The 72,089-nt window shown below is 44.0% G+C and overlaps 1 protein-coding gene and 1 non-coding gene across 3 annotated transcripts; both read left to right on the forward strand.

The window, feature by feature from the left end:
• Window positions 1-12,620: 12,620 nt before the first annotated feature.
• On the forward strand, window positions 12,621-12,727 carry LOC113894853. The gene has a single exon (XR_003511691.1). It is a non-coding gene; the product is annotated as a U6 spliceosomal RNA (small nuclear RNA).
• A 3,049-nt stretch (window positions 12,728-15,776) lies between these two features.
• On the forward strand, window positions 15,777-42,884 carry SLC34A2 (solute carrier family 34 member 2). Of its 2 annotated transcripts, XM_027544207.1 has the most exons (14): window positions 15,778-15,932; window positions 16,021-16,082; window positions 26,988-27,102; window positions 27,206-27,340; window positions 28,276-28,404; window positions 29,835-29,978; window positions 31,130-31,241; window positions 33,436-33,631; window positions 34,743-34,838; window positions 35,250-35,370; window positions 36,552-36,719; window positions 38,284-38,400; window positions 38,497-38,621; window positions 40,454-42,884. In XM_027544207.1, the coding sequence occupies exons 3-14, from the start codon at window positions 26,991-26,993 to the stop codon at window positions 41,078-41,080; spliced, it is 2,082 nt and encodes a 693-aa protein (XP_027400008.1). In that variant the 5' UTR covers window positions 15,778-15,932; window positions 16,021-16,082; window positions 26,988-26,990; the 3' UTR covers window positions 41,081-42,884. The 2 variants fall into 2 exon arrangements, with proteins under 2 accessions (XP_027400009.1, XP_027400008.1); XM_027544208.1 differs by lacking the exon at window positions 16,021-16,082 and having other exon boundaries at window positions 15,777-15,932.
• Window positions 42,885-72,089: the final 29,205 nt, after the last annotated feature.

Genomic DNA, 72,089 nt, shown 5'->3' on the forward strand with positions numbered 1-72,089 from the left:
CCTTGAAGACTATAAAACATCCTTGGCCTTTGGAGTTGCGTCTGTTCCTGCTGTTAGGCCGCCACCCTGTAATTCAGATTTAAGTGAGCCCAGTGCATGGAGCAGCCTTTCTCCTTAGAAACCACGGGTCCTGAGATTTGTGCTTCTGGCAAACCAAGGATGGAGAGGCCTGCTTGTTATGGTTTTAGAGCAGAACACAGGCCAACTCTGAGTTGGGTCAGACAAAAGAAAAGGGTGGAGGGATGGAGGGAATAAAGAAGGAGGAAAGGAAGAAAGGAAAGAATGAAGGAAAGAGAAGGGAAAAGGAGGGGAGGAAGAGAAAGGGAGGGAAGAAGTCTATATGCAGAGAAAGAACATGTTAATTTCACTGTGATTCAAATCACAGAGATTTGAATCTCACCAAGTGTGAGGTGACGCAAACATTAGTAAACTTTTGGGGTCTTGGAGGGAATGGAAATGTCTGCAATTGAACCTGAGCGTGAATCCGTCCTTGAGTTCTGTGCTTTAAGTGCCTCTTGCCTCTCGTGTGCCAGGCCCTGGACGGACATATAAGCTTTGGAGTTAGGCAGACGTGAGTGAATCTCAACAGGTGGGAAAGTAATGAATGTCTTGGTCTGGATTTCTCATCTCTAGCATGTAAATAATTAATAATTCAGTCACTCAATGGGCTTCCCTGGTGGCTCAGTGACAAAGAATCTGCCTCCAGTGTGAGAGACCTGGGTTTGATCCCTAGGTCAGGAAGATCTCCTGGAGAAGGGCATGGCAACCCACTCCAGTATTCTTGCCTGGAGAATCCCGTGGACAGAGGAGCCTGGTGGGCTATAGTCCATGGGGTCGCAAAGAGTTGGACACGACTGAGTGACTAACACACAACAACTGAGGATGAAATGAGATAATGCATGAGGAGCTAGATTTGGGGTTTGGAACATAGAGGCTCCCCACACAGAATTAAGACAAAAACAACAGTGGAGTCCTACTGTGTGCCAAGCTGTAGATTTGGTATTGTACATGCCTCTGTTAAACTAGTCTGGATGACAACCTGCTGCTGTAGGCACTGTAAGCGCAGGGACCAGGCCTCCACATAGAGCCTGACACATAGTAGGTGTCCATAAAGGCTTCCTGACCAACTGCTGTGGAAGGGTCCCAGTCTCTCAGCTGGCCAGAGGGAAGGGACGGGGGAGACCTCAGATTCCAGAGGAAAATAAATGTAAGAATGATTTATCCCCATAGGAGAGATGGGAGAAGAAACTGGTTATGATAAATTAAGTAGCAGTGAAACAAAAGAGGGTATCAGGGGACTTTAAGGAACTATTTATAAATAATAATAATAAGATTCAAGGTAAAAAAAGCTCAAGGTACTGAAGCCTTCTCATTAAATTGATAATTATACATCATACCTTCTGCATGTTCAAAATGTGTGATAAGAAGGATTTGAGAACCAGAGAGGCCAAGGTTTGAGAGCCTAACTTTGCTTCTAGTTGTTACAGACCTTTAGCAAGAAATAAATGGAATAATAGCTTTTTTCCTGAGTCCCTGTTGTGTACTAGGCATTATAATAATACTTGATATTCGTTAATTTACTAAACAACTTATGAAATATGCAAAGTTCTATAAACTTTTAGGACCTATTAGTTATGACTCAAACAGAACATTCATATCTCTTAGAAGTACCAACAGTCATTACTGTGGTTGGATCTCCTGTGTGTCAGACATCATGCAAGGCACTTTACTGATAAACATTTACACTCATCAGTTCCATAGGTGTGAGTCTCTTACATTTGTGACTATAACTCTGTAGGACTTATTTGTTACTAGACACCAGCACAGTACCTGACTATAGCAAGCACTTAATAAATGGTGCCATTACTATTCTCTGCAAGGCTTCTAGATGAATTTTACACCTTATTGAACATCATCTTATTTGAATACTCAAAACCACCTTTGGAGTGAGTTGAGTAGATACTATCTTATTGAGAAATGGAGTGACACTACTTCAAATCTGAAAACTCAGGGATGGAGGGCTCAGGTTCAGCACCAATTTCTTTAAAAAGCATTTACCTTAAGAATTTCTGGTTAAGAAAGGGAAATATAGTCTTGAAAAATATTTTAGTAGAAGGAAAGTCTCAAGCATCTAGTTTTTTTTTTTTTTTTAATCTAATGGACACCATAGGTTTTTAGCTAGTGTTATTTCCCCCTTCCAGTTGGTGACTAGAAAACTGAGAGCCAAAGTTGCCTGAGCTCCAGTGAGTCTAGATCTGCATTTTATATTAAGTTGGGCCACATGAGATTGGGGGAAAATTTTTGATCTACAAAAAATGGCAATTTCATTTGGTTCCACTTAATATATAGCACCTGCCTCTTTCCTACCTCAATCTTACTTCCCCATCTTTCTCTTTGCCTCTTGTTTCTCACTTATTTTTAAATCAATTTCTTTTGTGTCTTTGAAGATTTCCTAAAATCCTCTTTGGTGGTTTAGTTGCTAAGTCATGTCTGACTCTTGTGACCATGTGGACTGTAGGCTTCCAGGTTCCTCTGTCCATGGGATTCTCTAGGCAAGAATACTGGAGTGGCTTTCCATTTCCTTCTCCAAGGGATCTTCCCGACCCAGGAATCAAACCCAAGTATGCTGCACTGCAGGCAGATTTTTTACTAACTGAGCTACAAGGGAAGTTCAGCTCAGTTCAGTCACTCAGTCGTGTCCAACTCTTTGGGACCCCATGAATCGCAGCACGCCAGGCCTCCCTGTCCATCACCAACTCCTGGAGTTCACTCAGACTCGTCCATCGAATCGGTGATGCCATCCTGCCATCTCATCCTCTGTCGTCCCCTTCTCCTCCTGCCCCCAATCCCTCCCAGCATCAGAGTCTTTTCCAATGAGTCAACTCTTCCCATGAGGTGGCCAAAGTACTGGAGTTTCAGCTTTAGCATCATTCCTTCCAAAGAACACCCAGGGCTGATCTCCTTTAGAATGGACTGGTTGGATCTCCTTGCAGTCCAAGGGACTCTCAAGAGTCTTCTCCAACACTACAGTTCAAAAGCATCAATTCTTCGGCGCTCAGCTTTCTTCACAGTCCAACTCTCACATCCATACATGACCACTGGAAAAACCATAGTCTTGACTAGATGGACCTTTGTTGGCAAAGTAATGTCTCTGCTTTTCAATATGCTATCTAGGTTGGTCATAACTTTCCTTCCAAGGAGTAAGTGTCTTTTAATTTCATGGCTGCAATCACCATCTGCAGTGATTTTGGAGCCCCAAAAAATAAAGTCTGACACTATTTTCACTGTTTCTCCATCTATTTCCCATGAAGTGGTGGGACCGGATGCCATGATCTTAGTTTTCTGAATGTTGAGCTTTAAGCCAACTTTTTCACTCTCCTCTTTCACTTTCATTAAGAGACTTTTTAGTTCCTCTTCAGAGAAGGCAATGACACCCCACTCCAGTCCTCTTGCCTGGAAAATCCCATGGATGGAGGAGCCTGGTGGGCTGCAGTCCATGGGGTCATGAAGAGTCGGACACGACTGAGCGACTTCCCTTTCCCTTTCCCTTAGTTCCTCTTCACTTTCTGCTATAAGGGTGGTGTCCTCTGCATATCTGAGGTTACTGATATTTCCCCCAGCAATCTTGATTCCAGCTTGTGCTTCTTCCAGCCCAGTATTTCTCATGATGTACTCTGCATATAAGTTAAATTAGCAGGGTGACAATATACAGCCTTGATGTACTCCTTTTCCTATTTGGAACCAGTCTGTTGTGGCAGTATGGAAATAGGAAAAAAAAAAAAAAAAACTCACACATTTCCAGATATAGCCACTGTGAACCTTTCTGTGCATTGCTTTCCAGAATTTTTCTCTGCATATTTATACACATATTTAAGCAAAGTTGAAAACAGCCTATAGTTATGTCAGTCTGTCTTCCATTTCTTTAACCTTTTCCCATTTAAACCTGATCCTTTGAAGTCTAGTGCTGTCTCACAACTATGCAGCATATTCTTTGACATTTCCTGAATTCTGGCTGCATTGAAGAGTGGGCCTGGCTGAACAGTCTAAAATTATCAACGCTGCCACAGGCCCTGAAGAAGCTCCTAATGGATGCAAAAGGTTCTAAGCGGTTTTGTTCAGGTGATATTTTTGGAGCCACTTTTTCGGGCTTTTATGGTACAATCTACGTTATGCCTTTGTATTGCAGGGGCTGTGGGCAGGACAGCACCAAGCTGCTTGCCCACTGCCCTCCAGACCTGAGTAGACAAGTTCTCTGGGCCCAGTTCTCACAGATGAGACCCAAACAGGAATATGTGCCATTCCCTTCTTTTCTTGTTTCAGTCACTGGCAGTTTCCCACTGCTGAGGAATTGGGGATGAACTGGGCAAGGCCAGGGGTTGGTTCTCCTGTCTGTCTGAATGCCTTGGTTTTCTCAGGCCTGGTGACTTGGAGGGCAGGGCATTGAGCTGAGGATGAGAAATGAAAGAGTCTGGCTCCCGGGTGCCCATCTCTCAGGACACAGCCATCTCCCAGGCAAGAGAGCCATTGTCTCCTCTTGAGAGCTTCTCTCTACCACCTTAAAGAATGCCAGCCCCACCAAGTGGATTAGGAGACCAGCAGGAAGAAGCATTCAGCCCCAGAGGATAAGCCATATATTAATACACAGCTGGTGGAAAGGGTCAGGGTCTGAACATCTGAGGATAGATTCTGGCATCGCATGAACACTGAATTGGCGGTCCACAGACCTGCTTTGGGGCTTTCTCCGTGTTCCAGTGGTAAAGAATCCACCTGCAATGCAGGAGACATACCTGCAATGCAGGGATCAGACACGGGTTTGATCCCTGGATTGGGAAGATCCCCTGGAGGAGGAAATGGCCACCCAATCCAGTATTCTTGCCTGGAGAATCCCATGGACAAGAGGAGCCTGGTGGGCTACGGGGGTCTCAAAGAGTCAGACACCAGTGAGCACGCATACAGACCTGCTTTGTTTGGCCTGCCTTTTTTTTTTTTTTTCCTAGTGGTAAATTTCACATGAAAAACTGACTTCTTCAGAAAAGTCCAAATATCTGGCAGCATCCCATCCCTGTCTGTCCTGCAACATCTGGAGCTAAGCCCGGCCTGGGCATTGCCTGTTCAGATTAGCACAGAACACACCTGTCTTCTCTTGCCTGGGGCCTGCCCCTGAGGGAGTAATTCCTGCCTCAATCTGTGCTCAGGCACTTTATCTGTGTCCTTAACGGCTAAGGCTGATGAATTTAAAGATAAGATATCTAACTCCTGCCTTCTCCAAAGGCAGGAACATTGGGGTGGGAGGGGTTTGCTGGAAAGCAGGGGCATTTGGGGAATCAGCCTGCTGGATTTCCCCAGGTGGCACTAGTGATAAAGATCCCACCTGCCAATTCAGGAGACAAAAGAGACATGGGTTCAATCCCTGGGTTAGGAAGAGCCTCTGGAGGAGGAAATGGCAGCCCATTCCAGTATTCTTGCCCATGAACAGAGAAGCCTGATGGCCTTTGGACCATAGGGTCGCAAAGAGATGGAAACAACTTAGCAGCAGTAGCAGCAAAGCTTTCAAGAAGGAACAGTGGGAGAGGACACTATGTATGGACAGAAAGTCTGAAAGCCTTCCTCTGTTGACTGGTAAAGTGTAAAACAGATAACGGTGGGTGAAAGCAGGATGCGTTTCAGGAGGAAGAGATAGGACAGGAGTGTCCTGACACAGGCCAGGCCTCCCCTTCACCTAATCCTGGGCTGGGTTGTTACATGCATGAGAGTAGGTGTCCCCAAAGAGCTAGAGTTTGTGTTATAATTTATTATGCATTTCAGCAGCTTTTCAGGTAAAACCAAGGACAAATAAGTGATATAAATATTCTAAATGGAATTCCCATCCTTGTCAATGCACAAGTACACATTTGGTAGAGGTTACTGGGGATGCGGAAGGACTACCCTGTTTCTCCCTACTGAACACAACAATATTTGTGTATGTGTATATACATTGTTGAAACAATCCAACTATCAGACATTTGTGTAAGTCTTTAGAGTTACAAAGCTCTTTTCTTGTGCTGTCTTACTAAATTTTCATCATCTGTGAGATTGTTGTTTTTCAGTCACTAAGTCATTTCTGAGCGTTTGTGATCCCAGGGACTGCAGTGCATCAGGCTTCCCTGTCCTTTACCATCTCCCAGAGTTTCCTCACACTCATGTCCATGGAGTTAGTCGGTGATGCCATCCAACCATTTCATCCTCCCAGTTGCCCTCTTCTTCTCCTGCTCTCAATCCTTCCCAGCATCAAGGTCTTTTATAATGAATTGGCTCTTCCTGCTTGACCACCTCCAATTTGCCTTGATTCATGGACCTAATATTCCAGGTTCCTATGCAACATTGTTCTTTACAGGACTTTACTTTCTCCACCAGATACATCCACAACTGAGTGTCATTTCTGCTCTGGCCCAGACTCTTCATTCTCTTTGCAGCTATTTCTCTACACTTCTCCAATAGCATATTGGACACCTTCTGACCTGGGGGATTCATCTTCCATATATTTTTGCATTTTCATACTGTTTATGGGGTTCTCAAGGAAAGAATACTGAAGTCGTTTGCCATTCCTTGCTCCAGGGAACCATGTTTTGCCAGAACTCTTCACTATGACCTGTCCATCTTGGGTGGTCTTGCACAGCACGGCTCATAGCTTCATTGAGTTATGCAAACCCCTTCCTCACACCAAGGCTGTGATCCACGAAGGGGATGAGTTAGGTAAAGCTGATCAAAACATTGCCCCCATATAACAAGTAAGAAAACCATGTCAGTCAGTGACAGAATAAATCATTATTCTTTTCAGATCCACTGTCCACCCTTCTTTCCAAGCTCTCTGCTCCATGAGACCTGTATGAACTCTATCAAAGGGCTCGCATTTTGCTGGCCTCTAGGTTGGGAATTCAGAAATGCTTGGTCAGTCGTGTCTGACTCTTAGTGACCCCATGGACCATAACCAACATGGACTGTAGCCCAACAGGTTCCTCTGTCCGTGAAATTGTCCAGGCAAGAATACCGGAATGGGTTGCCATTGCCTCCTCCAGAGGACTCTCCCAACCCAGGGATGGGAACTGTGCCTCTTGCATCCCCTGCATTGGCAGGCAGAGTCTTTACCTCTATGCCACCTGGGCTTTTAGCAATAAATGGATGGATAATGGATAAAATTTAAATTTTTACTTCTTGGGAATTTCCTGGCAGTCCAGTAGTTAGGACAGGGTGCTTTCGCTGCCGAGGATCTGGGTTTGATCCCTGGTCAGGGAACTAAGATCCCACAGCTGTGTGACATGACCAATAAATAAATAAATAAATTTCTCTTTCTAATTTCAAAATAAGTATGTATAGATACACACACATATATATAAGAATAAATTGTTAAATCCTTAGATTATCCCTGTTAAGACTAGTATATACCTTCTAATCTTTTTCTCTCTGTATCTATTCTGTGCTTTTTCAGTGGTACCCCATTGGCTCAATGGTTGTCTGGATATAAGGATTTTGTTATGTATATATGAAACAGTAAACATTGTGTCTAGCCTATACTATAGCATTACGTATAATAGATGTCAATGTGGGAAAGATTGTGAGGTTTGAAGTTGTTATACACTCGTTTAAGTGATTTCCAATTGTTTGGCACCATAAGTATTACCTTTAGGAACATCTAAATACATAATGCTTTGGAGGGGAGAGTAGAAGCTGAAGCTGAAGCAGAGTAGGTGCTAAAGCAAAGTAGAAGACTTTTTATTTGGGGATGGGGGGTGGCGGGTTGTGGGATTTTAGTTTCCTTACCAGGGATTGAACCTAGACCCTTGGCAGTGAGAGCCCTGAGTCCTAACCACTAGACTGCCAGGGAGGACCCAAGAAGATCATGGTTAAGCACTGCTCTCACACTGTCAGCAATGCCTCCTGAGAGAATACACACACCCTCTACCCCCCCGCCCCCCCTCCCCCACCCCCGCCGTAACTCCACCCACATTGGGTTCTAAACCTTCCATTTGGGGGGGAGGTGTGATTGCACATGATGAGATGCCTAAAGGGCTGTTAGGAGATCTTTCTGTGTGGGTGTGGTGCTTGGGAATCATATCTCTTTCTCTGATGTCCTCAACCAGGCCTGTTGGACCCAGAGGCACCAGAGAGTAGAAGGGCGATGCAGCCCTCCCGGATGGCCTTCACACTGAAGTTCAGAGCTGTGAGTGCCTCTTGAACTTCCAATTATTATTAAAATCTTTTGATTTTAATTAATTAAGAATTAATTTAAAATAATGTGATAAAAAATTGTATGTTCTAAACTCTAAATCCCCTTGGTTAAGAAATGCTAAAGTCAATTAGAAAACAAACTTCTGGGTGCCAGGGGTAAGTTTGGGATGGTCATGTACACACTGCTATATTTTAAATGGATAATCAACAAGGACCCACTGTATAGCACAGGAAACTATGCTCCACGTTATATGGCAACCTGGATGAGGTGGGTGTTGTAGGGGAGAATGGATACATGTATATATGGCTCAGTCCCTTCACTGTCCACCTGAAACTGTCATAACATTGTTAATTAGCTAGAGTAGTAGTAGTAGAAGTAAAGTCACTGAGTTGTGTCTGACTCTTTGCAAGCCCATGAATTGTAGCCTACCAGGCTCCTCCTCTGTCCATGGGATTTTCCAGGCAAGAGCACTGGAGCGGGTTGCCATTTCCTTATCCAAGGGATCTTCCTGACCCAGGGATTGAACCTGGGTCTCCAGCACTGCAGACAGACACTTTACCGTTGGAGCCAGCAGGGAAGCCCCCATGGGGGCTATACCCTAATACAAAAAATTAGCTATACCCTAATACAAAATTAAAAGTTCAAAAAAAAAGTCTTGAGTTGAAAGTGAAATATTTATGGTGCAATCGGGGCCTCAAACCCCAATCCCTCAGCCCAGGAAGAAGTCATCTCTTTGGAGGTCTATTATTGAAAAATACAAAACAAAAAAAGCCACACAACAATCTGTGAAGGAGATAAAAATAGGGTGACAATGGTGAGCCAGGAAAATGCACAGCGAAGGTCTCTGAGATCTGAATGATAAGGAGGCGTATCCTTGTGAACGCCCAAGCGAATGTTTCCCTCAGAGAACGGCAAGAGCAAAGGCCCTGGCGTGGGAATGAGTGACAGAAGGAGAAAGCAGACCAGATGGCAGGGAAGCCACCTGTTCTCCACGCTGGACCCCTGGCTACCACCCAGACTGTGTATCTGAGGCTCAGATACACACATATACACATATACACACATACATACTGGTCCACATTGAAGCCAGCTTGTTAGGCTTATTCCTATTATGGTATGTCCTTTTAAAATAGGAGTTTAGTGGCAATGGCCTCAAATATTTAGAATCTAGCCCAGTAAGTAAGGAAACATTTTCTGGTTATCCTGAGTAAATGTTTTTAAGTCTAGGTAGCACAAGATGCATATAAACAGATTCAGGCTTACTTACTCTTGCTTGACGCACAGTTTCAATGACTGTTAATTGAACAGATAAATGAATGAGATGGGCAATTTTCTTAATCCACAACTGGTTAGAAATAACAATATAATAATAATAACGAATGATGATGATAAAGCATATACAAATAGGGAAAATTTAAAGGTATGTTAGTAATCTGGACCTATTTAGGTTATTAAAAACAGCTCTGAAGTGCTTAAGGAACTTTGGGATTGTCTTTGGATTTTGTAAAATGATCATAAGTAATAAGCCATCAGGAGGTGGTTATATTCAGTTTACTCCCACTAAGAAAGTCTGTGTGTTCTATTTTAAAAATTTATCACATAATTGGTGTTGGAGGGGGTAATAGAGAGGATGTGACCGCTGGCTGACCCTGGAGCTAGACCCAGGCAATTGTAGGCTCCTCACTCCCTCCCCTGTTCTTGGAATGCACAGTCTCCCAGCTGTTTCAAGGACACAGCCTTGGGAGAGTACGGTGTTGTTAAGACCATCTGGGTGATATGTGTGACTGAGCCCAGTTAAGCCTTCCATAGAAACTTTTAAAATTCTGGCAGGCAGGTGCACAAATCTACTTGTTTTGCAGCTGCCCAAGACAAGCCTCATATGTGAGTTTCCCGGCTTACTAACCCTGCTACCTTCCAATCTAAAGTGGTTGCCTCTTTCTAGGGTTCTGCCTGCCTTCTATGTGTGGGGCCAATTAATGAACCAACAATTGATTAAGCATCCTAGACAGAGCAAGACATATAGAAGGACTAGCTCTGCTACTGATGGAACATTCATGTGACAAGGCTAGTAAGTGGCTCAAACTTACTGGCTTTAAAAGAATTCCAACTCAGTGAAATAAACCCAGAACCTATCTTCTTCCTTGAATTCCTACCTAATACTAATGAAGTTTAAAAAAATTTTTTTAATTGTGAGACATTCATAGGAAAAAAAATACATAGGATTAGTGTAACTCAAAGATTTATCACAAATCAATCACAATCAAGAAGGAGACTGCCACCACCTCAGAAATCTCCTCGTGTTCCCTCAGTCTTCCTCCTTCCCACCAAAGTGACCTGCACAGACTTTTCCTTTTTTTTGGCCACAATGCATGGCTTGTGGGACCAGGAATGGAACCCAGGCCCTCTGAGTGGAAGCACGGAGTCCTAACACCGAACCACCAGGAAGTCAGACTTCACTTTTCTTCAGTTACCACTTAAGCATACATTCCTGATCACTAAAATTTCATTTTGTCTGGCTTAGGACTTTTCTACAAGTATTAGAATCAAACAGTATGAAAGTTTGGTCTGGCTTCTTTAACTTAAATTATGTTTGTGAGATGAGACTTATCCATTTTGTTCCATGAGATAATAAATAAATTGTTCATTATCATTGATGCATACTATTTGACAAATTTTTACTACAAGAATGGCAATTGTATAGTAGTATTTCATTGTAGGAGTGTTTCACAGTTAACGTTCCATTCTATGAATCCAAATGGACATACAAGCCATCTTGTGGGCATTTTTGTGTATGCTTTTTGGTGAACATATGGGTGCATTTCTCTTGGGCGGTGGCATGGGAGTGGACATGCATACACTGGGTTTAAATCTCACTGTGGTTTAAACTGCATTCCCCTCAACTGTGATAAATAAACCTTTTACTGTGTTTATTAACTACTTCCATTTGTGAAGCCCCTATTCTAGTCTCAACCATCTTTGTTTTTTTTGACTGTGCCCCATGACAGGTGGGATCCTAGTTCTCCAACCAGGGATTGAACCGGGCCACCTGCAGTGGAAGCGTAGAGTCCTAACCATTGGCCTGCAAGGGAATAACCAAACATTTTTCAATTGGATTATTTTTCCTTTATGTACAGACATTCTTTACAAATTCTGGAATAAGCTCCTAGTCAATTATACGTGCTCCAGATCTTTCCCTTGATTCTGGTTGTCCTTTTCTCCCTGTCAAAAGCATCTTTTTCTTTATGGTTAATGTATCTTGTATCCTATTGAAGAAGTCTTTCCTACCTTGAGTTCATGAATATTTGTCTATTTTGTCTTCTAGAAGTCCTATTGTTTTGCCCTTTGCCTCTAGATAAATTCTCAGGGCGGGGAGGGAATAGGTAGAGAGTAAAGTTTCATTTGTTTCCATCTGGATACCGTTTATTGCAGATTTTCTGTACCTACTGTCTGCAGTGATATTGTTGTAAAGCGAGTATCCATATGTGTTTCTGGGTTGTCCATTTCATTTCATCCTCCTCATCATACAAGTCCTCTGGGCAACAATTATCCCCATAAGGAAAAGAAGGTAAGAAAGTAGCAGAAAACTTTGCTGATTGTGTGGTTGAAATTGGTAACTGGGTTAAGATCTTAATTCTGCCATCTACTAGTCTTGTAACATTGGGGGACATTGTTTGACTTCTCTGGGGCCCCATTTCCCAATCTTTATATTTAGCTCATTTTGTTACAAGGATTAATACATGTTTACAACAGTACTTGTACACAGTAAGCACTCAATAAAGGACCTTAAAAGTCTTCATTACAAGAAAAACATTTTTGTAACTATGTATGGGGACAGGTGTTAACTAGACATACTGTAGTGATCCTTTTAACTGTATATGCAAATAGTGAACAGTTATGTTGTACACCTGAAACATATAGTATTATATGTCAACGATAACTCAATTAAAAAAGTAAAAATGCTACTGATACAAAACAATTGTGTAAAAGTCATGCCTTTGAGGGAAGGTGAATTTAGAATTATTGGGAAGAGGTATAAAGGAATTTCTTAGGGTGATAGAAATATTCTGTATCATGATAAACAGTTTGAGTTTCACAAGCTTACATATTTGTCAAAATGTGTCAAAAGATACATTTACAATTTGCATTCACTTTTGTAAATATTACTTAGAAAATAAACCAGAAGGAAATATTGAACTCTGGTTACTAATATGCATGCTGAAGAATTTATAGCTGAAGTGAACTGACTTTTAAAAATTAAGCAAAATAGTGGATTAACAAGAAAACTGGTAGGATAGATACATAATAAAAGCAAGTAGTATAGTAAAATGTTTATTACAAAATCTAGGTAGAATGTATACACATATGTAGTGTAAAAATATTTCCACTTTTCTGCATGTTTAAAAATGTTTATAGGGTGCTTGTTTCGGCAGCACACATACTAAAACTGGAACGATACAGAGAAGATTAACATGGTCCCTGTGCAAGGATGACATGCAAATTCATGAAGCATTTAAAAAATGTTTATAGGGAATTCTCTGGTGGTCCAAGGACTCCAAGCTGAAGGGGGCATGGGTTTGACCCCTGGTTTACTGAGTGTGCACACGCGCACACACACGAAGAACTAAGAGCCTGCACAGCCAAAAACAAACAAAAAAATAATAAAAACAAAAATGTTTATAGTAAAAGTATAGACAAATGGAAAACATGTATATATAATGTAAAATACCCTACACACGTAAAATATTATAAATAAATATAAAATACTTGGCCATGGCCAAAAAAAAAAAAGCAGTCATGATCTCTAATCTGCCATTTAAAAACTCATTCCATGCCCTAGCCTGATGTATAAAATAAAATTTATTCCACTTAATACCAATATGTATACATTTTTACAGTAAAAATATCAATGAGTTTGATCACAGGGTACTGCCCAAGTCCCATTGGAGTATCTGCATCTTACTTTCTAAAAATATAAATTTTTATATTCTGAACTACATCTGGCCCCAGGGACTCAATAAGGAATGTGGACATGTATTAGCACAGAGATTGTAACTTTGGACAAGATACTGTGTGGCCTCTAGGTGGGCCCATCTAAATCAGTCAGTTCTACCTTGTAGGACAACAGTATGCCGATCAAGTTTGCTGAAGGAAAGCAGTTTAGAAGTTTATGGGTAAGCACAGGCTGTGCTTTATAGTGCTGAGTTATGATAGCCTTCTGTATTAGGATTGGAATGAAGATAGGAAAGTATGTTCCCCTAAAGGGACAAATTATAGACTTTATATGCCCACACCCTATCCACCCTTTTGCTAGTGGTGAAGAACTCACCTGCCAATGCAGGGGACATAAGAGATTCAGGTTCGATCCCTGGATCAGGAAGATACCCTGGAGGAGGGCATGGTGCCTGGAGAATCCCCAAGGACAGAAGAGCCTGGCGGGCTACAGTTCACAGGGTTCCAAAGAGTTGGATACGACTAAAGTGACTTAGCACACACAAAGTAATATAAAACCCTACAATCCAAAACCAGAATCAAACAGATATCATCTCTGACCTGTAAATGGAATCCATTAAAAAAAAAAAACCTCCTGACTGAACCGGTATTTTGCCTTTTTCATTGGACCATAAAAGGGAGACCTGAGACCTTCTCCAGGTTTTCTGAAATTTCCATTTGTCAGATCCTTGTTGGGAGTGATAGGAAGGCATTGTGGATAGAGTTAGATCCATATCCCATACAGAGTCCATACCTACTGGGGGAGACTCAGCAGGACCAATGAGCAACTAAGGCCTGCCCTGGGAGTCCCTGAGATGACTCTGCCTCCTGCCCAGGGCCAGAGATAGAGCTGAGCTCAGTGAACACATGCCAGCAGATCCCTATCACTGGTGGACTCTGCTGTAGAAGTCGCTCCCAGGAGAGGTGCTGCTTGCTCACTGTCTCCAAGGGCTGGATTTTAAGACCAGCACCCACTGGCAAAATCCTTCTCTCTCCAATAATAAGAACAGGCCCACTAGATTTGATTTCTAGTGCCCACTCTCAAGCAATATGTGTCAGCCCTTGGACTAAAATGACCAGCATTTGAGACTGTGGAGTAATGACCTCAGACTTCCAAGGTTCCAGATGAGTCCAATCAAAGCTTCCCACTCATCTCCCAACACCAGAGGCTTCCAGTGAAGCTCTCATGGTTAACATGCACTCCTCGTGTGCCAGGTACTGTTCTATGTGTTATATATATTTTAGCTCACTTTAACAGAGACCATTATTCCCATTTTACACACAGCAGACAAAGGCAGGGAAAAAGCAAGGGGCAAAACAAGACACTGGTGTCAGGCAGTTGGACGTAGGAGATAGTATAAGTGACCAACTAACTTTTCAGCCCCAGAGAGCCTGGCTCTGGTTTCCTGGAAGCAGTACTCCTGAGTTTTTCCCCCTTATGGCCAGAAAAGGAAACCACCCTAGTTTCAGTGGGGCACTTCCACTATTTGCTGGCAGCTGAGCAACAAATTAACTTGTTAAGCCTTTTCCTCGGCTGTAAAACCAGGGCCATTTGACAGAGGGAAAGGGCCTGGGTATTGGAATAAAACCCAAGTTTGATCCCAGCTCAGCAACTCTAAGGAATCCTATGTCCGCTAACCTCTCTAACCTCCACTGGAAAGGGACCCTGCTCTTTCCCCAAGAAAGTGAAAGTGTTAGTTGCTCAGTTGTGACCAACTTTTTGCAGCCCCAATGGACTGTAGCCTGCCAGGCTCCTCTGGCCATGGCATTCCCCAGGGAAGAATACTGGAATGGGTTGCCATTTCCTCCTCCAGGGGATCTTCCCCACCAAGATGGAACCCAGGTCCCCTGCATTGCGGTCAGATTCTCTATGGTCTGAGCCACCAGAGATGCCCTTCTGGGGGAAACGTTTGCTCCACACATAATTGGGCTGTTACTTCCATCAGCTTCATGATGGGGTCTCCCTGGGACAGGTCTTCTCAAAGCCAGGATGGAAAAACATGTGGCCACACCTGGAATACAGGGCAGAGCAAAAGAAATAAGGGTCAAGTTTTGCCCAAGCCCGGACAGGCAAGTGGGAGGTTCTGGTGGTGAGCAGCCCTGCGTTTTTCTCAGCCTGTCGCAGATCCAAGGCTCCAGCTGGCCAAGTGTCTGTCCAAGCTACCAGGACAGAAGGCATCTCCGAGCCTGAAAAGACCAAACAATCCTGGCTTTGTTTTGGAAGGATTTGTCCCTGAGTTTCCAGTTGGCTTCTACTTAAGTCTCAACGTCACTGACCTTTTCGGTCTCAGAGTAGCTAAACCAGACGATTCAGGTTCTTGGGTAGGAGAAACCTGGGGAAAACGAGGAGCCCCGCTAGGCCGCCCTGGCTGGGATCCTGGGGCCTGTGATAAGGCGGGGCGGGCGCGCGGCAGCACAGCCGGGGCTCAGGGCGCAAGGGCCGCCTGCCTACCGGGCGCGGGGGCATTCGCCGCGGATCCGGCGCGGGGGGGCGCTGTCTGAGATCTCGCCCCAAGCCCGGCCGCCTCTTTCCTCGGCATAGCCGGCTAGGTCACGATGGGCTCATTAAGCCGGCAGGTAGGCAGTGCCCCGGCGGCGGCAGCAGGCGGTCCTGGAATGTGCGAGGGGCGTGATGACCGCCGCCGGCCTTTTTGCGCAACACCTTCCCTATATATACCAGAGCGCCGGGCTCCACCTGGGTGCCTGCTCCGGTTCATTACCTGCGTAGAGAGTGCCAGTGAGTACCGCCGCTGGGATCTGGGCGCTTCTTCCTCTGTCCTGCCTCTTGAAAGAAACTTAATTCATTTTTAATTTACTTCTTTTAGATCTCCCTCGATCCTGATTTCAAGGAACTTGGCTGTCTTTGGGCTACAGAAGAAGGGGAAAAGTAACTTTCTCCACATTTTCAGATTTTTCTTTTTCTTTTTAATGTCATAACTGTTGCTGTTATTTCAACTCCAGTGACTACACTATTAGTAGTGGCATACTTGGGGATTCTAAAATTAAAGATGGGGGGGGGGGATTCCTACCACATAGGAATCAGGACAGCTAGGCTATCTTTTTGGTCACTAACTAGCTGTGTGATCTGAGGCAGGTCCCTGTGAGCCCCAAGGCCTCAGTTCCCACCCCACCCCCCCCCTTTCCCAAGAAGGGAAACAAAACGGTCTGTCTTTTCTGCTGTCTTTACTGCGAAAATTCCAGGTCTGGGTGGCTGTCCAGTGATGCAGTGCCTCCTGCAGTGTGACTTCCACATGCTGCTGTTTAGTCTGCAGGGTTATTTATCCAAAGTGACTGCAAGACACAGCCCTGGTCTGCTAGTCCCATCAGCGCAGGCAGCATCAGCAAAGGGCCCAGCCTTCCACTCTTCTTGGGAGAATGGAGCCCCCAGTTTTCCAGTGTTTTTGGAGATAGAGGTACTGGGGTGGGGGGCTAGGGAGATGTGGGCAAGGTGCAGTTGTGTTGGGGAGATCAAACATCTCTAGATCAGGAAGAGGGAGGCATGTGGAGTGGAGTGAATTCAGTCTTAAGATTCTCTGGGTAGCTGGCACTGAGGTTGAGTGTCTCTCCTATTCCCTTAGTGAAGAGGCAGCTTTCTCAAACTTGATTTCATGGAGGCAGCTTGTGGATTTCATCACTTAGAATCCTCTCTTCCTCCCTATTTGGGTTCATCCTGAGATCTGGGTTAACTCTGCTTGCTCCAGCCCTGTTGGACTTTTTCTTCTCCACACCACTCTCCTCCTGGGCTGGAACCCTCTAATCTGTTCCACGTTGGGTATTCTTAAAAAAAGTTGTACCTCATGGCAGTGACCATTGTTTCAGATTGTTGAGCATGTTTGAATCTCTAGCCCCTGCCAGCCAGTTAGCTGATAATGATCTCTATTTTTGTAACTTTGGGAACTGGTGGCCAGAAGTGCATGCTTTGTAAAGGCTCGATGTTAAACTGCCACCACCAAAATCCACCCTAAGTCAACTCAACTATTTCATTAAAACAAGTTCCTGGTTTTGGGAAGATGGACGGTTTTGGGAGGATGGACGTCTGGTGTATTGCTGTTAGACACTAAGTGGGCATATGTACTGCTTGAATTCACTTTAATGAAGACAATAGCTTCTCAGGATCAGTGATTTGGAATAAACTTAATTCTTAGCCACCTTCCACCCCGCCTTTGTCCTGCCCTCCCCCCAGCTCCACCCTGGGAACAGAAAGGCAGTATCAGCAGGGAGTAATCAGGACATCCTAGTGGAATTAATTCTAGTGAATTTAAAGGTGCAAAAGTGTGTGGAAAGGTGGCGGCAAAAAGATGACAATGCATTTTAAGATGTTTATCTTTTATAAATTAGTTCTTTTAACGCCCCCCCATACAATGCAAAAATAATATGGTTATAAGTTAATTATAGGATTTATTTTAAAATAAATGCAAATTGGAAGTGCAGATGAGGGCAAGTGTGGTTTGGTTAAAAGGGTCTTAGTTTAAAGTGATAGTGTAAAAGTCTTTTAAAAATCCTATTAGTTCATACCTTCAAAAGTCTAAAAGCCATTCATCGAAGTAAAACTGAGCTGCTTTGTCTCTCCCACCTTCCTCCACCATTCTGTCCTCCAGGAATTATTTTTGCGATGTTTAGTGGAAGTTGAAGGACAGTGACCAGCATTCTCGGGAATTTTTGAATTCTTGGTCATTCTTTCAAAGTATGAGAAAATGTACCTCAAGCATATTGAGACCACGGGAGTCAAAATACTCAAGTTTGAATTGTCTCTACAGGCTTGGTGTGACTTAAAGTGATTATTTCTTTGAGCCTCAGTTTCCTTTCCTGTAGAATGGGGGATAGTATTGATACTAAGGTCAAAAGTGTTAGTCACTCAGTTGTGTCTGACTCTTTGCTATCCCATGGACTATAGCCCACCAGGCTCCTCTGTCCATTAAATTCTCCAGGCAAGAATACTGGAGTGGGTTGCCATTTCTTTTCCAGGGGATCTTCCTGACCCAGGGATCAAGCCCGGGTCTCCTACATTGCAGGCAGATTCTTTACTGTCTGAGCCACCTCAAGCAAATTGACAGGAATACATCAAGTGCTTGTGAGACTAAACAGATTAATTTGTTAACAGGGCTTACTGCAGGGCCTGGCACAAACTCTCTGGAAGTATTTGGCTGGCAGACACTGTCCGCCATGCTGGGGATTGGGGTCATCCCCCGTGTGCTTGTGGAGGTCACAGCCTGGTGGGAAAACGCCTGTGTGTCTCGGTCTCTCAGCAGGACGATGCCCCTTGCCTCCTTCCTCCTCTCCCCACTTCTTCAGATGGCCTTGAGCTACTGCTGTTCTGAGCGGAGGTGGCCCCAGAACAGGTCCTGGTTGGAGAGGCTCAAACAATGCCAAGCATAGGAGTTGGGTGACTGCCAGGTGCCTTACATTTCCCCACTGCCTAGGTCTGAGAAGGGCTGAGCAGTTTTTTTGTGTGTGTGGTTTTTTTTCCCCTTGGCCCTCAAGAGTTCCTCTTGGCATCATATACACATGTGGATGCAGGAAGTTGAGCCAAAAGGGTTATCAATACAGCCAGCTCAATTGTAGGGAGGAGCCCAGGGTTGGGGCAAGGGAGCAGATGTGTGGTCGGAGTCACTAATCTTGTGCCTGGGCAATAAAAAACATTTTTCTGGGTATTAGCACCAAATTGCCAAAAGGGATGACTTAATCCTTCTCTGCTTCTGGCAGGTAGTAGGAGAGCACAGCCTTGGGGGAAGGTGGGGAGAGGGAACAGCTGAATCAGAGGGAGGGGGATGGGAGAAAGCCTTTGGAGGGGACCACAAGCTCTAAGGGCCCCTCTGACTGCCAAAGCACTTCCCAGGGGAATCGGGCACTAGTGTCTGCCACACCCCCGGGAGCAGTGGCCTCAGATTCAGTCTACATCTTCTGTCAGGCTCATTCAGTGCCTACTGTCCTGCTTAGCTGAGCCTCCTAAAATTTAGACATACGCCAAATCCAGGCCCTTAGTATGCCTGAGCCTTTGTGGGGAGTCAGCAGCCAGCCCTTGGAGTATCTTGACTGACATTTCCAGCTGTCTGAATGACTAGGTAAGACTGACCCCTGCAGAGATGTCAGTCAGCTAGCTATCCCAGACTCCTTCAGAGCCCCACTAGGCCTGGGCCCGAGGTAGGTGCCTTACTGCTCTGATGGGGCCTGGAGGATATCTAACTCCTTCCTCCACCTTGACACTTGGTGGGGTTCTGTGGAAAGGCCATCTAGCTTTGGAACCAGCAGTCCTGGCTTCAAATCAGACTCTATCCTTGGGCTTCCCAGGTGGCACTAGTGGTAAAGTACCTGCCTGCCAAGGCAGGAGACATAATGCAGGTTTGATCCCTGGGTCAGGAAGATCCTCTGGAGGAGGGCACGGCAACCCATTCTACTATTCATGCCTGGAGAATCCCAAGGACAGAAGAGCCTGGTGTGCTACAGTCCACGGGGTCGCAAAGGGTTGGACACGACTGAAGCAACTTAGCATGATCCTTGGGTAACTGTGAGACTTTCTCAATTTCTCTGTGCCTCAGTTTCTTTGTAAACTGGAAAGAAGACCTCCTTATCCTAAGATTTAATGAGGTCACAAATCACATAGAACACTCCCGCATCACAAAACAAACATTAGATCCTTTTTACTTACGTCCTTTGAATTCAGTGGCCACACAAATAGTCACTCAGCTGTGCACGGAGATGAAGAACTTATGGGCTGGGGCAAAGTGGAGTTGAGTCTATTTGTTGTTTGTGATGCAGTTCATTTCACAAAGTGCTGAGTCTTTACTCTGCCAGGCACGATGTTCGGGCCCTCAACTACATTCATTAATCAGTTAGTCTAATAACAGCTATTTAGGGAGGGAGACACATTGTCCCTAATTTTTGAAAAGATGAAACTGAGGCTCAGTCCATGCCGCATGGTTCTCTTTCCGGGTGGTGTGCCAGGCACTATGATAGCAGCAGACTGAACAGCGCTCTAGTCTCAGGGCTAACCATGGTGCGTTTGCTCCAAGACCCCCTTTACTTGGAATCTGCAGGGTCAGGCTGCTCAAGCGCTGAGGCTTTGGTGACTGGGAAGGCCGTGGATGTAGGGACTCTGCAGCCACACTACCAAGTGCAATGGTTGGGTACCTGGTGACCTGCATTTCCCCACTTTCCAGGTGCCAAGAAGAACATCTTGAGCTGTGGGGTGGGGAGGGCAGGAGGGGCTGTTCAGCAGCTTCAGAATGCTCTGGGCTGGGTCAGATGACTCCTGGCTGCCTGTCCCTCCGGGGGCAGTGCTTCAGTATGTGGACCTGCGCATTCTCTTCTTTCCTGCAAGTGACTAGCAGCGTGAACACCCAGTGAGTGATGGTGGAGTAGATGAATGTACCGGACAGTGAAGTACAGCGGTTCCCAGGTGTCTGCCGGGTTTGGTTCCAGGACTTACCACAGATCTTGAGATCTGCAGAGTCTCGTGTATAAAATAGTGTAATTGTATATAGCCAATGCGATCCTCCCATATACTTTAAATCATCTCTAGATAGATTTTTATAATACCTAACAGTGTAAATGCTATGTTAATAGTTGTAAATACAATGTAAATGCTATGGAAATAGCTGCCTGTGTGCTGCAAATTCAGCTTTTGCTTTTTGAAACTTCCTGGAATAATTTTTTCCCCTGAATGTTTTCCATCCGTGGTTGGTTGAAACTTCAGAAGCCGAAGACAAGGAGGACTACTGAACTGGATGTAGGAAAATGATTGCTTCATCAGGAATGTGTCTGGAAAGGGGATTTGGGTGTGGGACAGATGTCTGAACTTAGAGTAGGGGAAGCAAGATTTCTAGGAAGGAAGAGGAGAGACTTCCATTAGAATGTTGCCTTTGCTTCTTGGTGATGCTGATTAATAGGAAAAGAGGACCCAGAGAGGAATGAAGCCAGCACAGGCCTCACGAAGAGGAAGTATTCAAGGCACTCTAGTTTGTTGAATCCCTTGCGGCCATGTGCTACTCTCCCTTCTGTCCAGTTCAGTGGAAATGAGTGTCTGCCCGTTCCATTGCTTTTATTATTGTGAATTACTTGTATTTCGGACCATGGAAAGTGTCTGGTTCTGAATTTGCTAGATACCTTGTACATCCCTTAAAAGAAAATGATTCTGACTAGTCAGAAATCCAGTCACTGGGAATAGTTTAAATAATACCTTACTGCTGATGAGAATTTCCCAAGCTGGGCTGCTATGACATCCAGATTGTAGCTTCTTGAGACAGCTGCTCCATCCAACAGATCTTGGCCAAACGGGCTTGCGTATGGTGATGAGGAGCAAGCGCTCATAAGATTCAGGCATGATTTGTTTCCAAGTCATGATCAGTGTGGATCTAGGGTGTTCCTTCAGTAAACCCTGGATGTTGACGTCTCCATTCACAGATGTACAGTACCTACTATGTGTGGTCTGCTGAGCTCTGGGAGAAAACGTGTAACAGGGTTCCAGCTCTCCAAAGCTTAAATTCCAGTTGGGAAGGCAGTGTAAATGTGCATAAGAGAAGAACAGCTCTAGGGTGAATTCAGATTATAAGAGAAGGAGAGGTGATAGAATTACCAAATTTTCCCTTCAAAATGCCCCTATATACATTTTGCATTCTATACTATAATATGCCCATGCTTGTTTTAGCATGATCATTGATAATCACACAAGTTTACAATATGTTGGCACCATTCTGGGGGCTTTTTAACTATCACACACTTGATCATCACATTAATCCTTCATAGGGTTAATCAAATATACATCATTTAGCAGTAATAATGTAAGTCATTTAACATTCCCTTGCCTCTTTATGTGTAAAAGTAGTGCTCTGTGAAGATATGTCTATGTCCCAACCAAGGATATGTTTGATCAGGGCCCACCCTCCCTGACAGGTAGAGCTGTGTTTAAAAACTGGCTCCATCACTCACCTACTAGGTGACTTTGAGCAAGTTGCTTGGATGTCTTGGAATCACAGATTTGTCCCATTTGCAAATGACAATGTTCATGATGAAATGTGAACCTTGGCTTAGTGGTAAAGAATCCGCCTGCAAAGCAGGTGACCCAGTCGATCCCTGGATCAGGAAAATCCCCTGGAGGAGGGCATTGGCAACCCGTTCTGGTATTCTTGCCTGGAGAATCCCATGGACAGAGGAGACTGGCGGGCTACAGTCCATAGGATCGCACAGAGTCAGACATGACTGAAGCAAGTAAGCACAGCACAACGTTCATGACGCCTTTTTTGCCTAAAGATTTGAGTGACATATGTGTCAAGCACCAGCATAGCACCTGGCACCTCTTTGTCACTCTTTAAAATGGGAGTTGTTATTATCAGAAATCAAGTAAAGATATCACAGTGGTGTGTGATGGAGTGCCAGATGAGTCACATGGGTAGGACACGCTTAGAGAAGGGCAAGACTAGAGAGGCCTAGGGAACTCAGGCAGAGAAGGGAGAGAGAGGGCTTGGGTTGAGCCTAAAGAGGTGGAGAGAAAGATAGGGGGAGGGTCTTCTATTTGGCAGGGGGATGCCTGGGCAGAAGCAGAGGAGAGGGTTCAGGGTCCCAGTTTTAGGCTGGTGTGACCAAGGCCAGGGATCATTTGGAGAGCAGCAAGCCATAAAGAGATGAGTGCACACGATCACAGCTGTGTGTTGGGAAAGAAGCTGTAGAGAGAGGCTGGGGCCCAAATCAGCTCAACAGGCTGCTGTGTTCCTCTAGGCAGGAGATACAGAGGCTCAGCATGAGGAGGTGGCCCCAAGGAACCAGACGCCAGGAACCAAGTTGCTCCCAGGTAAAATGCACCGTCCTGGTGCTGGCTGGATTTGGGAGCTGTCAGAGATGACTTGGAGATTCTCGGCTGATGATGGCAGGAGTCACATAAACAGCAAAGTTCCACGAAGGGGAACTTTGGGAATGATGGGGAAATGAGTTGGATTTAAGTTAAGGTGATGTCTAAGTGCTGACACACGTAAATGGTCCATGAACAGTGGAGATAGGTGGTTCGGATGCAGGCTACGTGCTTTTGTGCAGATATATGGGGTGGGAGATGCTTGGAGACTGTGGGAGACTCACTTCCTCCTTGGAATCTTTTTTTTTTTTTTTTCGTTTATTTTTGGCCGTGTGGGGTCTCTGTTGCTGCATGGGCTTTTCTCTAGTTGTGGTGAGCTGGTGTTACTCTCTAGCTGTGGTGTGCAGGCTTCTCATTGCAGTGGCTTCTCTTTGTGGAGCATGGGTTCTAGGTGCCCAGACTTCAGTAGTTGTGGGTCCCAGGCTCTAGAGCACAGGCTCAGCAGTTGTGGTACACAGGCTTCATTGGTCTAAGGCATGTGGGATCTCCCTGGACCAGGGATTGAACTCAGTCTCTCACACTGGCAGGTGGATTCTTTACCTTTGAGCCACCAGAGAAGGCCCCCTCCCTGGATTCTGTGTGCAGTAAGTGGGATGCTGACTTCCACTAGAGCGTGGAAGCATCTTTTCCATTTGTCTAGATTTGGGCTTTTAATCAGATAGATATCACTTCTGATGCTATTAATGCATGACTCACTCCTTCCAGGAGAGTTCCAGGTCATATAGTCATTGAGAGGCAAGCAAGTGGACTCTAGAGTCAGAGAAACTCTCAAATCATGCCTGTGACCTTGGGCCAAGTGACTTCATCTGTCTGGGTGCTTTGGTTTTCTCATCTGTAAAATGGGAACAACACAAACCCCTTGTAGAGCTGATAAGAGGAGTTAAGAGGATCAATTTATTGAACAGATTACTGTACAGAAATTAACTCATTGAAGCTGCCTAGTAACCCAGTGGTTTATAAACATAAACCACATTTCTATGTATGGGAAACAGAGGCACAGGGCAGTCGAGTGACTTGCCCAAAGTCGCAGTGTATCTGGGGCAGAGCTGGGGTTTGGTTCTAAACCTCTGTGCTGTATAATACCTAGCCTAGAGCCAGCCCTGTATTTTCTTTTTAATCTCAGAGCCATTTCAAACCCACATTTCAGATGTGGCAGCCTTGAGCTGAGGTTGAAGTTCTCCCAGATCAGCCTTGGTCTCTCCTCCCCAGCCACCCAGCTTCACCCCACTTCCCCTGCCCAGGTCCAGCCTTGTAGCTGCCTCTCAGCATACCCCAGAAGGTGCCCCATCAGCAGGCCTGGAGAGAAGTGGGCTTTGCCCCACCTAGGGTGGTCAGCTGTACTGCAGGAGACTGGATGGAAACTCACCTGGGTTCAAGGCTCTGCCATGTAGGACCTTAGGCAAGTCATAGGTCTCCGTGTACCTGAGTTTTTCTTTTTCTTTTTTTTAATTGGGTATAATTGCTTTTGGGGCTTCTCTGATGGCTTAGTAGTAAAGAATCTGCCTGCCAATGCAAGAGATTCAGGAGATATGAGTTCGATCCCTGGGTTGAGAAGATCTCCTGGAGGAGGAAATGGCAGCTGACTCCAGTGTTCTCGCCTGGAAAATTCCATCGACAGAGGAGCCTTGCAGGCTACAATCCATGGGGTCACAAGGAGTCAGACACGACTGAGCAGAAATGCACATGCGATTGTTTTACCATGTTGTGTTAGTTTCTGCTGTACAACAAGTGAATCAACTATTTGTACACATTTGTCCCCTCCGTCTTGGACCTCCTTCCCCACCCCATCCCACCTCTCTAGGTCACCACAGAGCACTGAGCTGAGCTCCCTGTGCTATAAAGCAGGTTTTTCATCTTGGGATGCCATATGATGGCAGAATAATAACAACACTTCTCCGAATGGGCAGTGGTGAGGTTGAGCACAGCTATTGGCTCTTGCTGGCTAGGCAGGTCCCAGCATCCTGTTCAGAAAGCACACGAAGCCTGGGTGCTTATGAAGCTGAAATGAGAGACCTGGTCTGTGCCTTCGTGGAAGCCAGTGACTGCAGGATGTTGGCTTTGATCACAGGAGTATGTGCCATGCTCTACAGTCACACAGGGAAAGTTCCTTGGGCCAAACAAATGCATGAAATCCTCTCATGATGGGAATTCACAGAATCAGCTTCTTTTAACTCCTGGCTTTATCAGTATGAGTGACAGGAACCATACAAGTGCTCCTGAATCACCTAACTTCTGTGAGTTTGGGGATGGGGCTGCATCTCTTGAAGAAAATAAAGATCGCAGACAATCCTGCCACCCCTTGTGTACCCCATGGAACATTTCAGGGTCCTTATCGCGATCATGCTGTAAATAGAAGACATAATGCCTTCTATTCACAATTTATCTAGAACATTTTCCTGAGGTTGTATTTACTTTGTTTTGCTCGTTCTTTATAATGGCATGCTCTTTGCTGCGTGCATGTCCCATAGTTAATACAATAGTTTCCCGGTTTTTATTTTTGACCCTGTAAATAAGAGTGCATTTTGGTTTGCATCACATTCATCCATCAGTCAATGTTTACTGGGCCTCGTCAACGTCCCAGGCAGAGCTGTAGACCTTGAGGATGCAGTTATGAGCAAGACAAAGGCCCCCTTTTTGGTAGAGCTTCCATTCTGACAGGCAGGAATGATTTCCACTGAAGAAAAATGGGAAAGGAAACAGACCCAGGTTCTGGGATACCCTCTCCAAAGAGGTGATCAGAGCAAGGCAGTACTTTTGATTTTCTGAGGAAAAAAAAAAAAAAAAAAAACTGTCCCTAGATTTTAATTCCTACAGGTGAAATTACTGGGTCAGAGATGTATGAAATATGTATGGGGTTTAGACATTTGCCAAGTTCTTTCCAGAACTTTGGCAGTGCTCTTTTCACTGGATCGTCTCCAGAATGGTACATTATACTTAAATTTTTATTTTTTGCTAATTTGATAGTTGAAACTTACCTCACTGTTTTGCATATCTTGGGTCATTAATGAGGCCGAACTCTTACTTTGTAATAAGTGTCTGAGCCACTTGTACTTCCTCTTCTGTGAATTGTTTATTCCAGTCATTTGGGTTGCGTTGTCTGACGTGTGTCAGGACAAGAACTGCAAGTAGAGGATGTCCTGGTACGTAGGGAGTCAGGTTTCCTCTCCACGGAGCTGAGAAAGGCTTTGTTGAGAAAATGGGTTGTGAGGAAGGCTCTATCAGAGGATGGGAAGAATGTGGTTCCGACAAAGGGTTGTTAAAGGCAGCATAGCCTAGTAATCATTGCTACTATTTACCAGGCACTTTCTGGACACAACCATTAATCTCATAACCCTACAAAGCAGGAAGCATTGTCCCCATTTTATAGATGGCTCAGAGGCCTAAAGGGATTCTCCTAAACATACACCCATTGATAAGTGGCACCTGTGGGCTTTGAACCAGGTCTAATATATCATGCTTCTCATAGAGGACCCAGCGGCAGGTAAAGCAGGTAGAGTGTATATGAGCATTAACACAGACCACAAGTCCACTAGGTGAGGTCTGTTGCAGATCTGCAGGTTGAGCTTGTCCTTTCATGAGAAGCAGATGGGAAGTCCATTGGATGATCACAAGGGCTTAGTGGTACCACGAGTTGATGAAGATGAATGGGTTCGTGTTCCCTTTCTGACTAAAGGAGAGAGTCATGACAGACCAAGACAGACAGAGCAACCAAAGGAGGCTCGGCTGGTGTACAGATTTGAGGCTAGGATGGAAACATAGAAAACAGTGGTTTGGTTTAGTGACAGCCTGGGTGAGTGAGGGAGGGAGGCCTCCAGAGGCATGAAATACAGTGCTTAAGGGTCTACACTTAGGACTTATAAGCATGAGTCTTTGCAACCACTGTCTCTTCTTGTGGAAACTGAGTGGGCTTCCTTTCAGTGGCTGCTTCTTTAAGCTGTTTTTCTATCACAGACCATGGCTCCTTGGCCTGAGTTGGAAAATAGCCAGCCTACCTCAGAGAAATACACTGTAAAGGCCGATGGTGAGCAGTCTGCCAAGCCTGAGAAAGCTAAGGAGACTGAAAAAGGTAAGAGCCCCACCTCCAGCCCTGGGCTGGCCCCCTTGGGAAGGCCCCAGGAGACCCAGGCCTGGTTCCTCATTCCTCACGGCCTCTCTGCTTGTTTGGGCAGATGACACCGGTACCCCTATCACCAAGATAGAACTTGTGCCGTCTCATTCCACTGCGACACTGATTGAGGAGCCCACCGAAGTGGAAGACCCCTGGGACCTGCCCGAGCTTAAGGACACGGGGCTCAAGTGGTCAGGTAAATGAGGGCAGCTGAGGCAGGTCTTTACACTGTCACCTTGGTGTCATCGTTTCCCTTCGATTGTTCAAGCAAAGGTCCTGGCTTTAAGAGTCAAGCCTCCTGTGATGACTGGGGGATCTTTCATCCTTTCGTTCATTCATTCAACAAATGAACCAAGGTTATAACCAGACCAGACCCTGTGCAGCTCCACTGTGTGCCGAACCAGGTCCCAGGCACTGCCCAGTGCCGCGGATGCAGCAGGAAATAGACGAGGCCCCATCTCTGAGACCCTGGTGGGCTGGGGAAGAGGGGTCCCCAGACCTCAACGTGGGCATCAGAGAGAGATTATAGAAGGCAGTCTACATAGACAAAACAGCAGGAATGCAAGCAGATGCCGCACTTCTGGTCCAGGCAGTAAGGTCAGTCTGCAGGTCAGGTAGAAGGGGAGGAGAGCTGGGAGGGAGGATGTGAGAACCACTTTAAAAGTGAGTGGAGAAAGCGACAGCCCAGGATGTAGCCTTCCAGGACATACGAGGGCCCAGACCCTCCCCAGATGGAGGCTGTGATTGCTACCTTGCAGCCACTTTGTTGAAAATATTCTTTGTGGTTCTGAAGGTGCTTAGAAAAGCCTTTAGCTCTGACCTCGCACTTAGCAGGGGCAAGTGCTCTTAAGTGGCTCATCAGTGACACTTGCTCTTGCCTGTGTGTGCCCCAGACCTCACCAACCCCCTCCTCCCAAGAGCCCAATCCTTTAGACATTTCACCACAGGTTTCAACTGAATAGACTCCAGTGGTAATTACTTTGAAAACTACAGCCAGCCATGAATGCATCCCATTGCTAGGTCTTGCTAGATTTAAGACTATAGCTGCCTGGCTAGGAGGGGAGTTGGGGGAGTTCTGAGCTCATCATCAAACTTCTCAGTGTTTCAGCCATGCCTTTTCCCCTCTTCCAGAGAGAGACACCAAAGGGAAGATTCTCTGCGTCTTCCAAGGGATTGGGAAATTTATTTTACTTCTGGTGTTTCTCTACTTCTTCGTGTGCTCCTTGGATGTCCTGAGCAGTGCCTTCCAGCTGGTTGGAGGTATGGATGGAAGAGGTCAAAGGTCTGGGGTGGGGGTGGTGTTTTCGGTGAATTTATTTCAGAAAGTCACAACTCAGCAAGCCCCATGCAGTTGCAGTCTACCCGAGTGTTCTAGAAATGGAAGTTACCTGAGATCATCTGAAGTCATTCCCCCATTTTATAGAAGAGAAAACCGATACCCATGAGAGGGTTCTAATAGGCTGGCTGAAGTGGCTTAGGCCAGGCCAGAGCCAATGCCAAGGGCAAGCCGTCAGCTCCTCGTGTTTGTCTGTGATCCCCGGACAGGAAGCTGTTTGACCTAAAGGCTTACGTGAGGGTTTCTGGCTGTCTTGGGGCCTCCCCACTGGAGAGGACTATTGACTGAGTGTTCTTAGGCTAAAGCAACTACTAAAAATCAAAGTTGGTCCTTTGCTGGAGAAGGACAGGGGTCCCTTGTTGGGGGATCTGCTTTCACTGCAGTTGCCTAAACACATCCCAGGACTGAGCATGGAAATGAGGGGTGAGGGGACCCAGAAGTGAAATTACTGTATGCTTGGTCACCTGCCTGTCCCCGATGGGCAACAGTAGTAAGAGCCAGCCCTTTAAGTGCCTACTGACGTAGGGGCATTGTCTTAAACATTACCTCCCAAAGTCTTTCCTACCTACAGAGGAATGGGCCAAGGCTCTAGAAGGTTGTCACCCAGCACTGAGTTTCACAGCCCGTAATTGGCATAGTGGGATTCAAACTGAGATCTGGTGACATGGAAGACCGTAGGTTTCTGTATCCCTTGGTTCTGTTCTTGAGAACTCATCTTTGTAGTCTAGCAGAACTGTGGGAGTTTGAGGGGCAGGCTGACTTGCTGAATGCCACTCTGGTCTGCCTCTATCCCACACAGCATCAGCAAGGGGCCTTGCTGTCTCTCAGACAAGGCATTCCACTCCCCACTCTCAGTCTTCTTTTAAACATTAATTGGGGGGATGGATTGATGGTCTCAGAGCACACTCTCAAGTGATGCTCCTAGTGTTCGGTTATGGGCTGGGGCTAGGGGCTTGAATCGAAGGGGTTGGATAGAGAAGAATGAGAAGATCTACGTGGATAAATCTTGTAAGTTGGGAATACATCCCTGACCAGAACAAGGCCATCAGGAGATGCACTGGCATTCATCAAACGAAGTACAGAGCTGAGGCCAGATTCACGATCATAGAGGACTAGAGGAGGGCTTGCTGATGAAAGTGGTTGAAGTAGATAGGAAGGTGCAGGGTGAAGGGACAAGAGGAACAGGGGTGGATGAGATTAGAGCAGCACTGGGGAGAAGCCTGAAGAAGCAAGATGCCTGAGATACCACCAGCAAGTCTGCTGGCTGGCACCTACAGCCACTGGCCAGTAACTTGAGGCTGGTCACTCAGTGCCCACCTAACATCCATCATATGGTTATGGGTTTGTTTTTCAGGAAAGGTAGCTGGGAAATTCTTCAACAACAACTCCATCATGTCTAATCCCGTGGCGGGGATGGTGATTGGGGTGCTGGTGACGGTCCTGGTGCAGAGTTCCAGCACCTCCACGTCCATCGTCGTCAGCATGGTGGCCTCCTCACGTGAGTCCAGGCACCTGTGAGCCCAGATACATTTCAGGCATTTCCCTGTTCAGCTGGGGAGGCTGGGATTTACTCTGAGTATGTCCAGGCTTGTTGCCATTACCTTCCTAACTTGTCCAATTATGATGTGCTCTGCTTAGATTGTGGGCAGCCTCCTGTTTCCCTTCCCAGGGCTGAGCCCCAGTGCTTGAAGACTCAGTTCCGAATTCTCTTGAAATGTGTTGTCTAGTCTAGTAGCCACTAGCTACATGTGGCTGTTTCATTTAACCTTAAATTCAGCTGCTCAGTGGCAAGGTGTATTTCAAGGGATCACATGTGGTTAATGGCTGTCATATTGAACCACATAAATTTAGAACGTGTCCATCATTGCTCTCAGGGCTTCATGTAATCACATCACGTGTTGGCCTTGAGGCATCTGAGCTTGGGCACCTGACGTTACAAACTTGAACCCACTCAACGTTTGCCCTGGCTATGTTGAGACAGACCCTCTGAGGGGAGCCAGTTTGAACTGATTAATTTTCAACCCAAACCAGTATTTTTATCTAAAATTTAGTAGAACAACTTTTCAAGGACCAAATTAGAAGAATATTCTTTACTTCTGCAAAGTATTTTTATACTTTTATAACTTATATTTTTTTATACTTCTTAATACTTTTATAACATATACTTTTATATGTACTTTTATACTTTTATACATTAGAATGTATGACAATGTATTAATTTTGTGAGAAAAAGATATTGCCATAAACTTTCCATAATAAATACATAAGTCCTTATACATTGTTTCCTGGTCTCCTTTATGCTACCCTGCCATCTGGAATGGGGGGACAGAGGGATTTAGAATGGAACTTTTAAACTTTTAAACTGAAACTTTTAAACAGGAGGGTTTTGTGGAGTCTCTAAATTCCCTGCAATTAAGTGCTGAAATTTTTTATTTCCTTCTTTGGCATACGTGCCTATTTCTATAGTGAGATGCCCAAGTTTTGTTCAGATTCACAGTGGGGTGCAGACCCTAAAGAGATTAAGACCTGGTGCTTTAGGGGATTACCAGCCTGCATGAGGTCAGTTTGCCTTGGGCCACATCAGGAACACGGCCAAGATGCCTTCCTCAACTTTACTAACTTGCTAACTTACTCTTTTCCACCCTCCAGTGCTGCCCGTGCATGCTGCCATCCCCATTATCATGGGAGCCAACATTGGGACTTCAATTACCAACACCATCGTGGCGCTCATGCAGGCAGGAGATCGGAAAGAGTTCAGAAGGTAGGAGGCTTGGAGTCATCCTTGGCCACCACCAGGCCCATATGGGGGTTGGCCAAGTTTTCCTAACTGTCGTTGACAAGAGAGCATGTTTGTTATCCCTGGGCCTCTTAGAAGTAGCTACAATGAAGTAGGGCTGGAGGCTGGGATCACATACTTATCAGTTGGTAACTCAGCTCCCTGACTTGCAGAGCTTGGATAACAGAATCTATCAACCTCCATGTTGCCTAAAGAAATTAACACATTCATATAGATAAATACTTAGCAAGGTGCCTGGCACCTAGTCAGGGCTGCCTGAATACAAGTGTTAGCCAGAAGCTTGACCTGTGGCATAGTTAAAACAAGGCCAGGTAGAATAGCATTTACTATCTCACTTGGAAATAATTATAACTTCCTAAAGCTTCCATTAAACACAATTCCCAGCCTCTCTTCTGACTGGTTATGGGTTTTTCCGGAGCTTGTTACAATAGTGAAATAGTCCCCATCCAACAAAGCCAAAAACACCAATTTGAAAAGGTACAATGCACCCCCAGTGATCATAGCAGCATTATTTAGAATTGCCAGGATATGGAAGCAACCTAAGTGTCCATCAACAGACGAATGAAAGACGTGATCCATCTACACACACACACACACGTACACATACAATGGAATACTACTACTCAGCCACAAAAAAGAACAGATTTTTGTCATTTGAAGCAATATGGATGAACTTGGAGGGCATTATGCTAAGTGAAATAAGTCATACAGGGAAAGACAAAAATTGCATGATATCACTGATATGTATAATCTAAAAAATACAACAAACTAATGAATAAAACAAGAAAGAAGCAGACTCACAGATATGAGAACAAACTAGTGGTTACCATTCGAGAGACGAGAGGGGGATGAGCAAGACAGGAGTAGGGAAATAAGAGGTACAAACTATTAGGTATAAAATATGCTGTAGGACATAGAGCCAATATTTTCTAATAACTATAAATGGAATAAAACCTTTTAAAATTGTGAGTCACTGTATTGAACACCTGCGGCTTATATAATATTGTACACCAGCTATACTGCAACTGTCACATCAGGAAGGTGACATTAAACAGGCTGGGGGGGTGGTCAGTAAACACCATCCGTCGTCCGCGGTGCACTGGCGGGCACCGGATGTCCTCAGCCGTTCAGTTTCTGTCAACCATAGCTGAACTCCTGGTCCATGATAAAATGCTCTGAGGTCTAAATTATAATACGTATCACCCAGGGTGTTTGCTAATTTGATCTTAAGAAACTGAGTAGACTTTTCTATGCACTATTTTATTAAATATAGAAGCACAAAGAGGTTAAGTAACTTCGCTGAGGGGCATAGCTGGGACTCAATCCAGGTTTTCTTATTAGAAATTCTGGGTTTCTTTCACTGTTACACTAATTTTTACCTCTGGATATATAAAGATGAAAGTGCGTACACATAGAATATAATTGATCTAGCTCACCCCCTTCTGAGATATTTAAATAGATTGCTTTCAATAACATCTTTGGAGATGTGTATTATTCTTTTCTGGTCATTTTTTCCTGGATAGATTCCTGAAACAACAACAACAACTATATCAAACACCTATAAAGCTTTTTTAACAGTTTTCCAAACTACAAAGAAATATTTGTAACACTTTGAGTCAGCAGTGTATGAAAATGTCTTAAATCACCCTCTCCAGGAAGCATAAGTAAAAATTTGTACTTGCAAACAAATAGCAAATTTCTAAAGGAAGACTGTGTTCAGTATGCATGATTCAGAAGTAGTCTTGATGACGTTTTTTCAAACAGCCCCTTGCTGAATTAATAATTGCAGCCAAAATAACCTCTATTGATAGTTCCCTTTCCCCCACAGAGAGCAAACTGTCTACTGTCTAATCTGGTGGGAAATGTTCTGTCAGGCAGTAGGAGATGAGATTCCTGGACCCAGTACTGCTACAGTGATCTTCAGTTCCTCTGTTTGCTGGTCCTCAATTTCTTCATCTGATGATTGGTGGTGGGGCGGGGGCAGGGTAGTATTAATACCACTCACTTTGGGGGTTGCTATAAGAAGAAAAGTGAGATTGTATACCTATATGCATATAGGTAGGTGACACCTGGCAGATAATACAAGTGATGACCTGCCTAGATGGTACCCAGCCACTTGATGACCGGTCTGACTCGGGGTGGGGTTCTCCTCCTGCAGGGCCTTTGCGGGGGCCACCGTCCATGACTTCTTCAACTGGCTCTCCGTGCTGGTGCTCTTGCCTCTGGAGGCCGCCACCGGTTACCTGGAGCGCCTGACCAACTTAGTAGTGGAGAGCTTCCACTTCAAGAATGGAGAGGAAGCCCCAGAACTTCTGAAAGTTATCACAGATCCCTTCACAAAGCTCATTATCCAGGTAACCTGGCTTCCTGCAGAGAGGTAAATGGGATGGAAGAGATGGATAAGGGTCTGTAATTACTGCCCTTTAGCTGCCTCTGAAAAAAACCAAGGGAGGCAGAACTTCAGGAACACCAGATGGGATGGAGTTCTTGTTGTTCAGTTGCTCAGTCGTGTCAGACTTTTTGTGACCCCATGGACTGCAGCACACCAGGCTCCCCTGTCCTTCACTATCTCCTGGAGTTTGCTCAAATTCATGTTTGTTGAGTTTGTGATATTATCTAACTATCTCATCCTCTGCCATCCTCTTCTCTGGGAGTGAAATGAAGTGATAGCTCAGTCATGTCTGACTCTTTGCAACCCTGTGGACTGTAGCCCACTAGGCTCCTCCGTCCATGGGATTCTCCAGGCAAGAATACTGGAGTGGGTTGCCATTTCCTTCTCCAGGGGATCTTCCCAACCCAGGGATCGAATCCGGGTCTCCCACATTGCAGGCAGATGGTTTAACCTCTGAGCCACCAGGGAAGCTGAGTAATTGTCATTTATTATCTCCATGACTTCAGCACACGTGTATCATCTTTATTAGTGTGGGAGTGGTGGGTGGTAGTGAGTGCTTCTTGAGACTCGAGAACTCTCCATTGGACACTTCGTTCCTACCTCTGACCTTGGCACCCCTGGGCTCACTGATTAAAGTCACATCCTACTCACAGCCAGAGAGGAAGAGTTTACTGCCTTTCCTCCCATCTTATCCCTCTGGTCACTAGAGTCTGTCCATATTGTTGAAATAAATGAAAGAAGGCTTTGTAGATGTTGTCTTGGGGAGAAGGGGCCAGCTTGGACCCTGCTCATTCACTTTTACCTTCATTTTTTTTCCTCTTATTTGATTATCCAATGAATATTCTACTGCACGCTTCCTAGATACAGGTCCGTTGTTCATACCAGTCCTTCATTTATTGAGCACCCACTTACATGGAGGTGCTATGCTCTGCCCTGAGAGTGCAGATAGGGTGAGTCCCAGCTCACCGATGCAATCTGGTTCATGTCCTCAAAGCCCCTGTTAATAGCTTAACATCTGTCCCACATCGGTTTTGACAGTGGGCTGACTCTGTTCTGTCTATTGCTTTCCTCAGCTGGATAAAAGTATTCTCAACCAAATTGCAATGAATGATGAGTCGGTCCAAAACAAAAGTATGATCAAGATTTGGTGCAAAACTTTTACCAACGTGGTAAGTTTCTAAGAATATTGCTGGCTGGGTTAGCTCTTTTGTCTGTACTGGATAAAGCAAGATCTTGCCTTCAGATTGGGCATATAAAAGGTTGGGAGAAAGAAAAATCGAGGATTCCTGAAAAGTCAAAACTAGCCAGTGAGAATCCTTAAGTCGTTGATTTCTAGATGGACAAACATGCTGTAGGACAGACAGGACCAGCCCACATCATGGACATGTTATTCCTGGCTAATTATGTTCATGTCTCCTGGCTTATCTCTGGCTGCCACCTTGCTTCCATTTATAGAGGGACTTGTGAAAGCAGTGCCCCACACCTATGGAGTCTCCCGTGATGCCCCGAATTTCTCTCCATTCCCCACCAGAAGTGAGGGTTGTAGACAATGCATAGTATTTCTCATGTTTGCCACCCAGACTGAGAGAAATGTCACCGTCCCCTCGCCTGAGAACTGCACCTCCCCTTCTCTCTGTTGGACGGATGGTTTGTACACCTGGACCATCAAGAACGTGACCTACAAGGAGAACATTGCCAAGTGTGAGTGGAACTCACAGAGCATCAGCCATTGCGACAGGCTGTCTGGGGTGATGATGGTTATTTCCTATCTGTGTGGAGCCCCAGTAAATGAAGGAAAGAAGGGCAGTGAGATTCACTGAACACCAATCCTACATGGGACAATGAGCTGTGAGCTTTCACGTCAGAAGAAACTAAGGCTTGGGGACAGGGGGGCAGGCTCAAGGTCCCCCTGTAAGGGGAAGAGCTAGGACCTGAAACTCAGTTCTTCTGGTCATTCCAGACCAACTCAGAACTCATCAACAGATTCCAGAGCACTCCCTCCACGGGCTTTGGTATCTCTTTGGCAGTAACTGTAGGGAGATGACAGCCTGATTTGAAGGTTAGGGGGCATATACAGAACAGATACCATCGCCCTTGAGTCAGGAGTCCCTATTGTACAGTAGGCCCCATTTGAGGCACTGGGGCTATAGCACTGAACAAAGCAGTGAGCTTACTACTCCAGTTGGAGCACTGATGCTCCAATTCTTTAAGAAGCTATACTGTTGCCTCTGGATTCTTTTATGGCCCTGATGCTAGTTCTTCTAATTATTTATTCCTTATGTGCCCATTTGCATATCTCTGCCTCTCCTCCTCTCCAGGCATCCCCACATTAATTCTGAGCCGTATACCTTACTACTCCAGTTGTGGTTTACCTCACAGAATCATGTGAATGTATCACCTCTTGTATTGTAGCTGTTGTACATCCATTAAAATAACCATGTTTTTTCTGGAATCATCACGGAGACACACAGGGATCTTAAAAAAGAAAAAAACACAAGCAGTTTTATAATTAACAGTTGCTCCCACTCTGACTTGCCCTTCCTGCCCCAACTTGGCTCCTTGAATACTTGTAGGTATCGTCATTATCATGAGTAAAACACGGAATGGGATTTAGAGGCAGAAGAATGGAGTTGGAGGCCTGCCCCTGGATTTTACTACATCTTCACCCTCATGAGATCCCATTGGCCTAAACATAACTTCAGGGTTATACTTAGCTGCAAGGGAGGCTTGAAAGAGTGGTCTTTATTCTGGACTGCCCTGCATCAAGCTGACAACCAAGATTCTGTTACTTTGAGACAGAAGGATGTTGGGGAATAAATAACAATCTGTGGCCTCCAGGGGCTCCATGCCCTCCTAACAAGGGCTGTCTATGGTCTTTCCAGGCCAGCACATCTTCGTGAATTTCAACCTCTCAGATGCTATTGTTGGCACCATCCTGCTGATCACCTCCCTGCTGATCCTCTGTACCTGCCTGATCCTAATTGTCAAGCTCCTGGGCTCTGTGCTCAGGGGGCAGGTGGCTGCTGTCATCAAGAAGACAATCAACACTGGTAAGCTTGCTGCCTCTCATTCTGGACCTTTTAGGGGTGGCATCACTGTGCCCCTCCCCCATAGGGAAGCTCCTGTTGATTCTCTTCTAGCAACAGCTTCTACATGGAGTTTCTGTCTTGGCTCTGAGAAGCTGTGAAAGTTACAATGCCACTTGCCTTCGAAATCCTCCTTAGTGTTTTGAGTGGAGCCTGGGGAGCACTTGTTTGCAAGGTCTTGAGAAAGAGCCAGCTTAAGTTCAAATTGCTATGAGTTAGACCTTCCTTCCTACCAGGTTCCCTGTTTGCCCAGGACTTTACTGAGTCTGTCAGGATCCCTTAGGTAATAAAGGGTTGCAGAAGTCCACTGCGACCCTTATTTCCCTTCAGCTCTTGGGAAGAAAATGTGGTTCTGGATAAATACATCAGCATTTTGAAACAGCCAGGGAGACTCTATTGCTGAGAATGGCATCCTGGCCAATGAAAACACACCCCATGAACTCTGCCTGTGAAATGGGGCTGAGGATGTCTACCTCCCGAGGTTGTCATGAGGGTGAGCTGAGCGACTCTTCTCTGGGTGCTTGCTGGCTATGCGGGGCATGGTCCTGGACTGGTGGTGCCAAGAACAGGGTCTCTGGGGCTTCCAAGCTGCTTCACATACTCAGTGCTCTTTTAAGTGGAAACAAAAGTGGAGGGTATGAAGCACTGGGAGACCAAGACAGGAGGAAAGCTAGAGCCTGAATGCTCAGAGTGCTTTGTTGGTATTTGGGTGGCATCTTAGTGTGGCTCAGAGGGTAAAGTGTCCGCCTGCAATGCGGAGACCTGGGTTTGATCCCTGGGTTGGGAAGATCCCCTGGAGAAGGAAATGGCAACCCACTCCAGTACTCTTGCCTGGAGAATCACACGGACAGAGGAGCCTGGTAGGCTAAAGTCCATGGGGTCACAAAGAGTCGGACACAACTGAGCAATTTCACTTAGTCTAACCACTGTAACAAATTCTCATAGACTGGATGGTTTAAACAACAGCAATTTATTTCACACTGTCTTGGAGACTGGGAGGTCCAAGATCAGGGCGCCAGCACAGTCGGGTTCTGGTGAGGACCCACTTCCTGGTTTATAGATGGCTGCCTTTTCACCAAAACCTCACGTGGACAAGCTCTCCCTTCTATAAGGGCACTAATCCACTCTTGAGGACTCCAACCTCATGACCTAGTCATCTCTCAAAGGCCTCACTTCCTAATACAATTACATTAGGGGTTAGGGTTTCAACACTTGGATTTGGGGTGGGGGAAATGACACAAACATTCCATGCATAACAGATGGGTTCAGCATTCAGAACTCCAATGAATATGTGTTTTTGTCTTGGCAACACATCCTTGCTTCCACCATTTGAATATGCAAGGTGAAAGAATGCTAAAAAATCCAATTTGCAGCTTCAGACTTCTGTGTGGGTGTGCAGAGGAGTTTACACAACCCAAACCTCTGGCCCAGTTGTGCTGCCTGGATCCTAGGGAGATGCCAGCTGGGCCTCCCAATCCATGCCTCTTCCAGAAGGATTGTGATGCATCTCTTATCCTCTGTCTTCCAGATTTCCCTTACCCCTTTAGCTGGGTGACTGGCTACCTGGCCATCCTTGTGGGGGCAGGCATGACCTTCATTGTTCAGAGCAGCTCTGTGTTCACGTCTGCTATGACCCCACTGATCGGTGAGTTTCTCGCCTGGGTCTCCCTCTGTCTTCTGTTACCATCTCCTGCCATGCCCTGGGGCTGATGCCACGGGCTTTGTATTTTCATCCCCCCAGGTATCGGTGTGATATCCATTCAAAGAGCATATCCACTAACGCTAGGTGCCAACATTGGCACCACCACCACCGCCATCTTGGCCGCCTTAGCCAGCCCAGGCAGTACTTTGAAAAGCTCACTCCAGGTAAGGAAATGCTTCATGGGACAGGGGCTCTGGGAGGGATCCAAACCTACCCATGGTCTTGTAAGCACATGGTTTCTAAACAAGAAGCCAAGTTAAGCTTTTCTCTGTTATGTCCAAAACCGTGATGTGGAGATGCCTCAGGGAGACAGATTTGAGAACAACCAAAGGACACTCCCTAGAGTGGTGGAACAACCACTCCCTAGAGTGGTAGTCAGACTCCCATCACCAGAGGTTGTTTAAACAAAGGTGAGGTGGCTGTTTTGCTGGAGGAGGAAAGGGTATTCCGTAAACATAGATACCACTTTCTGTCTCCTTGCCCTCGTCTTGGACAATGGGAGGTCACTTGTGTCCTAAGCCTGGCATTGAGAAGAATCAGGGGTATCTGCCTTGCCTGGATCAGCTAGGTGACCTTGGGCAAGATGACCTTTGATGTCTGAATCACTGTCCCCCATTTACACACCCAATGCCCTTGGACAGGTGACCTAACCTTTGAGCATCAATTCCCTCATCTGAAGAACAGGAACCATAATCTCTAGCTCAGTGGGATTATTTTAAAGATCTGATGAGGCTCTGTCTAAAGCCATGCTGTCGATAGAAGTATAGAATGAGTATAGAATATGTGAATCACTCATGAAATCTGAAACTTTTAGTACTGCAGTTTTAAAAGTCAAAAAGGAACAGGGAGATTAATTTTAATAATGTGTTTGATTGAACCATTATCATTTCAATGTGTAATTGATATTTAAAGTGATGAGATTTTATATTTCTTTATAAAAAATTAATTTATTAACCCATTTATTAATTTGCTTTTGGCTGCACTGGGTCTTGTTACTGCACATGGGCTTTATCTCGTTGCAGTGAGTGGGAGCTATCGTTGTTGCCTTGAGTGGGCTTCTCATTGTCGTAGCTTCCCTTGTTGTGGAGCGCAGCCTCAGGAATTGTTGTGCACAGGCTTGCTTAGTCACTCCATAGCATGTGGAATCTTCCTGGACCAGGGATCGAAACCGTGTCCCCTGCATTGGCCGGTGGACTCTTAACCACTGGACTACCAGCAAAGTCATTTACAATTGTTTTGGGCTAAGTCTTGGAAATCCAGCAGGAATTTTACACTTATGCCACATCTCAGTGGATAGTGACTAATGCATCGGATAGGGCTGGTCCAAAGCCCCTAACATCATGCTCTGTGCCTGGTGGGAACATATCAGTTCAGTTTAGTTCAGTCGCTCAGTCGTGTCTGACTCTTTGCGACCCCATGAATCGCAGCAGGCCAGGCCTCCCTGTCCATCACCAACTCCCGGAGTTCACTCAGACTCACGTCCATCGAGTCAGTGATGCCACCCAGCCATCTCGTCTTCGGTTGTCCCCTTCTCCTCCTGCCCCCAATCCCTCCCAGCATCAGAGTCCAACAGGAAAGTACAAAGTGTGTGGCCTCTGGGGCCAGGCTATCTGGGTTTGAATCCCATCTCCCATCGTGTGACTTGAGGATAATAGCTTAACCTCATAGTGCCTCAATTTCTCGACGTTCATTGTTAGATTTTGCCTAATGGAAACTTCAGACCCTGAAAACTAAACTGTGATTCAGGTGGTCACTTCCCTTGCCTTCCCCTCTCCCCACCTCGCCCAACCCACCGCCCCCACCCCCCCCACCGCCCCCACCCCCGCCCCCCGCGACACACAAATGTATTAGGCCCTCAGCTAATGTAGTCCCTCCCACTCTGGGCTGAGCTACGAAGGTGAGGAAGACCCATGACTCCACTTCTAGATGACGCCCTCTTCTCTCCGACCCCGCCGTGCGGCAGACCCGTTCACCTCTCCAACCCCTTGCTTTTCAGATTGCCTTGTGCCACTTTTTCTTCAACATCTCAGGCATCATCCTGTGGTACCCAATCCCGTTCACTCGCCTGCCCATCCGCCTGGCCAAAGGGCTGGGCAACATCTCATCTAAGTACCGCTGGTTCGCCATCGTCTACTTGATCGTCTTCTTCTTCCTGATCCCTCTGGCGGTGTTTGGCCTCTCCCTGATTGGCTGGCCAGTGCTGGTGGGCGTGGCGTCGCCCATCGTCCTTGTGATCTTACTGGTGGTGGTCCTCAAGATCCTGCAGTCCTTCTGCCCTGGCTCCTTGCCACAGAAGCTCCGAAGCTGGGACTTCCTGCCCTTTTGGATGCGCTCCCTGGAGCCCTGGGACAAGCTCATCACCTCCCTCACCAGCTGCTTCCGGATGCGCTGCTGCTGCTGCTGCCGGGTCTGCTGCCGCCTCTGCTGTGGGCTGTGTGGCTGCTCCAAGTGCTGCCGTTGCAGCAAGTGCTGCGAAGACCTGGAGGAGGGGAAGGACGAGCCGGTCAAGTCCCCTGAGGCATTCAATAACTTGGCCATGGACAAAGAGGCCCAGGATGGGGTCACTAAGTCTGAAGTGGATGCCTCAGGCACCAAAATCGTTTCCAGCGTCACAGCCTTGTAGGTAGGGGCTGCCCGGAGCGGGGAGGAGGGGCCTATAGTCCACACGCTCTTGCTCCCTCCTGGTTCTTCCTGCATTTCAGGGGAATTCCTTCCCCACTGAGAAATGACATCCATCCCAGCTCTCATTCCCTTGGCCCAGTGTATCAAGCCCACACAGTAGTTCTATCTCAGCCCCACGCTCCCTGGGCCTTCGAGGCTCGGGAAGGCACAAAACAACACTGAAAGAGAATTAGTGAAACCTGGCCAGAGAGATGATCACAATTGCCCCAGCACACAGCTGGGTTGGTCAATAGGACTACCCCCCCACCCCACCCCCTCACCCCCACCATCCTCTTCCAAAGGAAAAGCCCCAAGGGAGGAATTTAAGGAAGGTTCTCAGAGGTGCATATTCACGTACACTTTTCTTTATTATGATCCAGCTCAGGCTTCTCTCTTTTACAAAAGACCTGCTTCAACCAAGAGCAGCTGCTCCCATACAGTCCAACGCAGCCCAATTCAGGGGAAATGGTGTAATTGTCTGGGATTTGGAGAAGATTTGGTGTGGCCTTTTTCCCTTCTCGGTGCTCCTCATATCCCCTGGCAGGGTTTTCGTAAGAGAGCAGTCCTGTCCCTGAGCTGGCAGGTGGAGGATGAGTGTGGGAATTGGGGAACATTTGAGGGAGATGGTTCATCTCTGCCACAAGAGCCTTGGGTGCTTCTTAACCCAGCTAATTTAAAAACCAAATCGGCATATGTTCTGGCTAAAGCCTAGTGCTGATAAAAATCACCCCTGCTGAGTCTTCTGAAGTAAGATACGCCGGTTCTGAGTCCCCTCCACTCTGCCCCCTGAATCATAAAGCACCTGAGCGTAGGACAGCTCTACACCTCTCTCTGCCCCTTGGCTCCTTGTACAAAATGACTATAAGGGTGAGTTTCAGTGGTCAGCTTCCGCCCATACTTGCACCCACACGTCCGTCCCTCAAAGCCAGAACCTCTTTCCAGACATTGTCCCCAGACATTGTCCCATAGCCCCATCATAAATGAACTTTGGTTCATCTGCCCTCTCTCCACGTCTGCAAAGCTTCAAACTTTTCAGAGGGTAGAAACCAGGGCATGGCTGGACTGCCCACAGAAGCATGATCATCAAGTGGCAGTGGAGTGCGTGCATGTCTGTGGATCCAAGAAGTGTGCTCCTTCTTGGCCCAGATGCCTTCTCTGTGCCTTTGAGAGCCCCCGTTGTATTATTTACACCTCTTCTTGCCATTGCTTCTTACCCTCAACAAACCTAGTTCTCCCTGGAGAGTAAGTGAGCTTCAACTAAGCCTGGGAAAGGGGATCGATGCGGCAGTGCTCCCAGACCCTGTCCTTCCCCATTCTAGCTTCTCAATCACTTTAGCAGGTTGGGATACCAAACTGAGCCTTCCCCTGACCTTCCCTGTGTAGATACAGATTCCCAAACAGAGCCATTTATACTCTATATTTATACTCCTGCAACTGTACAGCATTTTTTGTAAGTTATATAGTAAGTAGTACTGTGATTTGTGTTACGTAGCGCTTTCGTTTGGAAACCAGGCCAGGTTCTACTAAGAAAGACCACCTTTGTATATTTTGTAATACTGCCTTTTAAACATGCTTCCGCAGCCACACCCACACCACACACCTCTCCAAATATGTAAATATGTACGTTAAACCTGGGCAGGGCCGTGGTCCTCTTTGTACTCTGATTTTTAAAAATTGGATCCTTGTACCTGCGTTGATGGTATCTTTTTTTTTTTTTTTACTGGTTGTGGGAAGTGAGAGAAATAAAAAATAATCAAAACCCCAAAGGAGTGAGTTGTTTTCAATCATAGGAAAATAAGGACCTCCTAGATCTATTTCCTAAAAATTTGAGGTCGTTCCCTCATTTAATGTCACTATTCACCAACAGCACCAGCTAGGTAATTTGTGGAGTCCTTCATTTGAAATGCAGGGAAAAATGCCATAAGAGGTACTAAAAATATCAAGTTTTCCTCTCGACCATGGTCCCTCTTTTTGACTTTTTAAAAATGACTAATGCTAAGTTGAAATTTTAAAATTATTAATGTGAATTTTATGGTTCCTCTTTATATTGTGATGCCAGCTTTAAATGCAAGCAGGGCTTCCTTGGTGGCTCAGAGGGTAAAGAATCCATCTGCAGTGCAGGAGACCCAGGTTCGATTCTTGGGTTGAGAAGATCCCCTGGAGAAGGGAATGGCAACCCACTCCAGGATTCTTGCCTGGAAAATTCCATGCACAGACCAAAGAGTCGGACATGGCTGAGCGACTTTCACTTCACTTCACTTCAAATACAAGCAAGAACTTTTTAACTCAAATGCAGTATTCCTAGAAGTACACAATTCATGTCTGTTAGCTTGGGCACGTATTTTGTGTCCACCAGAACAGCAGGGACACCACACAGAATTCACTCAATTGTTTTAATTTCTCTTCTTGTTTGTGCACATTCTGCTGACGTTCCCTACCTTACTGATGAGTAAGGAGGCAATGAAAGGGAGAACTCGAGGCTACCCTTTCCTTCTGTGTCAGCATTTTCAGCCTTGAGTGGATTGCTAACACAGGAAAGTAACAGTGATGAGGAAAGAGATGATATGGCTTCTTAGTTATTTCTTGTGTTGTATTTGGACAAAGCTCTGGTCTGAATGGGAAGCATGGCCTCTTGGGGGCCCTTGCTTGATCAGTTATAGATGTAGCACACCTATACTTTGAGTCTTGCTGTACTCCCACTTGTGTGTGATCTGCTGGAGTTTTGTAGTCATGTGTGTGTGCTAAGTTGATTTAGTCCTGACCGATTCTTTGTGGGACCCTAAGGACTGAGGCCACCAGGCTTCTCTGTCCGTGGGATTCTCCATTGCATTGCAGGTGGATTCTTTACTATCTGACCCACCAGGGCATTGCACATGCTCTGTGTGAATTGGGGTGGCAGAGAACTGCACGCATGCACACTGCGCATCTACTTCTGCTACATTGCCCCATTGCACTTACAAAGCTAAGTTAAAATAAAAAATGGTTAAGAATTTCAGGACCCTGACAACAGAGCATTTCAGCTAAAGAATGAAGCCCAAGAATGGGGGTTGGGATCATTTGAAGAGTTGGGTTCCATCCCTGACTCTGTCATTTACTAACAAGCCTAGTAACTTTCTCAGTGTCAATTTTCTCATCTGGAATATGAGACAGAAACACTTGGCTTCCTATGGTTATTAAAACTAAGTAATGTATGTAAGTTTCCCAGGTTTGGGAAAACCTGGGAAAGAATCTGCCTGCGAAACAGGAGACATAAGAGATGCAGTTTTGATCCCTGGGTCGGGAAGATCGCCTGGAGAAGGAAATGGCTACTTACTCCAGTATTCTTGCTTGGAAAATCCCATGGACAGAGGAGCCTGGCAGGCTACAATCTATTGGGTCACAGAGTCGGACACGACTTAGCGACTAAACAACAACAATGTATGTAAGCATTTAGCCCCAGAACTGGTTTACTCCAAGTGCTTGGCGTACAGTTATGCCTCAAAATATATTGGACTGACATACGTGGTACATGATACACTTCCCACACTTCTTTGCATTTTTGTTTCCTTGAGTATTTCTAAAGTGAAGTACCAAGTCAAGAAAGCTACTATCAAAACTCAAGCCACAGAGGTCAGAACTAGCCTTGGACTCGTTATTAGGATGAGCTGGTCTAGTGTCACGTGGTACAGCTCCAAGTGGATCTGGAGTCAGCTGAGGGACAGGGTGAGGAGCAAGTGGGGAACAGCATGCAAAGAATCACGAGGAAACAGACTGGCGTTGTCCTCTAACAAGTGACTTACTTTCTAGCCCCAGTCTAAGATGTGGCATTGTTTTACAGGATTTTTACATTATTTGTGTCAAGGTTAAAAATCCAATAGTTGGAGAGAGTTTACAACTGTCAGCATCGTCATTTGCCTCATCCAGTGGTTAGGACCTGGTGCTCCTACTGCCAGGGCCCAAGTTGGACCCAGGTCGGACCCAGGTTCAATCCCTGGTGGAGAAACTAAGATTCTGCAATTTTGGCAAAAACATAAATAGAATAGAACAGTGCTTCCTCACTTGGCCCAAGTTCATTACAAAGGCTGCAGAGGGGTTCTAGGGTCTGCCTGTTAGTGCTGAGTATTTACATGTTCCACTGGAATCTTAGAAGTCCAAAAATAATGTCACTTTTTTGCCTTATAGAATTTGGAATCAAGTGAAAAATAAGCAGAATATAGACTTATGGAGATGAAAATATCCATTGTATTACGAAGGAAGCTGATAAGACATGGCTTTCTTTTAGCTCTGCAGAGAGGGGAAACACTTGCTAACATTCCACCTTGAAATGAAACCAGCTTACTAACCCAGCTACAGGCAGATGTGAATGCTACAGGCGTCCCCCATGGGGCATCATCAACCCCCCAAGGCCAGCTCCCTGGCCTCACAGGTGCCCTGGTCCTCGAGTGAAGTACGTGTGGGGCATGTCTTGAGTCAAGGCAAGTCACTTCCCAAACACCCACAGTTGAGGTGAGAACGGGGGAATTTTTCTTCGCCCTGGAGTTTTAGTCCCAAGTAAGACAACAGGCAAACTTTGCTCAGGGAAGTGAACATCCCTTGACCTTATCCTGCTCCTAGCTCTCCTCATTCTTTATGAAAACAATCAAGGAGTCATATTCCTTCTTTGTTCCTCTTAACAGTCATTTTTGCTCCACAAGAAAACTTCCTCAAGGAAGGAAGGCATTAAGAATTTAAGTGTGGTAGTGAAAAGATATTATATAATAATAAGGAGACTTATTTTAGATAGAGCAAGAAGTTAGGGTAGAAACAGGTCTGGTAGTTGGTAGCTGTGATCATTAACTCTTGCTCCCGACTCCTTCACATGTTTCTGTATGAATGCCAGTCCAGACAGGCATGCTGCCTCGAACTCAGATCTGGTGAGATGACTTCAGTGGAACCCTCAGAGAGTGAGGAAGGAGTGTCCCACAACTGGGGACCCATCTTATGTCAGAAAAAAGGGCTGTGTCTGAGAAATAGCTGCAGTCCTATCTGACAGACAGTTGAATGATGTCCAGTGTGGCTCACTCACACCAATACACATAAAAATTAGAGAATGTAATGAGACAAAAAATAATCTCTCTACACAGTGCCTACTTTTAGGGCTGTGGATATTCAAGGAATGAAGAAATGAATAAAGGCTGCCACATTTGGATAAACACTACAATGGAAATCAGAGAAGGCAATGGCACCCCACTCCAGTACTCTTGCCTGGAAAATCCCATGGATGGAGGAGCCTGGTGAGCTGCAATCCATGGGGTCGCTAAGAGTCAGACATGATGGAGCAACTTCACTTTCACTTTTCACTTTCATGCATTGGAGAAGGAAATGGCAACCCACTCCACTGTTCTTGCCTGGAGAATCCCAGGGACGGGGGAGCCTGGTGGGCTGCCATCTATGGGGTCACACAGAGTCGGACACGACTGAAGTGACTTAGCAGCAGCAGCAACATAACTAGAAATAAAATATATAATAAATAAACAGTCTTAGGATCACTTAAGTCACAAATTCAAGCTGGCTGGGAGCCCAACTGAGGCTGTCAACCAGAGTGCATGGGTCTCTTTCATGTGATCTCTCTTTGTGGCTTGGGCTTCACAAAGTGTGGTGACTGGCAATTGGACCAAGACTGGGGAAGAAGCAGCTCTGGACCTCTTACAGATGGACTTTCCTCAGAAGTTATATAGCATCACTCTTACCACATTTTATTGTTCAAAGCAATGACAGTCTCAGATAAAGGGGAAGAGACTCCACCATTCCATAGGAAGAATGGCAAAGAATTTGCAGCCATTTTTAACCCACCCCCATTAGATCTGTGAGTTAAGTGATCCTAAGGCTATTTACTTAGTATTTTATTTCTAGTTATGCAGATATCTTCACTGTATCACTTATCAAATCTGGAAGCCTTTATTCATTTCTTCACTCTTTGAATAACTACAGCACTAAAAAGTGGACACTGCGTAGAGAGTGCCCACTTTTACTTTTTGTCCCACTACATTCTCTAATTTTTATGTGTATTTAGACTTTTCATCTTCATGATAAACATCTAGAGACCTTCTGGGACTCACAGAAATGCTCATTGGTAGATCAGTTACATATTGAAATTGCTCTGAAGGGAATCTTTTGTTTGGAGTTTTTCTGTTTTCCTGCACTGTGTGACATATAGAATCTGAATTTCCTGACCAGGAATCAAACCCATGCCCTCTGCCCTCTTGGAAGTGTAGAGCCATTAGGGAAGTCCCTGATTTTTCTAATCTCAATATTCAAACACTGCAAGCAATTTTTTGGATATAATTTAGGCAGCAGTGAAGTTCACCTTTGTTAGAAAGTCCCTCCTTCCTAATGCAGGTTAATCATTTCAACAGTATTGCAGGGGAGAACGTTCAGTACCTGAGAACAATGAAGTTTGCTCAAGGATGCCCCAAGTTCTCCTTTGTTTCATGGTTGACAAGTCCGCACAGCTCACTTAATAGGGAGGAAAAAATCAGGAGTTTTTTCTTACAAAAATTTTTGGAACACTTTGAAATCTTTTGCATGCTTTTGATAAGAAATATCTTACTGAATTTTCTATTTACCTACAAAAACAGCATAGAGTCAGTACTCCCAAGCAAATAACATAGAGACATTAAAGGAGAAACTGAAGATGAGAACTCATGCTTGCCCCCTCCAAGATAATTGCTACCAATATTTTGAAGTATTCTTTCAGGTTTTTTTCTTTTCTGATGCTCAAACCTATCAAAAACATGTTTATTCACATATAGTTTTGCTTTCTGCTTTGTTTTCTTTTAACATTTAGTGATTAATTTAAATTTCTTATTTTTTTAATTAATTTTTTATTTTACACTAGGTCCTTGTTGTTTATCTATTTTAAATACAGCAGTGTGTACACGTCAATCCCAAATTCCCAATCTATCCCTCCCTCTCACTCGTCCCTCCTGATAACCATAAGTTAATTTTCAAAGCTAAGATTTTTTTAAAAAATTGAAGTATTGTTGATTTATAATTCTGTGTTAGTTTCTGGTGTACAGCAAAGCAATTCAGTTATATGTGTCCTTTTTCATATTATTTTCTGTTATCATTTATATCACAGAATGTTGAATATAGCTCTCTGTGCTATACAGTAGGACCTTGCTGTTTATTCACTCTATATGTAATAGTTTGCATCTCCTGGTCCCAGATCTTCAATCTATCCCTGCCCCAGAGCCCTCCCTCCTTGACAACCGTAAGTCTGCTTTCTTTATCTGTGAGTCTGTTTCTGTTTCATAGATAAGTTCATTTGTGTCACATTTAATTTTATTACTTTTTGGTCACGCCCCATGGCATGTGGGATCTTGGTTCCCCAACCAGGGGTTGAACTCGTGCCCCCTGCACTGGAAGTGCAGAGTCTCAGCCAGGGAAGTCCTTCATTTGTGTTATATTTTAGATTCCAAACTAAGTGATATCATACAGCATTTGTCTTTTCTTTCTGACTTACTTCACTTAGTACAATAATCTCTAGATCCATCCATGTTGCTGCAAATGGCATTGTTTCATCTTTTTTATGGCTAATGTTCATTGTGTGTGTATGTGTGTGTGTATATATATATATATATATATATATATTACGTCTTCTTTATCCATTCATCCATTGATGAACATCAGGTTGTTTCCAAGTTAAGACTTTCTCTTAACCTAACAAGGACTAGAAAAATTGTAGTGATTTATGAGGAAGCAAAGAAAGAACTTTCTATTAAACAACTTTTAAAGATCAAAAATACAGCACTGAAATACATAAAATGCAGGGAACATTTAATAGAAAATGATTCCTAAAGGAAAAATGTTTGGTTTACTCCAAAATGCTTTTTTAACACTTTCTTTTTTCAGTCACATAAAAAACTAAACAGAAAAGTATAATGAATTCCTACACGCCTTTCACTAAGCTTCAGTAATTATCAACTCAGAGTCAGTACTTTTTCACCTATCAGTTCAGTTTAGTTCAGTCGCTCAGTTGTGTCCGACTCTTTGCGACCTATACCCCAATCCATTTTCTCCCTTCCCACGTTGTTTCAGAACCAAGCTCAAAGATCATATAATTTCATTCATAAACATTTCAACATGCATTTCTAAAAGATAAGAATGCTTTAAACAAAATTGTCACACAATGATGGATGTTAACTAGACATTGTGGTGATTGTTTTATAATATATAAATACAATGAATCATTGTGTTGTGTACCTGAAACTAATAGAATGTTATATGTCAATTATAGCTCAATAAAAATCTTAAAAAATACAATACATTAGCATATATTAAAAATTAACAATAATTTATTTAAAGTAGTTGGACATTTTAATATACATCTATTTAGTGGATCTTGCAGTAAAAAATAAGTAAAATAAAGGATATAGTTCTTCAGTGTCCAAGACAATATGTTGTAGTCACAAGAGTTGAGTACTTGTGCTTACTGTAACTGGGAAATTAAATTTTTATTTTAATTAATTTTAATATAATTTTTAAAATAATATTTGATTCAGTATTGATTTTTAAAGAATGTTTAGAACAATTTGGATATGTGAATCTACTTTTGAAACTGTAAATTTTATGGAATCTGAATATTGAGCAATAATTGATGACAATTTAGCATCTGAATTGAGATACACTGTAAAGGTAAAACACATCTTGGAATTTATGAAAGAACTTTGAGGAATAAATAATTCCCATAATAAAGAAATTGTTGCAGGACAAGGGATAGAAGAAACTATGGTTTGTGTCACAACTCAGTTTTAAAGCTAATGCAGATACAAAGTTTAAAAAAAAAGATAAATGATGTACATGTTGTTTACTTATACAGAGACAAGAATTTTAAACAAAACTCCAGTAAATAAGTCAAACAGCACATAAAATAACAAATTGTGTTATGGCAGAAATTTAAAGAAGGTTTATTATAAAACTTCTACTCATAAAAATCACATCAATTCTCTGCCAAAAAGTTTTGAAAAAAATTAATAAACTCCAATATCCACTTCCGATTTATCTAAAAAGTAAACTTTGATTAAAAAAAATGCTTTCTCTTCATGATATAGAACATCCATCTCAACATCCAATCTCTAACATGTATAAATAAGAATTAGTATCAGGGCTTCCCTAGTGGTCCAGTGGTTAAGAATCTGCCTTGCAATGCAAGAGACACCATTCGATTCCTAGCCTGAGAGATCCTTCATGCCATGGAGCAACTAAGCCCAGGCACCACCACTACTGAAGCTGGGGCACCTAGACCCCGTGCTCTGCAACAAGAGAAGCTACTGCAGTGAGAAGCCCGAGCACTACAATAGAGAGTAGCCCCTACTTGCCACAACTAGAGAAAGCCCTCGTGCAGTACAGACCCACTATAGCCAAAAAATAAAATAAATCTTGAAAAAAAAAATAGCATCACGCTTAAAAGGTAAACACCAAAAGGATTCTCATTAAAATTAGGAACAATACAAAGATTCATATTACCATCACAACTAAATACTATGATTCCAAAAGTCTTATCATTTCTAAAATAAAGTGCAAAGAAATATCACTCACAATAGTAATAATGCCATTAGCTACCCAGAAATAAGCCTAGAAAGAAATGTGGAAAAAGGAGGAATCAAAATTACATATGCAATGTAATATTTATTAAAGAAAAAAAGTGCATAATTAATAGGCAATTTTTTATTATACCTTCCTAAACTTTCCATTAACATAAGCATAAATTGTATGATCATTAAAAGATAAACAGCAAGAACAAAATAAAAAAATCCAGAGAAAGAGAGAGTTGGAGTTGACAAAGTGATGAGTTTGAAGCATCAGGAGAGGGAAGGTGGGAAGGGATCACCTGGGAAGCCAGGTGCTTGCCCTCCTTTCCCCAGGACACCTTAGGAGATACCACTTCCTGGAATATGTCTGTGTTCTTCCAAAGCTGAGTGTGACATTCAGGGATGAACCACTGGGGTTCAAATTCCTCAGTGAGTCAAAGCTGAAACTTGCCAATAATTAGATGGCTGTAAAAGTCACAAGAGGGCAAGCAGGCCGTGTGATAAAATTTTTCCATCTGGCTAAAGTCCTCTAATCCCAGATAGTGTGCAGACTGGGCCCCTGGGGCAGTTGGCCTCCTGAGGGCCCACCTCTTCCCAAATGAGTGAAAGGCCCCAGCCTGGGGCAGGATTGAGTCTTTGGAAGCCAACTTTATTTTTCACTTCCAGGCTCCAAGGGCCCACCTGGAGAGAGGCAGAAGTAAGGGATGTGTGTGTGGATGTCACCCTCAGTCTAGCCGCGATATTCTCGACATTTCCTTTAAAAATCACCCTCAGTCTAGGATAACAGGAATTCTGGTTCATTGCTGGTAGCTTCTGAGGCTTGTGAGGAGTGCTCACACCTTTGGTTTTGACTGTCACCTTTGGTTCCAAGCTGCATTGTATCTCCTGCTCCTAGCTGGACTCATTGGTTGCTACTTACTCACTTGGTGTTTCTTCACCCTTTCCATTCTACTCCCAAAGCACCAAAACTGCGTTAAAGGCACAGGCTTTCCTAAAACCTTGAAAATGTCATGGGGCAGACAAGGCAAGAAGCAAAGTTTCCATCTCAACTCCACCTGTCAGCTTCCTGTGCTCACCTGGCCGGTCTGTTCCCTGGCCTAGCTCCCTGTGCTCGGCAAGCTCCTTCCTCTCAAATCACAGCCGCCTTTCAATTTTTCCTTGGCCCACGCCCAGGGTCTTCCAAACTCCCTCCCTGTATCCCAGGTGTCCACAGAGGAATCCCCAAGTCAGTGAGCATTCTGGTAAGCAAGGCAGGCACCCTGATCCTGGGCTCTGTGGAATGGTGGGGCTGTTCCTTCTAAACCGCAAGTGTCCTGGTTAGGCCCTGGGATGAGCCACTGGCGTGGTTTTCCTCCACCTAAAGCAGTTCCTCCATCACCTGTCTCCAGGATGACTTCTGCGGGTCCCTTGTTACTGGAGTGTTGCAACTTCACAGAACCTGTTAAAATGCAGAACCCCAAGCCCCATCTCAGACTCAGTAGGTGGAGGCCCAGGAATGTTCATTTCTCAAGTAATCCTGATGCTGCTAATCTTCAAATCATACCTGGCGAGACTCTGTCCTCAGCAAAGGGCAAAAATGATAATGCTTTTTCATATAGTTTGCCAAAGCCTTTTCTTTTTCTCTCCTTTTCTCCCTCTGTCTCTCCATTCTTCCTTCCTTCCTCCTCCTCCATTCTTCCTATACTTGCAAAAATGTTCACAGTTATTCCTGGGTGGAATGGAGATGTATATATATATATATATATATGTATCTCCATATCCATTGGACTTCTCTGGTGGTTCAGTGATGAAGAATCCACCTGTCAATGCAGGAGACTCAGGTTCAATCCCTGGGTTAGAAAGATCCCCTGGAGAAGGAAATGGCAACCCACTCCAGTATTCTTACCTGGAGAATCCCACGAACAGAGGAGTCTGATGGGCTACAGTCCCTAGAGTCGCAAAACAGTCAGACACAACTTAGTGACTAAACAACAGCAGCAATATATTCGTTATATATGGATATATAAAAAGATAGAAATGCTTGTATTTATGTCTTTTGGCCCTCCAATTTTTTGAATTTGTCACTAGGAAAAAAAAAATAAAGAAAATAAAAACTTGAACAACTTTTAGTAAGTATGTCAATTGGGAAACTAGATTTGACCAGAATGTCTCCTTGCTCCAGAACAAGTCTTCGTCTCCTAATATCAGTGAGAGACAATTTTTTTGGACTCCAAAATCACTGCAGATGATGACTCCAGCCATAAAATTAAAAGATGCTTGCTCCTTGAAAGAAAAGCTATGACCAACCTAGACAGCATATTAAAAAGCAGAGACATTACTTTGCCAACAAAGGTCTGTCTAGTCAAAACTATGGTTTTCCAGTAGTCATGTATGGATGTGAGAGTTGGACTATAAAGAAAGCTGAGCACTGAAGAATTGATGGTTGTGAACTGTGGTGTTGGAGAAGACTCTTGAGAGTGAGTCCCTTGGACTGCAAGGAGATCCAACCAGTCCATCCTAAAGGAAATCAGTCCTGAATATTCATTGGAAGGACTGATGCTGAAGCTGAAACTCCAATATCTGATGTGAAGAACTGACTCACTGAAAAAGACCCTGATGCTGGGAAAGATTGAAGGTGGGAGAAGACAGGGACGACAGGATGAGATAGTTGAATGGCATCACTGACTTGATGGACATGAGTTTGAGTAAACTCCGGGAGTTGGTAATAGACAAAAAAGCCTGGCATGCTGCAGTCCATGGGGTCACAAAGAGTCAGACACGACTGAGCAACTGAGCTGAGCTGAACTGAACTGAACTGAGGGAACCAGGGGGTTGTTCCTGTGACTGCAAATGTGGGCTTCCCAGCAGGAAGTTCCTTTGGCCTGGGCCTGCTGCGCTCCTGCAGGGTGCCTCTCCTCTCCCCACCCCATCCTCTCCTCTGCCTCACACCACAAGAGGCTTGGGAGAATCAAGTGCAGATGCTTGTGAAAGTGCTTTGCAAACTGAGCCCAGCAGTCATTCCTGCAGCCTTCAGTGCTTTCCACAAAACCTTAGGAAGTTCTACTGTGCTTCAGGGTGCAGTAGGCATGGGCTATACCCTAAGTGAAGGCACTTTCCTGCTTTCAAGGCACTTCAGCCATCCAGAGAAAGAAACTGACACTTAGACAAAGCCAGTGTTGAGTTTTGCTAGGGCAGGAGGAATCAAGCCAATCTGGAGCAAATTCTAGTCCTTCAGTGACCTGAGGCAAGTTACCTTTGGGGGCTGTTATCTCAGAAATGTGAAGATAGCTATTTCACAGGTGGTTGTAAGGACTGAAAAGAGATTGCCCCAAACCTCAGGAATTATTATCATCTCTCCTTTAAAATGTTTTCTCCACCTCCCTGTAACCTCTACAATTATTTCATTAATACCATCCCCCACTTTTGCTTCTTGAGTAAGAAAACTAAGCTGCTTCAGTTTGCAACCCCATGATCTGTAGCCTGCCAGGCTTCTCTGTCTATAGAATTCTCCAGGCAAGAAAACTGGAGTGGGTTGCCATTTACTTCTCCAGGGAGTCTCCCCAGGGGTCTTTCCTTCCTAAGCAGCAATATTCGTGAAATCCTGGTTTTGATGCATGAATCCTATCTTTTCTTCTAATGAACATTAAAACAAATGCATAGCTGTAAACATTCAAGTTCCCCTAGAAACACTTCATGTACCCCCCCTGCCCAGGACATAAATACAATACTTAAGCAGGGAAATACGGATTTTTTTTAATATTCTTAATTATATTGTTTCAGATGAGACTTAAATACACACAATTTTGTTGATTCTGAGAAATAAGCACAGAGTAAGTACGAGGACCTGATGCCTTAGGGCTGGGGTGGGGGGCATATGAACCCAACACTGAAGCTTGACCTATGGTGGGTCATCAGACAGGTGTGAAAAAACTTGGGGGGGTGCTGGCTAAGGGAGGCACTTTCCAAGAAAAGGGGGACAAAGGCTAAGAGTAGAATGGGACATTCGAACATTTTCAAGGAATTGCCTACAGGGTAGGCAGGTTGGGCTGTAAATGGAAGCTTGTGAGAGATGAGCTTGAAAGGGTGGATAAGCCAACTCAGATACAGATAAAGAAGGGAGTGCATGCTCTTTGAGGAATTTGGACTTGATCCTGGCAGTCCGAATGAAGCCCTGAGGAGTCATATGTTTCCATTTACAGCCTAAGAAGATGTCAGAATTATTTAGAGTAGTTCAAGATGGGAGGTGCACAAGGCTGCCTGACACATCTGTAAAAGCAGCTCGTATACTTCCTGGTTCTCACCCCTTCATTCACTAACTGGGGCTTCCACATAAATCACATAGAACTATTTATTTCAGCAGAAATGAGCCTTTTTTGTGATGTCAGCTTCTACTGTCCCAAAAAGCCATGACTGTTGGAATTGTCAGAGCTATCTTTGTTTCCTTCCTCTGCTTCGCCCGCCATAATCAGGCTGAGCAGCTTGTCAATTTCCACTTTCTGATAACTGATCAAATCCTGTGCCCTGTCTGCCTCCCACTGTCCCTGCAGTTTATACCCTCTTCATCTCTCACTTCTGTGCTTTGTCATGGTCTCCAAACCATCTCAATCCTGGTTGTAAGATCCTAAGCAAATCCCTTCATCTTCAGGGTCCCAGTTTCTTCATCTATCAAATGGGGATGATGTGTTTATATATTTCTCTGTCTCATAGGATTGCTTTGGGGATTATGCGAGCTACTGAGTATTAAGCATTTCCTATATTGCTTGGTACAAAGTAGAAGTTCAGTGAGGATTTGGCATTAGCGTTATATCCCCCTTCCATTCTGTAGGGTTCCCTTGGTGGCTCAGATGGTAAAGTGAAACATGAACGTGTTAGTCGCTCAGTCATGTCTCACTCTTTGCGACCCCATGGACTGTAGCCCACCAAGCTCTTCTGTCTGTGGAATTCTCCAGGCAAGAATACTGGAGTGGCTTGCCATTCCCTTCTCCAGGGGATCTTCCCAACTCAGGAATTGAAAACAGGTCTCTTGCACTGTAGGCAAATTTTTTACCAACTGAGCTACCAAGGAATACCTCAGATGGTAAAGTATTTGCCTGCAACGTGGGAGACCTGGGTTCAATCTCTGGAATGAGGAATCAACCGGGACAAGGCTGGGATGCGGTGAGAGAGGCACCAGGGGCACAAAATTGAAGGAGGCGCTGCCTCTCAGTGTCATGCAAGTGCTCCCTCAAGTCCTGTGCCCTAGTTCCAAATGTGGGTTTACACCCTACTGTGTTTTCCTCTAGTTGAGTGATCCTCTATGCAGAGGACCAAACTCTCCAGCCGTGGGTAAAATGCAAGCAAGCTCCAGTGCAGCCTTCCAGGTACCCTGCAACGGAAGGGAGTAAAAGGAAGAGGGGGAGCCCAGGGGAGGTCTAGGGTTACCGTGACCCAGGGGAGGGGACTGCCAAGGATGAGATGAGTGTCGGTGTCCCAGGCATCCAGACCGCCCACGGTAAGGGTCTGCCGCCACCAACCCTGAGTCATCACAGGCTGCCTAGTATGTTTCAATATCAAAATGTGGATCTGTAGTTTCTCCCACCCCCAGCTCAGTCTTCCATCAAGGGAGCAATGCCCCTGCCTCCCTTTTGGTTGACACTGGTCCCAAGCAACTAAAGTGTGTGCTGATTAGCTGAGGTCATTCTTCCATGCCCTGACCAGCTTTATATTGCTGATTGATTGGGCAACTCTGGATCCATTGGGGTTTTGGCCGGTGGCTGAGGTCAGGGATCAGGTATCATCCTATGAAGAGGTGACCCGGGCAGACATGTCAGTCTTGACCCCTCACACCCTGGTTGAGGTGATGGGAGTGGGGCAGGGGTGAAGTGGAAGCAGAGGACAGGGAGAGGTCTCAAATTTTCTGCGCATCTGTCCTGCCCAATATTTTAGAACTCCTTTCAAATCAGCAAGTTAATGTAGCGAGGTGAGACCACATCAGGCTGGTTCCAGTCTGGAGCTTGTGATTAACGTATCATGAAAGAAACTGAGGATGTTGCTGAGGCCAATTAGAAAGTCAGTGGTGTTGGGAATACCAGTCGGCAGGGTGTGCACCCCCGACCCCAGGAAGGCTTTCCCTTTGCCCCAAGGTTCATTCTTCCTCTCATCTCTTCCTTCACCTCTCATCCAGAAGACTGTATATTTAGGTCAATGCCAGGTGGCTTTGAACTCTGCATCTCCAACTGACCATCGCTGAGGTATTGGCCAAGTTTCCCAATCTCTTTGAGTCCCACTTTCCCCCGCTGCAGGATGGAAACTGTGTATCTGCCCAGAAGGTGGAAGAACAAATGTAGTGTTTGCCGAGCACCTGCCCAGAGTTTCCACTGATGCTAGTTACCCAGGTTACTCAGGTTAGTTCTGTCCCACCTTTTTTTCAAATGCAGAATGGTTGATTTTTTTACAACTTTAACATAAATGAGGGAAGGAATGGTTGAGTTAAGACTTTCGAGGAAGCTTTCTAGTGGGTCCCTTGAGCAAGAATTATTAATAATAGTGATAAAAAAAATGTATGGGGTATTTTCCATGAGCCCAGCTCTGTTCTCTGTACTTTACAAGGACTAGCTCATTTATTCCCCCATCAGATCTGTGAAGCAGGAACTACTGTCATCCTTATTTTACAAATGAAGAGAAATACTGTCATCCCCTAGAGAGCAGGCTCCCCTATCTACTCCTGCTGAATTGTTTGTTAAAGAATGGCTTTGGACCTCTCACGATTTAAAATAATAATTTGTTGAGGACAAATTCCTATAACACAAAATTAAGCATTTTAAAATGAACAATTCAGTTGCATTTAGTACATTCCAAAATATTTTCATTCTCCCGTAGACCCTGGCTACCGCCTAGCTGTGTTCTCTCTCTATGGATTTATCTATTCTGAATATTTATATAAATAGATCCTATAATATGAGACATTGTTGTTTCTGGCTTTTTTCATAAAGCATCATGTTTTCAAGGTTCATGGACATCGTAGCATGGATCAATGACTTTTTATGGCTTAACAATTCTTCATTTTGGGTACCATGATTTGCTTATTCATTCAATCCTTGATGGACATTTGGACTGGTTCCACCTCTTGGTTATTGTAAGTCCTGTTGCTATGAACATGCTTGTACATTTATTCATTTGAATCCCTGCTTTTAATTTTTTAGTTATATGCTAAGGGGTGGAATTGTGGGATCATGTGGTGATTCTACATTTAAATTTGGAGGAACTATCAAACTGTTATCTACAGCACTATGCTATCTTACATTCCCATAAACAGTGTATGAGGGTTCCAATTCTTCCACATACTTGCTGTCTCTTTTTGCTACTTTTCATTTTTAAAAATACTTCCAGTGAGTGTAAGTAAAGTGGTAACTCATTGTGGCTTTGACTTGCATTTCCCTTATGAAGAAGGATGTTGATGCCTTTTCATGTGCTTTGTAGGCTCTTTGTATATCTTCTTTGGGAAAAAGAAAGTCTGTTCAAGTACTTTGCACATCTTTTAAATTGAGTTGTTTGTCTTTTTATTGAGTTATTATTTATATAAAATGAATACCAAACCCTTATTAGATGTATGAGTTGCAAATACTTTCTCCCATTCATAAGATGTCTTTTCACACATCACTTAACACTGATGATGTTAGACACACAAAAGTTTTTAATTTTGATGAAGTCCAATTTATCTACTTTCGTTGTTGTTGTTCTTGGCTTGTCATCACACCTAAAAATCAATTGCCAAATTTATATTTATGAAAATTTACTCCAGATCTCTACTCAGAGTTTTACAGTTTTAGCTGTTACATTTAGATCATTATCCATTTTGAGTTAGTTTGTCCATATAATGTGAGGTAGGTGTTGAAATTAATTCTTTTGCATGTGGAAATTCAGTTGTCCCAGTACCAATTGTTGAAGAGATGTTTCTTTCCCCCATTGAATTATTTTTTTCCCCTTGTGATTTGAATCTCTGTGGAACAGGCATGAAGATAGTTAAGAAGAGTAGGATCTCAAGCCCTGGTGGGGGAATGAGACCAGAGGAGCTATCGGGACAGGTTGCTTAACATGTCAAAATAGAACTGGGAAAGACACTTCTAGAGCAGCAGCTCTGCGTGTCAGTAAGGGGCTGCTCGACATTTATGAATTCATCAAGTATGAGTTGAGTTACCTTTCCAAACTGATTTGATTTCTCCAATGCAATGGAAAGAATGAATGATGCAAACCATCCAAATGGTTATATCCAGATCCCCAATTTAGAAATCAGTGCAACTGACATACCAACAGGCCAGGCTCACCTTTGTACAAGGGAGGCTACGTGATTTCCATCCCTTGAGTCATTTATTTCCCCTACTTGTTTCTCTAATATTCCCAACATTATTCAAACTGGTAATTATAATACAGTATTTTACAGTTTTCAAGAAGTATTCACATTCTATTGCAGTGAATTATTAACTGAAATAAGATCTCATGCTAATCTGAGAGAGTCAGTGAGCTTGAAATTGTAAATAAAACACTTAGGAAGGACTCCACATTTATAGTACAGAAACTACAATGGACTTGCTTTGAACTAAGAGAACAGGAAAAGAAGATTACTGTTTCCTAAGTATTTACCACACACTAGACACACAAATGTACAACCTTTATTTTCTAATTTAATGTTTGACTTAGGCTGAGAAGCAGATATTCTGAGTCTCATTTTACAGATGTGAAAACTGAGGCACAAAGAAGTTAAGTCTCTTGACCCAGGCAGATCTCTAAGAAGTGTTAAAGCCAGGATTTTAGCTCAGATCACATGATCTCAAAGTCCACACGCTGTCTTTTAAAGACTGAAATATTGAAAACAAAGGTCAATTGTAATTTTAAAGAGTGAAAAAATAAAAAGCCCCCCCCAAAAAAAACCAAACCCAATTAATCTAATCTAATCTAGCTTCTCTTATCTATGTACATTTGAACTGCTCAAGGGTTTCTCTGGTGGTGCAGTGGTAAAGAATCCGCCTTGCCAGTCAATACTGGCAACCCACTCCAGAATTGTGTGTGTTAGTCACTCAGTTCAGTTCAGTTCAGTTCAGTCGCTCAGTTGTGTCCGACTCTTTGCGACCCCATGAATCACAGCACGCCAGGCCTCCCTGTCCATCACCAACTCCCAGAGTTCACTCAGACTCACGTCCATTAAGTCAGTGATGCCATCCAGCCATTTCATCCTCTGTCGTCCCCTTCTCCTCCTGCCCCCAATCCCTCCCAGCATCAGAGTCTTTTCCAATAAGTCAACTCATCGCATGAGGTGGCCAAAGTACTGGAGTTTCAGCTTTAGCATCATTCCTTCCAAAGAAATCCCAGGGCTGAGCTCCTTCAGAATGGACTGGTTGGATCTCCTTGCAGTCCAAGGGACTCTCAAGAGTCTTCTCCAACACCACAGTTCAAAAGCATCAATTCTTCGGCGCTCAGCCTTCTTCACAGTCCAACTCTCACATCCATACGTGACCACAGGAAAAACCATAGCCTTGACTAGACGGACCTTTGTTGGCAAAGTAATGTCTCTGCTTTTCAATATGCTATCTAGGTTGGTCATAACTTTCTTTCCAAGGAGTAAGCATCTTTTAATTTCATGGCTGCAGTCACCATCTGCAGTGATTTTGGAGCCTCAAAAAATAAAGTCTGACACTGTTTCCACTGTTTCCCCATCTATTTCCAATGAAGTGATGGGACTGGATGCCATGATCTTAGTTTTCTGAATGTTGAGCTTTAAGCCAAATTTTTCACTCTCCACTTTCACTTTCATGAAGAGGCTCTTGAGTTCCTCTTCACTTTATGCCATAAGGGTGGTGTCATCTGCATATCTGAGGTTGTTGATATTTCTCCTGGCAATCTTGATTCCAGCTTGTGCTTCTTCCAGTCCAGCGTTTCTCATGATGTACTCTGCATAGAAGTTAAATAAGCAGGGTGACGATATACAGCCTTGACATACCCTTTTTCCTATTTGGAACCAGTCTGTTGTTCCATGTCCAGTTCTAACTGTTGCTTCTTGACCTGCATACAAATTTCTCAGGAGGCAGGTCAGGTGGTCTGGTGTCCAACTGTTTGTGACCCTTAAGACTGTAGCCTGCCAGGCTCCTCTGTCCATGGGATTCTCCAGGCGAGAATACTGGAGTGGTTAGCCATTTCCTTCTCCACAGGGTCTTCCTGACACAGGGACTGATCCTGAGTGTCCTGCGTTGCAGGCAGAATCTTTACCATCTGAGCCACCAAGGAAGCCGCCAGTATTCTCACTTGGAAAATTCTATGGACAAAAGTGCCTGGTGGGCTACGGTCCATGGAATCAGAAAGAGTTGGACATGACTGAGCACAATAAAGCTGATCAAACAAAGCACCTGTATGAGAATCATTTGATTCCTTTATCTAAAGTTGACAACTTCAAGAGACAGTTTCATCTTCCTTTTTCCCTCACAGAGGTCCCCAAGAGATCTTCAGAGCTGGTGCTATCCTGAACCTATCAGTTCCTCCTGAAGGTTAGCCAGGTTCTAGATTCTAGCTAGTTCTAGGTTCTGAATCTCTAGAATTTACAGGGCAAGAGCAACATGTGCAGGAGTGTCTGGTTACCAAGGGTTGCAGAGCGGCAGGCCAGCTGGGCAAGCCAGCAGCTGAGCCCTCAAATATACTTTCACCCCCAGAGGCCAACTAATTTTTTGACATAGAAAGTTGTTAAGTGAAAACAAGAGCTAAAAGATTACAAGATTACAAGCTATAAGTCAAAAAGATTACAAAGCAGTACTGTCAATCTATTATATCTAGGTCCCAAACCTGAAAATGTAAACCCTACTAGCAACAGGAGACCTTGCTGTAGGAATTGTGAAGATATGGGGGCTTTTCCATATTCTCCAGATTTTTCTATAATTTACTTGTAACTTCTGTAATTGGTAAAAAATATTATTTAGACAAAAATTAAAATAGCACCAGAATCTCAGCTGTGTTTGGAGAAGAACATAAAATTTGAGTGCTTCAATAGAATTTGCTTTCCAGAAAATGAGATTTGCAATTTTAAACATATATTTAGTCCCTCTCACTGACCAACCTGAGTAGTTGAGAGCAGAGTGTGTCACGGTTGTGATCTTTTGGGGATTCTCTTTCCTCTTTATCTCAGACCCCTGGCTCCTCTGTGATCAGGCAGGCCCCTGTGATTGGCAGATCCCTGAGGAGCTACAGAGCAGGTACTGACTAGCCTAAGAAGGGTGGGAAGGACTTACTGCCTTGCACACAATTCCAATTCATTACATGTTTGTTAGTTAATTGACAGAGCTCCTTGACTCCTTCAGAGGTCTTCCCAAGAGTCAGGAGGGAGGTCTAACTATAACCTCCCCACTTCTCATTCATTTATTCAAACAATGCATTGTAATAGATGCAGGATAAGCATTTGACAAAATTCAACATCTATTTATGAAAAAACAATTGACAAAGTTGGTATAGTGGGAATATAGCTCAATGTAATAAAGGTGATATATGACAAGCCCAGAGCTAGCATTCATACCGAATGGTGAAAAGCTGAAACCTTTTCCTCTAAGGTCAGAAACAAGACAAGGATGCCCACTGTCACCAATTTTATTCAACATAGTGTTGAAAGACGTAGCCACAACAGTCAGACAAGAATAAGTGGGGGTGGGGAAAGCATGCACATTGGAAAGGAAGATGTAAAACTGTCACTATTTGCAGGTGGCATGGTATTACATATAGAAAACTCTAATAACTTCATCAAAAAACACTTAGAACTAGCAAATGTTCAATAACATTGTAGAAAAAAAATCCATTTTGTTTCTATACACTAATAATTAGAAAGAAAAATTAAGGAAATATGTTTTACAGTTGTTTCAAAAAGAATAAAATACCAAAGAATACATTTATCCAAGGAGGTGAAAGATCTGTACTCCTCAAAAACTATAAGACGTCGGTGAAAGGAATTGAAGACAGCCCAAATAAATGGAAAGATATTCCACACTGATATTAAAATGTTTATATTACCCAAAGCAATCTACAGATTGAGTATAATCCCTATCAAAATATCTAGGACATTTACACAGAAATAAACAGTCTCTTCAATAAATGGTACTATGAAAACTAGACAACCATATGTAAAAGAATGAAACTAGACCAATTTCTTATACTATCTATAATACAAAAACAAGCTTAAAATGGACTAAAGACTTAAATTAAGGCCTGAAACCATAAAACGCTTAGTAGGAAACAAGGCAATGGCACCCCACTCCAGTACTCTTGCCTGGAGAATCCCACAGACAGAGGAGCCTGGTAGGTTGTGAAGTCCATGGGGTTGCTGGGAGTCTGACACGACTGAGCGACTTCACTTTCACTTTTCACTTTCCTGCATTGGAGAAGGAAATGGCAACCCACTCCAGTGTTCTTGCCTGGAGAATCCCAGGGACGGGGGAGCCTGGTGGGCTGCCGTCTATGGGGTCGCACAGAGTTGGACACGACTGAAGCGACTTAGTGGCAGTAGGAAACACAAGCAGTGAGATCTTTGACATTAGTGTTAGCAATGTTTGTTGGATCTGTCTCCTCAGGCAAATGTTTCTTCTCGTGAAAACTATAACTCATTGATGAAAGAAATTGAAGAAGACACAAGTAAATGGAAAGATATTCCATGCTCTGCAATTGGAAGAATTAATACTGTTAAAATGTCCATACTATTCAAAGCAATCTGCAGAGTCGATGCAATTACTATCAAGATTCCCATGGCATTTTTCACAGGGCTAGAGCAAATAGTCCTAAAATGTGTACAGAACTATAATAGACCCTGAATAGTCAAAGCCATCTTGAGAATAAAGAACAAAGCTGGAGACACCACAAACCTTGATTTTAATGGATGAAGAGAAGAAATTGTGGTATATATATGGAATGTTATTCACCCAGAAAAAAGACTGAAATCTGGTCATTTATAACAACATGGATTGACCTTGAGGGCACTATGCTGAAATAAGTGAAATTAGCCAGACAGAGAAAGACAAAATACCATGTGATCTCACTTAATCTGTGGAACTTCAGAAACAAACAAAAACCAAGTTCATAGATAAAGAGAACAGACGGTTTCAGAATCAGGAAATGGGAGTACCGTGAAATGCATTAAGGAGGTTGAAAGGTACAAAATTACAGTGATAAATAAGTTAAAGGAATATACTGTAGCGGTGACGATAGTAATATCGTATTGTATTTTTGAAAACTGCTGAGTAAATCTTAAAAGTCCTTGTCACAAGGAAAAACGTTTTTGTAATTATGTATGGAGATGATTGTTAATTATACTCATTATGGTGATCATTTTGCCATACACACTAATACCAAATCATGAAAAAAAATTGGAAGACAAGTACAACAGCAATAAAAAATAAAGATGAGACATTTTCTCATTTATGCTATTAGTACTCATACTTGGCAGTATAGGACTGGCGTTGATAGGGGGTTACTAAGCCTGGCACTCCTGAAAAGTCATGCAAGAGAGTGACTCTACTGGCTCTGGAATACGAGAGCACAGCAACCACACAACACGGGGTCTAGAGGTGGGCAGGCGCACACTGACATCACAGGCCGCATCCAGCCTGCAAGGTCATCGTGGGCAAACTACTCATCTATCTGAGTCTTGGATTCTGCATTTTGAAAACAAAAATAATAATTCCCGCTGTGCAGGATTGCTGTGAGCCCTGAGTAAGATCGAAAACATGTGACGCAATCTGTGTCACAAAGCATGTGTTCTGTAGATGGCTCCTTCCCTCCTGGCCTTTCTTAGAGGTTTCAGAGTATCTAAAATAAACTACCATTGACTATCATGTGATTGGAAAATATTAAAAATTTTGACCATTCCAAATGTTGGTAAGGATACAAGATATGCAGAACTCTCAGGTCTGCTGGTGGGAAGTGTAAATGGGTATTAACACATTAGCCAGCTACATAGCTATAAAGTAGAAAATATGCATATCTTTTGACATAGTAATTGAACTTTTTGTTATGTATTATCAAAAACTTCTAGCACATGTGCATGAAGAAATATGTTCAGAAAACAGCCATTGACATATTGTTAGTATTAAAAAAAAAAAAAACAGGAAAATGGGTAACTAATAGTATAGTTGCAAAATGAAATATTACATACCAGTAGTCCTGTTTTAATGTTCCTGTATATATCAACATATATATCAAACACACAGGGTGGAATGAAAAGCAAATTTTGGAAGAATACTATTCAAATACAATTTTAAAACGTTCAAAATGATTCTATATAATGTTTGTCCTTATTTACGTACACAGCAGAAGTCTTAAAAGTACACTGAAATTAGAAATTCTAAATTCAAATAGTGAATTTAGAATTCACTGGGCATAGAGGGCTTCCCAGGAGGCACTAGTGGTAAAGAATTCGCCTGCCAATACAGAAGATGCAGATTCCATCCCTGGGTCAGGAAGATCCCCTGGAGGAGGGCATGACAACCCACTCCAGTATTTTTGCCTGGAGAATCCCATGGACAGAGGAGCCTGGCGGGCTACAGTCTATGGGGTAGCAAAGAGTCAGACATGACTGAAGCAATTTAATACTAGGCATACAGGGAGGGCACAGGTGGAAGGAGGGATACCTGTGGCAAGGTTTCTGCATCTGCATATTGTTTTATTTATTCAAAAACTTTTTATCCCTGCATGCAGGATCTTCAGTTGGGCCTTAGCTCCCTAGCCAGGGATGGAACCTGGGCCCTCTGCAGTAGGAGTACAGATTCTTCACCAAGCATTTTATAAAAGTGGTTGGTGAGTACCTGACCATTATTTTCTATAATGTTTGAAATAGTTCATTAAAATAAAATATAAAAAAGAACACAGTAGAGATTTAGAGCACTAAAGAGCACAGATTTTTCTTTGGTTAGGGTTGATATCCCATCTCAATCATTCCTAAACACGATGACCCCAGGAAAGTCTCATAATCTCTTTAACTCTCATTTTCCCCAGCTGCAAAATGGGAATAATTTTAACAGTTATAAGATGGGGTAAGATAAAGATTGAATAAGGTTATGAATGCATAATCCTGGTACGTAATCCTGCTTAGTAAATGTTAATCAGTATTATCATCATCTCTGATTGACTGGGGGAAGGGCATTCTTGAATCACTCTGAATCTCCATTTCTTAACTCTAGAAAGTGAGATTTTGTGCACTGTATCTCCCGAACTTATTCCTCTTCTAACTGCCAGTTTGCACTCTTTGACCCATATCTCCCAGTTCCCCCGCCTGCATCCTGGGTAACCATCACTCTTCTTTCTATTTGTTTGGTTCTTTCAGATTCCACATAGAAGTGAGATCATACAGTATTGGTTTCTGTCTGTCTGACTTGTTTAGCATAATGCCCTCAAGTTCCATCCAAATTGGCATGGACAGATTTCCTTCTTTCTCATGGCTGAATAATATTCCATTATATATTTATGCTATGTCTTCTTTATTCATCCATCAATGGACACAGGTTATTTCCATACCTTGGCTATTGTGAATAATGCAACAATAAACATAGGAGTTGCAGACATCTTTTCAAGCCCTTATTTTCATTTCCTTTTGCTGTATAAGCAGAAGTGGGATTTCTGGATCACGTGGTAGTTCTATTTTTAATTTTTAACAATATTGTATGTGAAAGTTAGTAAGAAAGTAGAGCTTCAATGTTTTCACCAGAAAAAAGGAGATAAAAATTACATGGTGTGATGGAAGTGTTAGCTAACGCTCTGCTAGTAATAATATAGCAATACATAATTGTATCAAATCAACATATTGCACACCTTAGACTTCACAATGTAATATGTCCATTATAGCTCAACTTTAAAAAAGAAAGTGAGATTTTGGTGTCTTGTCTGGATGAAATGTAACTGAAAATAAGGAGATAAGCTTGGAATAGTTCTTTTAAGTCTGTTTTTAAGAGGAAGCTAAGTTTTGACAAGAGCTGCTAATTAAGTCTGCAAGGAGGACATGGTGCTGATTAAATCAGCTGTACTTGCCGTGGAAGATCCTCCGAAATAATGAAGAGCTGTCGAATTCTTTCAGCACTGTGCAGCCGCAGTTTATATGTTCAGTTCAGGGCTTGTTCTCATGTAATCTGGCAGGATACCCACAGTGACACTTATTTCAGGCTTCTTCGTAGGAAAATAGGAAAAACAAACCCAACTTGTCCTTCAACAATTCTTTACCATTCTCCTTCTCTATACCATCATTGTACAGGTGCCTAGAGTGACCCTGAAGCCCCTGCTTTAATTAAATGATCCCACAGGGGAAACAGAGCAAATACCAAAGAACAAAGGCCTGAGCAATGTGACAAAAGTGTGTAACTGAGTGGCAAAAACAAGCTTCATTGAGTGGTAAAAACAAGCTTCATTGAGTGGTAAAGACAAGCTTCATTGAGTGGTAAAGACAACAAGCCTGGGGGAACCTATAGAAGGGAGCAGTCAATGAAGGCTGCAAAAAAGAAGCTCCAGTTTTGTATCAGACAAATGAAAGTTGAAAGCAAGCCCCCTCCCACGTCTACAGGAGGCACACTCTTCTGATCCACGTGGTTACCCATATGACTTGCTTTAGCCAACAGGACCTTAGTGGAGCTGATATGAATGAAGGCATTAAGATGGTTGCCTGATTGGGTTTTGAACTTTTTGTCATGAAATTTTTGGTGAAGATAAACTTCACCTATACCCTCTTCAGTTCTTTCAATGGGGACCTGCAGATTAAAACAATAAATGACAACTTTTTAAATTAATATTTTATGCACGTGAGAATTTACAGAAAAAGAGAAACACAAAGAAATGGCTAGACCCAGGAGTTTATATACCCTTTTAACAAAGGAAAGGGGGTTTGGGATTTGAGGGATGATATATTGTGGGAAATAACTAGGAAATATATAGGGAAACTAAAGGAACACAAGGGTTATTTTAGAAAGATTCTTTAATGCAGACTCATCTCAGCGCTGCGGAGAAGGCAATGGCACCCCACTCTAGTATTCTTGCCTGGAAAATCCCATGGATGGAGGAGCCTGGTGGGCTACAGTCCATGGGGTCGCTAAGAGTCAGACACAACTGAGAGACTTCACTTTCACTTTTCACTTTCATGCATTGGAGAAGGAAATGGCAACCCACTCCAGTGTTCTTGCCTGGAGAATCCCAGGGACGGGGGAGCCTGGTGGGTGCCGTCTATGGGGTCGCACAGAGTCAGACACGACTGAAGTGACTTAGCAGCAGCAGCAGCATCTCAGTGCTGACTCTCCATCTCTAGTGATAAGAGTTGCTCTCTTCTTCCTGGTATGGGAGAGGAGGGGACATCACTACAAAGGGAAATTTGTGGCCTGCTTTTGGCAGAAAACAGAAGGGCAGGGGACTTTTCCTACATCTGCAGATTCTCAATAACCCTTATGTCAAAGCAGCATATTTTGGGGTTGCATATTCTAATCCCATTCAACATGCCCCAGCTGCCTGCTGACCCCAGAAGACAAAAAGATACACAAGGCATGCTTTGATCCCCTACAGTCTAGAATGAAGCCCAGCCTAGATGAGCTGAACTACAGCCAACCCACAGGTGCCTGAGTGAGAAATAAATGCTTATGGCCATGTGCCACTGAGAAAATCTAATGGATAGATGAGATATGTAATACAATCATATTATAATCTCGATATGATTGTAATAGTTTATTAATCAGTGAAATGGGGGAAATATGTATGTTATTTGCAGTGGTGTGTGCTAAGTTGCTTTAGCTGTGTCCAACTCTATGTGACCCTGTGTACGATATCCCACCAGGTTCCTCTGTCAATGGGATTCTCCAGGCAGGAATACTGGAGTAGGTTGCCATGCCCTCCTCCAATTGCAGTGGTATCATGAGAATTAAGTGAAATATGAACTTAAGGTCTCATCCTGAGGATACAACTGAGGTCATGATAATTTTGATATCTGACCCGCTCATGAGGACATTTACTTCCTGAAAACAGGTCTGTAAGTAGTCCTGGTGTTCCTTAGTATTGGGGTGTGACCCTTCACTCAACAGCCTCTGACCCCCACAATTGTACAAGGGTACCACTTAAAACTCACGTTCCTCATTATTTACTCGCTCAGACTGGTCATTTGGTGAAACTGTCATGGAGACTCATCAAAAAACAGCAGAGGATCTGAGCTTCATGATGCAGGATGGCTTGGTTCGTTTACTTAACAAACAGCTATAGAGTACAGAGTGATGTGTATCAGCAGCACTTTAAGCTGGATGCATGACTTAGGGTCATGGCTCTGATAGGGAGAATGAGGATCAAAAACACTCTCTCCCTCACTTACACTCCATTAGTGAACTCCACAGCCTGCTAGGGCCCCAGAGAGTCAGAATTTGGTGAGACAGCTCTTTCAAATGTGAGATATTCCTAGAATGTCAGGGCTGAGCAGAGATTATCTGTTAACCCAGTCTAGTTTTCCCCAGCAGCCCTGAGGGCCTGTTGCCCAGTCTGGGTTATTAGAGTCAATTTCCCTTCTGACTTCTGTAAGGGCTTCCCCACCCATAGTCCTCAAGTCTATTAGGCGTGTCCAAGTCACAGGCATCAACAGCATGTCAAGATTTGTTCCCAGAAGATATTCCAGGTTCCATGCAAACACTAGTCTACAAATGGCTTCTTGAGAGAGGGAGTATCTTTTGACTATGAGATCCTACTTATAGAAATAATACATGGAAAATACCAGGTGAGTGGTAGGTAGCCAAGAAATGTTGATTCTTTTCTACTTCCTGGAAGAGAGGAAACCTGAGTTGGATTATGGAGCAGCTGGAATGAAAAAGAGAGAAGTCAGAAGTCTCTGGGCCCAATGTTTAGTTCAGTTCAGTTCAGTTGGGTCACTCAGTCGTGTCCGACTCTTTGCGACCGCATAGACTGCAGCGTGCTAGGCTTCCCTGTCCATCACCAACTCCCAGAGCTTGCTCAAACTCATGTCCGTCGAATCGGTGATGCCATCTAACCATCATTGTGTGGGCGGGGGTGGGGTGGGGAGCGCAATCATTTTACATCAGACCCTGAAGACAGCTCAGAGATGAGATGACGCTTAGACCAATAACGTGGGCCCAAATGGCCTGCTGGTTGCTCAGGGCTACATAGCAAGTAGTTCAGGCCAGGTGTCTTTGCTCTGGGCATTTGCACACCTGTGAGCACTAGGGGACATCATTTTGGGGATGAAATTATTATAAGGACTCTTGGAATTACCGTAATTTTTAAAGTCTTGTTCATGTTTATGCTAAGTCGCTTCAGTTGTGTCCAACTCTTTGTGACCCTATGGACTGTAGCCCACCAGGCTCCTCTCCAGGTAAGAATACTGGAGAGGGTTGCCATTTCTTCCTCCAGGGGATCTTCCTGACCCAGGGTTTGAACCTGAATCTCTTCTGTCTCCTGTAGGCAGACAGGTTTTTTACCACCACTGTCACCTAGGAAGGCCCTGAAGTCGTAATGAGTACTGTTTTTCTTACATTTGTGTCTCTTCTTCAAATGTTAACATTATCCATTTAAAACAGTTACTGATCTCTGTTATCTTTAAAATAAATTATTAAGACTTTATTTTTTTAGATCAGTTTCAGGTTCACAGCAGAATTTTAGGAAAGGTACGGAAATTGCCCATATACTTCCAGAATCCCACACATTCATAGCCTTTCCTGTTATCAACATCTCCCACCAGAAGTGTACATTTGTTATAACTAACCAACCTATACTGGCACATCATAATCACCAAAAGTCCATAGTTTTCATTATGGTTTAATCCTTGTGTTGTACATCTGATAAATTCTGGCAAATGCATAATGACATGTACCCATCATTACGTTATCAGCATCATTCAGAGGGTTTTCACTACCCTAAAATCCTCTGTGCTTCCCCTATTCATCTCTCCCTACGCCTCTCTGATCTTTTTACTGTCTCCCTAGTTTTGCCTTTGCCAGAATGCCATGAGTTGGAATCATACAGTATGTAGCCTTTCCAGATGGGTTTCTTTCACTTAGTAATATGCATTCAAGTTTCTTTCATATCTGCTCATGGCTTTCTAACTTCTTTCTTTTTAGCTCTGAATAATATTCCATTATCTGGATGGACCATAGTTTATCCATTTACTTACTAAAGGGCATCTTTGTTGTTTCCAAGTTTGGGCAATTATGAAAAAAGTTGTATTAAATATTTGTATGCAAGTTTTTGTGTGGACAGAAGTTTTCAGTTCATTTGGCTAAATACGAAGGAGTGCCACGGCTGGATTACATGTTAAAACTATGTTTAATTTTGTAAGAAACTGCCACACTGTCTTCCTAACTGGTGAACCATTGTGCATTCCTGCCAGCAATGGATGAGAGTGGGACCAATGCCCTTTTCTGTTCTGTGACCTCTCAGCAAGGAGTCCTGTCAAGCTAAGGGACTCGGCCACAGGAGATGGCATGACATGTGAGATAGGCTGGTTCCCAAAGACCAACCCAGTACATTTTCTTTGTGGAGAGAATAGAAACTAAAAAATAAGGGCTCTCCTTACAGTGTGCAGCCAGCCAGGGCCAGCTAGGCTTTGGTTTCCTTGTCTTTAGTGCCTCTAAGAATCATTTTGGTCTAAGTAATGTGCTAAAGCCCTTTGCTGCTCTGCAAACACCAAGAGCCATCAGGTAGCCACTTTGAGTTTCTTTGCCTATTGAGGAGCCAACTAACATTCTCTGTATTTTGGGGTTTGTTTTTTGTTTTTGTTTTTTTTTTTTTTGGTCACACCAAGCAGCATGTGGGATCTTAGCTTCCCGACCAGATAGAACCGCTGTGCCCCATGCATTAATCACTGGACCACGAGGGAAGTCTTCTCTGGTTTTCTCTTTGCAAAGCCTCCAGAAGGCAAGTCCAGGCTTGGACTTGCAAGTTCAGGGCCTGCCTCACCTGAGCTTACTCACTGCTGAGTTCTTAGGTGGTGCTAACCCACAGGGACAGCTCTCTGTTCCATTGCCCACCCTCACCTCCGGGCCCTTGTTCATGAGATCCCTCTCATCTGATGTGTCCCATCCTATCTGCTTGACCCCAATTCTGCCCATCCTGCATGAGTCAGCCCCACCTCTGAGTCTATCTTTCATTTATGGGCTACCACTATTGCCCTTGAGCACTGAATGCCTGGAAACATCTCTTGTCTTATCTTGGTAATGGTTTACAAATTTACTACATTCATGTGCTTTGGATATAAATTTTTCACTTCATCTGTAACCTAGATTTCCTTTTGACTGTAGGTCCTTCGGGTATTGGTATGGGAGGTTAGAGAAGTAGGGTCAGAAAACTATTTACTCCAGTGAAATAAACTAACATTGTGCCATTAGGTAGTTTAATTTATTTAGGCAAATTGCCTACTCTCTCAGAGTCTCCCTTCCCCGACCCACATACACATTATTCCTCTGGAAGACGGTATCAGTGTTG

Source organism: Bos indicus x Bos taurus, chromosome 6, assembly GCF_003369695.1.
Source record: "Bos indicus x Bos taurus breed Angus x Brahman F1 hybrid chromosome 6, Bos_hybrid_MaternalHap_v2.0, whole genome shotgun sequence".
NCBI lineage: Eukaryota > Metazoa > Chordata > Mammalia > Artiodactyla > Bovidae > Bos > Bos indicus x Bos taurus.

Coding starts and splice junctions, on each gene's coding strand:
- SLC34A2 (XM_027544208.1), top strand. CDS start 26,991: ATGGCTCCTTGGCCTGAGTTGGAAAATAGCCAGCCTACCTCAGAGAAA. Junction 28,405..29,834: donor TGCCTTCCAGCTGGTTGGAG/GTATGGATGGAA, acceptor TTTGTTTTTCAG/GAAAGGTAGCTGGGAAATTC. Junction 36,720..38,283: donor CAAGAAGACAATCAACACTG/GTAAGCTTGCTG, acceptor TCTGTCTTCCAG/ATTTCCCTTACCCCTTTAGC.